Source organism: Stomoxys calcitrans, chromosome 1 (genome assembly GCF_963082655.1).
Source record: "Stomoxys calcitrans chromosome 1, idStoCalc2.1, whole genome shotgun sequence".
Lineage (NCBI taxonomy): Eukaryota > Metazoa > Arthropoda > Insecta > Diptera > Muscidae > Stomoxys > Stomoxys calcitrans.
This window is the reverse complement of record NC_081552.1, coordinates 222,921,683-222,993,771: the sequence shown is the minus strand read 5'-3', so window position 1 is coordinate 222,993,771 and position 72,089 is coordinate 222,921,683. Positions and strand designations below refer to the sequence as shown.

The 72,089-nt window shown below is 41.8% G+C and overlaps 1 protein-coding gene across 1 annotated transcript; it reads right to left on the bottom strand.

Annotated features, from left to right (window-relative positions):
• Positions 1 to 12,573: 12,573 nt before the first annotated feature.
• LOC131997593 (uncharacterized) lies at positions 12,574 to 31,857 on the bottom strand. Its single transcript, XM_059368526.1, has 4 exons — positions 31,808 to 31,857; positions 31,612 to 31,689; positions 18,605 to 18,747; positions 12,574 to 12,983 (listed from the first exon to the last, which is right to left on the bottom strand). The coding sequence occupies exons 1-4, from the start codon at positions 31,855 to 31,857 to the stop codon at positions 12,574 to 12,576; spliced, it is 681 nt and encodes a 226-aa protein (XP_059224509.1).
• Between the last annotated feature and the right edge of the window lie 40,232 nt (positions 31,858 to 72,089).

Genomic DNA, 72,089 nt, shown 5'->3' with positions numbered 1-72,089 from the left:
CTTCCTTTATATAGCCGAGACCGAACGGCGTGCCGCAGTGCGACACCTCTTTCACCTCACAAATGTTGCCAGCATTAGGAGGGAAATGCCACCGCTGAACATTTTTATACCCTCCACCATAGGATGGGGGGTAAACTAATTTCGTCATTCTGATTGTAACTACTCGAAATATTCGTCAGAGACCCCATAAAGTATATATATTCTTGATCGTCGTGAAATTTTATGTCGATCTAGCCATGTCCGTCCGTCTGTCCGTCCGTCCGTCCGTCTGTCTGTCGAAAGCACGCTAACTTCCGAAGGAGTAAAGCTAGCCGCTTGAAATTTTGCACAAATACTTCTTATTAGTGTAGGTCGGTTGGTATTGTAAATGGGCCATATCGGTCCATGTTTTGATATAGCTGCCATATAAACCGATCTTGGGTCTTGACTTGAGCCTCTAGAGTGCGCAATTCTTATCCGATTTGAATGAATTTTGGCACGAAGTATTTTGTTATGATATCCAACAACTGTGCCAAGTATGGTTCAAATCGGTCCATAACCTGATAAAGCTGTCATATAAACCGATCTTGAGTCTTGACTTCTTGAGCCACTAGAGGGCGCAATTCTTATCCGATTTGAATGAATTTTGGCACGTAGTATTTTGTTATGATATCCAACAACTGTGCCAAGTATGGTTCAAATCGATCCAAAACCTGATATAGCTGTCATATAAACAGATCTGGGGACTTGACTTCTTGAGCCTCTAGGGGGCGCAATTATTATCCGAATTGCCTGAAATTTTGTACGACGGATTCTCTCATGACCATCAACATACGTGTTTATTATGATCTGAATCGGTCTATAGCCCGATACAGCTCCCATATAAATCGATCTCTCTATTTTACTTCTTGAGCCCACAAAGGGCGCAATTCTTATTCGAATTGGCTGACATTTTACACAGGTCTCCAACATATAATTTAATTGTGGTCCAAACCGGAATATATCTTGATATCGCTCTAATAGCAGAGCAAATCTTTTCTTACATCCTGTTTTGCCTAAGAAGAGTTGCCGGGAAATAAACTCGACAAATGCGATCCATGGTGGAGGGTATATAAGATTCGGCCCGACCGAACTTAGCACGCTTTTCCTTGTTTCTGATAGTCTCGCTAGGATTCGAACCCAGGCGTTCAGCGTCATAGGCGGACATTCTAACCTCTGCGCTACGGTGGCCTCTGTTTGTATCATCTCGAAGTATGCTTCTAAGACCCCATAAAGTATATATTGGGTTGCCCAAAAAGTAATTGCGGATTTTTCATATAGTCGGCGTTGACAAATTTTTTCACAGCTTGTGACTCTGTAATTGCTTTCTTTCTTCTGTTAGTTATCAGCTGTTACTTTTAGCTTGCTTTAGAAAAAAAGTGTAAAAAAAGTATATTTGATTAAAGTTCATTCTAAGTTTTATTCAAAATGCATTTACTTTCTTTTAAATAATCCGCAATTACTTTTTGGGCAACCCAATATATTCTTGATCGTCGTGTCATGTTAGGTCGATCTAGCCATGTCCGTCCGTCCGTCCGTTTGTCTGTTGAAAGCACGCTAACTTTTGAAGGAGTGAAGCTAGGCGCTTGAAATTTTGCACAAATACTTTTTATTAGTCGGTTGGGATTGTAAATGGGCCAAATCGGTCCATGTTTTGATATAGCTGCCATATAAACCGTTCTGGTGTCTTGACTTCCTGAGCCTCTAGAGGCGAAATTTCCCATAGTCTGACAAGTCCCCGTGTATGTCTTGTTTACAATGCGGTTTCAAGATTTTATGACGAATACAAAGGATGGATATTTGTTTATGGCATAAAATGTTGTCAACTACTCTATGCGCAGTAGAAATTCATTATTTTCATCTAAACTAAAACTTGATAAATGTTCACTTTGCGAGTTAACATCCTCACACGATCGCGAACATCCCAATTCTCAATGCTAGCAAACTAAGGTTTACCCAATGAAAAACGAAAAGAAAAAATTGTCTTTTTCAACTACACTCTCTGCCAAATGGGAGAGACACAAGATATAAACTACATCATCTTTTCGTGTAATGAATCGTTTTTTGCTGTAAACAAAGCATTTTTGTTTTAAAAGAAGTTTTAAATTTTTGCGTAAAAGAGTCATCGTCTGTGCTAAAAAAAGATGTTTATAAAAGCTTTAACAAAACCGACGTGACTTTAACATAAAAATATAACAAATTTACGACTTGGAGGTGGAGGTGGAGGGAAATGTTGCACAGTTACTATAGAAATAGTACTTTCCCAATAAGTCAGATTTATTTGTCGCAAATGTGTGTGTGTTGTTGTTGTAGCAGTGTGTTATGGTCTATCTTTCGTCTGCTTGTTTCTGTTTAGTATCCAGATCCAGGAACTTTGCTACTAGAATGGGGTGCGTCCAGAGGAATCTGGGTCAAGTGGGAGTGACTGGGCAATTAAACAGGTGACGAGTGTCGTTTGGTCCCTGGTCAAAAGCGGGACATATATCCTGCAGATTTCGACTTCTTGAACCCCTTGGCACAATTAGTGTCCCATTCGGTCCATAACCTAATATTTTAGCTTCCCTATGTATGAACCAACCTTCCAATTTTATTTCTTGAGACTCTATAGATCGCAATTCCGTTTGCCTGAAATTTTGCACAATAACTTCGTCTATGATTTCCAACATACGTGGTTCAAATCGATCCGTAATTTTATATAGCTTCGAAATAAATCGATCTTCCGATTCTACATCTGCAGCCCCTAGATGGCATCATTCTTATTTGATTTTGCACAATGACTTCTCCTATGAACTTCAACATTCGTGCCAAGGGTTCACCAAATCGGACTACAATCTAACATAAATTACGATTACCATACAAGCCGATCTTCCGATTTTTTTTTTTTGAATCGATAGTAAGTTTCATACAATTTAATCTTTCAAGATTATTTTACGGCGCCTCAGATCCATCCATCCAATTTTGGCATACTCTTTTCAACATTTCGGACGTTATCTCACGAATAAATGCTTCAATGTTGTCTTCCCATTAGAGCTGGCAAACTATCGATTATCGCAAAATTCGATGTTTTCGATATAATAAATATCGATAGTATCAATACTATCGTTAATTTCCCATCACCTATATTTCTAACGAAAACAAGAAGCCCAAGAAGAAAATCAGGAGATCGATTTAGCAATGCATAGACTTTCAACAACTGTGCTAAGTATGGCGCAAATCGGTTCATAACCTCATATAGCGGTCATATAAGCCGATCTGGGGTCTTGACTTCTTCAGCTTTTAGGGGGCGCAATTCTAATCCGATTGGGCAGAAGTGTTCCACTTGGTGTTCTGATATCATTTCCAACATTTGTACCAAGTATGGTCCAAATCGGTTTATAACCTGGTATAGCTGCCATATAAACCGATCTTGGATCTTGACTTCTTGAGCCGCTGGAGGGCGCAATTCTCATTCGATATGACTTCCAATAACTGTGCTAAGTATGGCGCAAATCGGTTTATAACCTGATATAGCTGCCATATAAACCGATCTGGGGTCTTGACTTTTGCAGCTTTTAGGGAGCGCAATTCTTATCCGATTTGGAAGAAATTTTGTACAACGGCTTCTCCTACGACCTACAACATACGTGTTCAATATGGTCTGAATCGATGTATAGCTTGATACAGCTCCCATATAAACCGAACTCCCGATTTTGCTTCTTGAGCCCCTACAAGGCGCAATTCTTATCCGAATGGACTGAAATATTACATGTCTTCAATGTTCAGCATTCAATGTTCAGCATTCAATTCATTTATGGTCCGAATCGGACTGTAGCTTGATATAGCTCCAATAGCATAACAATTCTTATCTACAATATTATTCTTTGTTTGCCTATAAAGAGATACTGCGAAAGAACTCGACAAATGCGATCCATGGTGGGGGGTGTCTAAGATTTGGCCCGGCCGAACTTAGCATGCTCTTACTTGGTTTTTGTTAAATATTGTACAGATTTGGATATGGCTGCCATATAGACCGATCTCTCGTTTTATGGTTTTGGGCCCATAAAAGCCGCATTTATTGTCCGATGGGACAGTGAGTAAAGTTAGGCCCCTCGACATCTTTTTGCAATATGGCCCAGATCGGTTCAGATTTGGATATGGCTGACCTATCTCATGATTTAAAATCTTGACCTATCTCATGATTTAAAGTCTTACCCGGAGGCCACCGTATCGCAGAGGTTAGAATGTCCGCCTATGACGCTGAACGCCTGGGTTCGAAACCATCAAAAAAAGTTTCAGCGGTGGTTTTCCCCTCCTAATGCTGACAACGTTTGTGTGGTACTATGCCATGTAAAACTTCTCTCCTAAGAGGTGTCGCACGTCGTTCGGATTCGGCTATAAAAAGGAGGCCCCTTATCATTGAGTTTAAAACTTGAATCGGACGGCACTCATTGATATATGAGAGTTTGCCCCTGTTCCTTAGTGGAATGTTCATGGGCAAAATGTTAAAGATTTCAACGAGATTGTGTAAAAATTTATTTTCAACAAAATTTTTTACGAAAACGTAACCCAAGTTTCGAAATTTCCAACCAGATTTCACTTTAAAAAAGTGGGTTTAAAGAAATTTTTAATGTTTATGTCTTATATATAAATTTGAATATGTGTTTGTTTTTCGGTTTATTTGTTTGTTCCGTATAGACTCAAAAACGGCTGAACCGATTACCTTGAAATTTTTTACAGATTGTGTAGGTTGGAAGGGGGGGCGGACCCTCCCCCTTACCCCAAAAGTACTACCCAAAAATAAAAGTGGAGCAATCGGGACAATATGGGATTCAAATGAAAGGTATTCAAGAGTAGAGTACGAATTTCATAATAAAAATTGGGTCCAAGTACTTGGGGCGCTGCCCCAGCCCCAAAACCTCTTAAAATAGATTCATTTGACGATCATGTCAATATGGGATTCAAATGAAAGGTATTCAAGAGTAGAGGACGAATTTCATAATAAAAATTGGGTCCAAGTACTTGGGGTGCCGCCCCAACCCCAAAACCTCTTAAAATAGATTCATTTGACGATCATGACAATATGGGACTCAAATAAAAGGTATTCCGGAGTAGATTACGAAAATGGTCAGGAAGAAGAAATATGCTTTATAATTTGTTGATATCGGAAGGGGGCGAACCCTCCACCGTAACTCCAAAAATAACACCCAAAATCACAAGTGAACCGGTAAGGGCAATATGGATATCAAATCAAAGGTATTAAAGAGTTGAATACGAATATGGTATTAAAAATTGGGTCCAAGTACCCAGGAAGTCGCCCTAACCCCAGAATGTGTAAAAACAGACAAATTGGTCATCCATATCAATATGGAGCTTAAATGAAAGCTATTCGGGAGTAGATTACGAATCTGGCATACAAAATCAGATCGAAGTGTAGGGGCTCACCCCACCTCCCCAAAAACTCCCCAAATGGGCATTTGACCCATCATGACTATATGGGACTCGGTTTGTTTGTTTGTTCCGTAGAGTCAAAAAAAGGAAACATAGGTTATATAATTTTTAGTTATCGGTTGATGGCTGACCCTCCCCCTTACACCAAAAACGCCACTCAAAACCAAAAGAGGACTGATGGGCACAATATGGGTATCAAATGAAAGGTATTGGAGGCTAGAAAATGAAAATCATATTAAATTTTGGCTCCAAGTACCCAGCGGGCCGCCCCAACCCAAAAACTCCTCTAAACAGAAATATTCGACGTTTCTATTCATATGGAACTCAAATGAAAAGTATCCGGCAGTAGATTACAAATATGCCATAACAAATTAGGTCCAAGTAATGGGAGGTGGCCTCACCCCCAAATGGGCATATCAGCCGACCATGGCTATATGGGATTCTAATGAAATTCATTTGGGAGTATATTTAAAATATGACATTAACATTTGCGTTCAAGTCAAGGTGGCTCTTTTCCTCCTAAAAACTCGTCGAATAGATTAATTGACCCATTATGGCAATATGGGATTCAAATGAAAGGTATTTGAGAGTAGAAAACAAATTTTATATCCAATTTTGGGGGTACGCCCTAAATCACCCCTTAAACTGAACTTTATTTCCGACTATAGCAATATGGAGCTCAAATCAACGGTATTTGGGAGTAAAGAACGAATTTGAAATCTGTTTTTAGCGCAAAGTGCCGGTGGACTTCCCAGCCCCCCAAAACACCCTCCAAACGGTTCATACTTACCGACCATGACAAAATGGGGTTCAATGGAAAGGGATTTGGGAGTGGACACGAATTTGATATCCATATTTGAATCGAAATGTCTCCCCTAAAAGCACTACTTATTACCCTAATTTCAAAAATACCATATCTCGAAGATTGTTAATGCGATTAGTTCGAATTTTTCTATTGTTGGGGACGGATGCCGCGGGGACAGCCCAAAGCCCGCCTATCACGGCAATATAGAGCCATGTGTTTGGGTAGCCGCCCCACCCTAAAATACCTCCCTATTCCTTATAAAAGCTATTTAGGGTGGATATTTATTGATTTTCGGGAAATTTATATTCATTTTCGGAACAAAGACCCCGGCGTCCACCCCACCTTCAAACACAACTTATTTACCAATCATGCCATTATGGGACTCATATGAAATGTTTCTGAAAGTAGACCACGAACCTTATATTAACTTTGATGGGCAAGTGACCACCCCCGAAATACCCCCTAAACCTGAAATATTTGCAAATTTGCCCATGAACATCAAGGAACAGGGGCAAACTTCTCACATATCAATGAGTGCAGTCCGATTCATGTTTTAGCTCAATGATAAGGGGCCTCCTTTTTATAGCCGAGTCCGAACGGCGTGCCGCAGTGCGACACCTCTTTGGAGAGAAGTTTTACATGGCATAGTACCTCACAAATGTTGTCAGCATTTGGAGGGGAAAACCACCGCTGAAAATTGTTTCTGATGGTCTCGCCAGGATTCGAACCCAGGCGTTCAGCGTCATAGGCGGACATGCTAACCTCTGCGCTACGGTGGCCACCTGAAATATTTATTTTAAAAATTTGCCCAGGGCATTTGAGCAGGGGCAAACTTTTAATACATCAATGAGTGCTTTTCGATTCAAGTAAAGTTTATCAACGATAAGGGACCTTTTTTATGGCCGAATCGGTACGGTGTACCGCAGTGCGACACCTCTTTGGGAGAATTTTTAACATGACCATGCATGGTATGGTACCTTGCAAATGCTGCCAGCATTAAGAGGGGATAACCACCGCTTTAAGTTTTGTCCGAAGTTCCGCCAGGATTTGAACGCAGGCGTTCAGCGTAATAGGAGGACAAAGGCTACAGTAGCACGATATCCACATCCAGGTGTGGAAGTGTCCCCACCCTAAATAGATATTAGAGAACTAAAGAAGGCGCAGCGAAGCGGGCCCTGTCCAGCTAGTATTTAAAACAAGTAAGAAGGCGTTAAGTTCGGCCGGGCCGAACTTTGGATACCCACCACCTCGGGTATATATGTAAACCACCTTTCATCAAAATTCGGTGAAAATTTCATACCTTATGTCCCATATCAGTTATATCAAAATAGATTCCGATTTGGACCAAATACTAATAAGTATAGTAGCTAAATCTTAAAATAAACCGATCTGAACTATATACGACACGGATGTCGAAAAGCCTAATGTAAGACACTGTGTCAAACTTCAGTGAAATCGGATTATAAATGCGCCTTTTATGGGGCCAAGACTTTAAATAGAGATATTGCTCTACATTGCAGCTATATCCAAATCTGGACCGATTTGGGACAAGTTGCATAAAAATATTGAAGAGCCTAATACAAAGCACTGTCCCAAATTTCGGCGAAATCGGACAATAAATGCGCCTTTAATGGGGCCAAGACTTTAAATTGAGATATCGGTCTATATGGCAGCTACATCCAAATCTTGACCGATCTGGGCGATATTGCAGAAGTATGTCAAGGCCCTTAACCAAACTTACTGTCCCAAATTTCGGCGACATCGGACAATAAATGAGCACTTTATGGGCCCAAAACCATAAATCAAGAAATCGGTCTATATGGCAGCTATATCCAAATCTGAACCGATCTGAACCAAATTGAAGAAAGATGTCGAAGGGGCTAACACAACTCATTGTCCCAAATTTTAGCAAAATCGGATAATAAATGTGGGTCTTATGGGCCTAACACCATAAATCGGAGGATCGGTCTATATGGCAGCTATATCCAAATCTGGACCGATCTGAGCCAAATTGACGGAGGATGTCGATGGGCCTAACACAATTCACTGTCCCGAATTTCATCAAAATCAGATAATAAATGTGGCTTTTATGTGCCTTAGACCCTAAATCGGAGGATCGGTCTATATGGCAGCTATATCCAAATCTGAACCGATCTGAGCCAAATTGACGAAGGATGTTGAAGTGCCTAACATAACTCACTGTCCCAAATTTCAGCAAAATCGGATAATAAATGTGGCTTTTATTGGCCTAAGACCCTAAATCGGCAGATCGGTCTATATGGGGGCTATATCAAGATATAGTCCGATATAGCCCATCTTCGAACTTAACCTGCTTATGGACAAAAAAAAGAATCTGTGCAAAATTTCAGCTCAATATCTCTATTTTTAAAGACTGTAGCGTGATTTCAACAGACAGACGGACAGACGGACGGACATGTCTAGATCGTCTTAGATTTTTACGCTGATCAAGAATATATATACTTTATAGGGTCGGAAATGGATATTTCGATGTGTTGCAAACGGAATGACAAAATGAATATACCCCCATCCTTCGGTGGTTGGTATAAAAATGAATATACCCCCATCCTTGGGTGGTGGGTATAAAAAATCGAAAATTTTTGAAAACATTTCCAAACAAACTTTCGAAAATTAAAAAAATCACAAAATGTTCTATCAAAATGCAATTTAGGCGAAAATATGTTTTAGTCAATGAAACTCTAATTGTGTCAAAATATCAACTTGACCACATTTTTATAAAAAAAATCTTTGTTTGCTAAAAAACTAATTTCGATTAAATTTCTTACTAAAATTAAAATTTGATTGCATGTTTAATCAAAACTTCCCGATTTTCTGAGATTTTCTTTAAAGAATTTTTTATGTTAATAGTTTTTTTTTCCTTGCGAAGAAAATAAAATTCAAACTTCCACAGTTGCCATTAAAATCAAATTTTTGCAATTTTTATGTTAAACAGCATTCTTGACTAGCTATCCTGCTAGTAAATTGCTGCTACCTTTTTACAAAAACTATTCAGCCATCAATTGCCTACCATGTGGGGGTAAAAAATTGATAGTTCTTTGTATTTACCATGGCCTATAATTAAAATTCAAATTTTCCTTTCCTAGCGTCAAAGAAAAACGCAAAAATTTCATGTTAAAAACCTAATTTGTCATATGTATGAGCCATAAACATAAAACATGTGGCTGCAGTCTGTCTCATACCATACGCCATTGATGGAGGCCAAGAAAAATGCCAACAAATCCTAAATTCAAAGTAGGAAAAACATCCTTGCTTGCAGACAGTCTACAGTTCATTCATATGCATGAAATGGCTAGAAATTGGTGGTGGTGGTGGTGAATGGTATCCATCAATGCGGGGTGTCCAAAAACCCATGTCTAGGTCGTCCGCATGTCCAACAGAAGATGGGGAATTTGTCGTTGATTTGGCTGGACTAGACCGAGATGCCAAAGCAACTGTCTGGCTGGGAGAGAGGTGACAAGTCTAAACGACCGCCAAACAGACACAAAGTTTGCCATATTGCAACTACCACCAGCTACTCAAACACTTTGAGTTCTCCTCTCTCCTGCCTCTCTGCATAGGCAATTGAACTGGTTACGCATGCGCGTAATACTTAAGGCTATAAAAATGCAGTTAATGCTACCTCATATTGAAAAATGGTCTTAACTGTGTGTCCGCTTCACTTAACAACTATCCAAGCAACCAGCTATCATCCTTTCATGTGCATCCATCCATCGCCATTCTAGCTAACCCAACATCAGCCACCATCACCACCACCACCTCATCATCTTTAGCACTGGAGTCTGGAGAGTAGCAGCTTCGAAGCCAACGCCATAGCTTTGAGGGATACTACCTGCCTTCGTAAATGAAATGCATGCATTTATGCTTTAGTGAAGTGACTTTATAACTTTGGGCTATAGCTCAATACTTAATGGCATATTCATGCATTTTATCATAGCGTTATGCGCATTCAATAGCTAGACAGACAAAATAAGGTTTCGTTACGCACTCTACGAGGTTGGATGAGAAAGTGGGAGAAGGGATATGTAATATATAGGGGCAACCATTTCCTCAATTTTTTGCGGCACCCTAGATTCTTTTTTATGCTATTAGCTGTACCCGGCCGCTCTGCTGCGCCTTCATTAGCACCACGCTAATGAATGGGGTTAAGGGGTTCAAATTCCATCGAATAAACCCCATATAGCCATGAGAAAGATTCAGATTTTGAGGGGTAGGCAACCCCCTATCACTTGAACCTGATTTTTAATACCATATTCGTTATCTTCTCCTGAAAACCTTTTATTTGAGTCATATATTGTCATGATGGTAGATTGGGACGGTTTTGGTTATGGGGCGACCCCCTTGCCAAATACATCCGATTTTTATACCCACCACCGTAGGATAGGGGGTATATTCATTTAGTCATTCCGTTTGCAACACATCGAAATATCAATTTCCGACCCTACAGAGTATATATAATCGGATCGTAGTAAAATTCTAAGACGATTGAACGATGTCCGTGTGTCTGTCCGTTTATCCGTCTGTTGTAATCACTCTACAGGCTTCAAAAATTGAGATATTGAGCTGAAATTTTGCACAGAGACCGATCTTCCGATTTAGTGTATGAAGCTCATAAAAGCTTTATTAATGACCTGATTTCGCTGAAATTTGAAACAGTGAGTTGTTTTAAGCCTCCCAATGTCCGATCTAACTTAGGTTTAGATCGAACAATGTTAAGATATAGCTGCCATATAGACCGATCTGCCGGTTTAGGGTCTGAAGTCCATAAAAGCTTAGTTTATTACCAGATTTCGCTGAATTTTGAAATAGTGAGTTGGTGTTAGCCTCTCGCCATATGTTTGAATTTGGTTCAGATAGGACTTTTTTTCAGATATATTTGTCTCAAATTTGTCTCAAATCGGTTCAGATTTGGATACAGCTGTCATATGGAACGATCTCTCAATTTAAGGTTTTGGTCCATAAAAGTCCCATTTAATGTCAGATTTTGCTGAAATTTGGATCAGTGAATTATGTTTGGGACCTCGACATTCTGGTTTTTTTTTACCTAGATCGGTCCAGATCTGCATGTAGCTGCCGTATAGACCGATCTTTCGATTTAAGGTCTTGCGCCCATAAAAGTCGCATTCATTGTCCGATTTCGCTGAAATTTTTTATAGCGAGTTGTGTATAGGTCTAGCTATGGATATAGCTGCCATATATACCGATCTGCCGATTTAAGGTTTTAGGCCCATTTAAAGTGAACTTATAGGCACCCTTCGACATTCGTACCGAGTATGGTTAAGATCCGTCTATAATGTGATATAACTGTCATCTAAACCGATCTCTCAGTTTCGGGTCTTGGGCCAATAATAGGCGTATCTATTTTCCGATTTTGGTGAAATTTGCTATAGCGAGTTGTGTCATGCTTCTCTACATCCCTGTTCAATACGGCCCATATCGATCCAGATTTGGATATAGCTGACATATATATCGATGGAGATCAGAATAATAGATGCATTTTTCACCGTATTATGACGAATGGTGGCTCATATTTATACATATATCTGAGGTGGTATGTAGCCAAAGTTTCTTAATACCTTTTTACTTGTTTTAATTTCATATTTCCCCTAAAAAATGCAAAAATTCTTTTGCACCAATCCAGCTGGTGATTTTTGAGCACTAATCAGCGAGGTGACCAACTTAAAAGGGCTTTCCAAGAGGCGCCCGGATCAGGGCCTTCAAAATTTGCATATGATTTTGTTTATCTAACCATTTAAAACAACTATACCCGCTCTCAAACTGCAGTTTTTATTCTTTTTTTTTCGATTCTATCACACATTGCAAGGGTGAGAGCTGAGGTGTTAGTAAGATCAAGTGCAAAATTTCAAAGCAGTTTTAACTTTGCAGAATACCTCACAAATGTTGACAGCATTAGTAAGGGGATTACCAACGCTGAAATTGTTTTTTCTGACGTTCTTGCGAGGTCTCGAACCCAGGCATTCGGCGTCATAGACGTTTATGCTAAACTATGCGCTACGGTCGCCTCCTCCGATTCCTCTGCCTCCTCCTTCGCCTCCCCCTTCGCCTCCTCCTTCGCCTCCTCCTTCGCCTCTTCCTTCGCCTCCTCCTTCGACTCCTCCTTCGCCTCCTACTTCGCCTCCTCCTTCGCCTCCTCCTTCGCCTCCTCCTTCGCCTCCTCCTTCGCCTCCTACATCGCCTCCTCCTTCGCCTCCTACATCGCCTCCTCCTTCGCCTGCTCCTTCGCCTGCTCCTTCGCCTGCTCCTTCGCCTCCTCCTCCTCCCTTTATTCATCCTCCGCCTCCTCCTTCGCCTGCTCCTCCGCCTCCTCTGCATCCTCCTCCTTCGCCTCCTCCTTCTCCGCCTGCTCCTCCTCCTTCGCCTGCTCCTCCTCCTTCGCCTGCTCCTCCTCCTTCGCCTGCTCCTCCTCCTTCGCCTGCTCCTCCTCCTTCGCCTGCTCCTCCTCCTTCGCCTGCTCCTCCTCCTTCGCCTGCTCCTCCTCCTTCGCCTGCTCCTCCTCCTTCGCCTGCTCCTCCTCCTCCTCCTCCTCCTCCTTCGCCTGCTCCTCCTCCTTCGCCTCCTCCCCCTACTCCCCCTCCTTCGCCTCCTCCCCCTCCTTCGCCTCCTCCCCCTCCTTCGCCTCCTCCCCCTCCTTCGCCTCCTCCCCCTCCTTCGCCTCCTCCCCCTCCGTTCAGTTTCGCTACACTCGTAGAAATTTGTTAGTAAAAACAACAAAAATATTTGCTGTAACAACAGAAAGTCTGCTGAAAATAAGACAGCAGTAATTTGCTAAAACAGCAAACATTTTCTGCTGTTTTCAAATTTTAAAAAGTTAAAAGAAGCTCATATATGTGCCAGTCCCAGCAAGTTCCATCTGCTGTAAAAAGTTATGCAAATACAAACTTGCCGCGAACATTCCATTAAGGAACAGGGGGCAAACTGCTTTCCGATTAAAGTAATTTAATCTCAATGATAAGGACCCGCCCAAATGTGTACCGCAGGACAACACTTCTTTGAGCAGAAGTTGTTTTTGACATGGCATAGTATCTCAAATATCGCCAGAATGGCTATCCCCTTAACCACCGCCGAATATTTTTCTAATGTTCTCGCCAGTTTTCGAACCCAACCATTCAGCTTCATATGTGGACATACTAATCTCTGCGCCACGGTGGACTCTCAAAAACTTTCCCCGCCAACCCTCGATCTGCCTAGACGTATGTGGTGGACATATAGACTGTTTGTCTTTTGCTTGCAGTTACTCTGTTAACTAAAATTTCGAATGGCCAAATTACAATGTTCGTCCGCACATTCACAATTCCAGGCGATATTTTATGAAAAAGTTATGAAACTCCTCTCCAGACGTTGTCTTCCTCCATCACCCATCTGAAGTGAACTGATGGCCATGATTATTAGCGTTCTTTTTTAATTGCATGGCATCGACAACGACAACGACATCGACATCTACCACCTGCGCATGTGCACAGTTACGATTTTCGTATTTTATATAGTAGTCGATGGCTGACTCTTTGATTGATTGCAGGTAGCCAGCCAACTTAGATGGCCCAGACAGACAGCAATGGTTTGAATGTTTCCAAGTGTATTACTGGTTATTTAAATTACCATGCGCCCATGTGCTCTCTGTGGACATTGGCTGTAACGCCCGCCCCAGGAAAATGCTACGCATTTAGCTTCCTGCCCCATGTTGTTATTGTGGTGTTTCTATAAAGCCTTGGCTTGTTAGTAGAACGACCATCTTCTGCGCAAGCGTGGGACATTTTAATTAAATGAAATAGTCTTTCGTTGTAGAAAAATGGCACAATTGTAGCATTTGAAACTTTGTTGAGTTCAAATCACCACAATTATCATCATGTTAGGGGAGATTGCTGTAATTTTTAAGCTAACTCTTCTCCACTCAACTCAATTATAAGTCTAGGGAGGACTATGCTAAAGAGAAATTTATGATATTAAAAATCATCATGAGGATTAACCAGATATTGCAATTGTGGCAATTACTCTTTAGAGGAATGTTGCAAAATTATTTACTTAGCCTAACATGGAACATTTTTCAGAGCTCTTCGGTCTGGTTTGTTGTGTGAATTTATCTTCCTTGGATTTTCCAGTTGTGGGCTGCGCCAGGTCTCCAAGAACTGCATTAACCATACAGATGCTTACCGTCTGTGCCCTCGTGTACTCTTAAATGCAGTTCTTAACTTTCAGACCCACTGTGCAATTTAAAGGATCTTTTGGCAAATTTTGAATGAACAAGATCAAGAGGATTGAATCTGACCTTTCTGGACGGTGTTTGACCTTACACTCTGGCTGTTAGGGGCAATATAGCCTATATTAATCTTACTTTAGGTTAGGTTGGAGGGCACTCGACTAACTAGCCGGAAGATATGTTCATATAGGAGCTACACTTCATGCAAAATTACAGTGAAATCGGTTAATAATTGCGCCCTCTAGCGGCTCAAAAGTCAAGATCCAAGATTTATATTTATAAGTGAGCATTATCAGGTTATGAACCGATTTAAACCTCACTTGGTACATTTATTGAAAATCAGAATAAAACCCTTGGTGCAAAGTTCAGCCAAATCAAATTAGAATTACGCCATCTAGCGGCGCAATAAATCAAGATCCGATACCAGCTTATATGGGAGCTATATTAAGTTGTAAATGTATTGGAACCATACTTGGCACAGTTGTTGATGGTCCACTTAAACACTTCGTGCAAAATTTGAAACACATCGGATAAGAATTGCGCCCTCTTGCGGTTCAAGAATTCAAGATCCGAGATCGGTTTATATGAGAGCTATATTGGGTTGTGAACCGATTTGGACCATGTTTGGCACAGTTGTTGGAAATCAGAATAAAACACTTGGTGCAAAATTTCACCCAAATCGGATAATAATTGCGTCCTCTAGCTGCTCAAGAAGTCACAATCCAAGATCGGTTATATGAGAAGCAAATCAGGTTATGTACCGATTTGGACCATACTTGGCAAAGTAAAACTAAAACTCTTCATGCAAAATTTCATCGAAATCGAATAATAATTGCACCCTCTAACGGCTCAAGAAGTCAAGATCCGAGATTGGTTTATATGGGAGCTATATCAGGTTATGAACTAATTTGCACCATGCTTCGCACAGTGTTTGAAAGTCAAAACAAACCACTTCGTGCAAAGTTTTGCCCCCACTAGCGGTTAAAGAAATGAAGATTCGATAACGGTTTATATGGGAACTATATGAGGTAATAATCCAATTTGGGCATACTTGGCACAGTTGCGCCCTCTAGAGGCTCACGAAGTCAAGATCCGAAATCGGATTATGTAGGAGCTATATCAGGTTATGAACCGATTTGGGCCATACTTGGCACAGTTGTTGTCAAAACAAACCACTTTATGGAAAATTTCGGCCAAATCGCTTAATAATTGCGCCCTCTAGCGGCAAAAGAAATGATGATGCGAGATCGAGTTATATGGGAGCTATATCAGGTAATGAACCGAATCGGATAAGAATTGCGCCCTATAGTGGCTCAAGATCAGGTTATAGACCGATTCAGACAATATTTAACACGCATGTTAGAGATCATACATAAAGGGGAAGTGCAAAATGTCAGCCAAATCGAATAATAATTGCGCCCTCTAGCGACTGAAGAAGTCAAGATCCGAGATCGGTATATATAGGAGCCTTATCAGGTTATGAAACCGATTTGGACCATGCTTGGCACAGTTGTTGGTGGTCAAATTTAAATACTGCATGCAAAATTTCAGCCAAATCGGAAAATAATTGGGCCCTCTAGCGGCCCAAGAACTCAAGATCCGAGATTGATTTATATGGGAGCTATATCAGGTTATGAACCAATTTGGACCATACTTAGCACTTTTGTTGGAAATCAAAATAAAACATTTGGTGGAAAATTTCAGCCAAATTGATTGAGAATTGTGCCCTCTAGCGGCTAAAGATGTGAAGATCCTAAATGGGTTTATATGGTAGCTATATCAGGTTATGAACCGATTTGGGCCATATTTGGCACAGTTGTTAATGGTCAAACCAAAACACTTCATGCAAAATTTCGGTTAATAATAGCGCCATCTAGCGGCCAAAAATTTGAAGATCCGAGATCGGTTTATATGCGACCTATATTAGGTAATTAACCGATTTTGACCATACCTGGCACAGTTATAGAAAATCGAAATAAAACACTTGATGCAAAATTTCAGCCAAATTGGATAAGAGCTGTGGCCTTTAGAGGCTCAAGAAGTCAAGATCCAGGATCGATTTATATGGCAGCTATATTAAAACATGGACCGATGAAGCCCATTTACTTTCCTAACCAACTCACACTAATAGGAAGAATTCGTGCAAAATTTAAATCTCTTAGCCTAAGAGAGGACAACCCAACTTTCAGTAAAAAGTGCAACATTCTGCTTTACCAGCAGCCTTATCAGGCCTAAGTCGGCAAGCATGCTGTTATCACCATTATGAGTGGCAGATCTGGCATCGACAAATCCTCGGATAAGGGGACTCATTGTTATTGATTGCCCAACTCAAAAATTCCTGCTAGCGCAATCAATAACTCGCACTGGTCCGGGCCAATCAGCGATCCATTCTTGGCCAACTCAGCCGCATGGTTCCCCGCCATCACTTGATGGGGCCCGGGAACCAATAAAACCTGACAGCCTTAACCATGGTTCGAAAAATCTCATATGGCTCTACACCAAAACGCCTTCAGGGTCGCGTGACTGTCTACATATATCATGACAGTCATATCAAGCCGCAGATGCCGTTGTAATCGTCTCCAGTGCCTTCAGGACCTCAAAGACCTCATCCTAGAAGTTGCTGCACCTCTTCAAAAGCCTATATGATTCACTGATCCTAAGGGGTTCAATGAAGACTCCTGTTCCGATGATTGCATACAATTAAGAATCATTTGTGTATTCAAAAGGTCCCGGCAAAGGCAGGGTAATCCCAGCCTCTCAAGAATATATGGTTCCTGAATCAGAGTAATGTCAGCTGAGATGTAAGAGAGTGCTGGAAGGGTTATGTTTGAGATTACGTTTGAGGTGGCCACGAAATGATGTGGATTTATCTGCACCGGATTCGAACATGGCCAGAATACAACCCTTACCCCGCATTTTTCCCACCCACCTTTCTGTACATAGCCCAACGTTCTGCTTCGCCAGCAGGCCCTACTCAATCCCTTCAATCAAACAGCCAGTTTAGCCAGCGACCAAACCCCAGCTTTGCCCCCTGAGCGAGGATTTCGATTTCCCAACGCAACAATTCCATTGACTTCTCGCCCGCGCAGACTCGGAGTGCTGGAGAGGTGGCCACGGACTGATGCGGTTTTTATCTGCACGGGATTCGAACATGAGCGAAATGCAACCTTTTTACTCCTAAGCGTTCAAAAGCGATGCCTTGGGAATCCGGGCACTATGCACAGGACTTTGTGGAGGGACTTTTTCACCTTTCGGTGCAGAGCGCAACGTTCAGCTTCACTAGCAGGTCCTACTCAATTCCTTTAGTCGACCAGCCAGTTCAGTTCATTGACCTAGCCCCATCTATGCCCCCTGGCTGGGGGAAATCAACGTTAACGATTGCAGCAATTCCATTGAGAAGTCAATGGACTTGCTCGCGCAAACTCTGACTCGGTCATTCTAGCGGAGATTATGTCTCCACTCCACCTACTCGATAGCATCGCATTGGCCATTATTGTGCCCTAAACCTTCAGTCTCAGCTGTTCAGATGGCGTTTCAAGTCCTCATCGATTGATGCCTTCAGAATCAGACCGCCGTTCTCCATACATGGCTTTGTAGAAAGAACTTTTCACCTTTGTGTACAGAGCCCAACGCTCTGCTTCTCCAGTAGCCTCGATGAGCCAGACTCAATTCCTTCAATCGAACAGCCAGTTTAGCCATCGACCAAACCCCAGGGGGCAAAGCTGGGCGATTATGGCCAGACAGTAGACCAGTAATGTTAGGCTTTCACACTTGTCCAGTATCTGGGACACAACTACCAACCGGCGGTATAGCTCTATCTCTGCAGTACCAGACCTGACTGCTATCCCCATTCATTCCGTGTAGAGGTCACTAACGCCAGGCGCGGCCGAGATGGGTCTATACTGCAGGGAATGGTGTGTCACGAAAACCAATATGGAGCTTTCAATCTGCTCTGCCAAAGCTATGCCCCGCTGGTCGTTACCTAGAGGAGAATACCATGACACATGATGCGCATTAAAGTCCCCTAGAACTACTATCGCCAGGCGCGGCCGAGATGGGTCTATACTGCATGGAATGGTGTGTCGCAAAAACCAATCGCTCACCTGCAATGCTTAAGCGAACCTTACGTAGCTCATTGCGTCCGTGATAACTATGCAGGCTGCAGGTGTTGGTTAGCTTTATTTTCTGGATCATTGCACCAATATGTTCTTCCAACTCATTAAATCTACTCTCTCGTCGATCTTGCCTTGGAGAACGTTGCAATTCAGTTGTAAAAATGATGCACTTGCCGGGAAGCCGGCAATATACACAACAGCATGTGGTGGTAGCAATCCTCGTCAAGCTCCTGTTGGTGGAGCCAAAACCTCGGCATGCCATATGGAGTATCATAGGTACTCAGTATTTACATAACAGCATGTGGTGGTAGCGATCCTCGTCAAGCTCCTGTAGTGGGAGCCAATACCTCGCCTTGCCGTATGGAGTATCATAGGCCCTCAGTATTAAGGCAAGAGCCGGACCCCACGTTCTCTCACTGAGACTGTCCTCTGGATACAGCTGATTTTCCCCGACTGCAATGCTAATTACCCCCGTATACCTACGCAGCATTCCCCTATCCACAAGCAAACCTAACATCCAATTGACCTTAGTAGGGCTCAAACTAACACCTAACCCATCGTTAATGCTTCCCGATCCCATACCTACCCAAATTTGGTGTTACATCTCAACTGTCCACATTGTGGCTTGTTTTCGCCGAACTAAAAATCATCATTTCCCAAACTTTATCAAAGTTGGCAATAAATTCAATTTCGCCATTACCAAATAACCAACACTTAATCTATGTTCTACTCCTGCTGATTCGATGTTTGGTTGTCCTTCGTAGCTCATTTAAAATGGAACATTTGCCAGGCGATACATTACAGGACGTAAGGCATCGGGCATGGACCCAAAAAAAAAAAAACACAGCGCAGCGTCGGAGGTGGTTGCTGCGCTAGTGCCGCTATCTGCCTGCATCCTGCATTGTAAAGCAGGCGAAGAATACACCTTGCTCGCCGCTGGAAACAAGTTTGTCAACCATTTTATGAATTATCGAACACAAGAGCCGAGACACAACAAATAAATGTGCGACACAACTATGAGCGTGCGCATGCTTCGTTGTTGGCTGATGTCGCTGCGCGTGTTTGTTTTGTTGCCCATCTCCCATTCGGCCATTGTCAAATGACAGGTGCTCCATTTTTTATTGCAGTTGTCGAGCAGTTGTTCTCCAATGTCCTCCAAAGATTCACTCAAGTTTCGAAGGGTGGTTAGGCGATACGGGGGGGTGAGGTTGCGCTTGGGCCGCCAAGCACCAAAGAATGATAAACATTCATACCAAAGTCAACAACATCAAGTCACACTTTGTCGTGGCTACAAATAGAAAAAAGGAAAACGGTGCCTTTAACTAATGCGTGCGGTGCAGATGATGATGATCATGATGATTATGATGATGGCGGTGCTGTTGTTGTTAGTGGTGGTGGTGGTGGCGTTGGCTGCCACTGACCAATCTGCGGTTCATTTAGGATGCGTTCGCAGCAAAAAAAACACGCTTTTTACGCAGGAATGTTGTGAAGCTGCACCGGTTGCCTTAACTTTTTTTATACCCACCACCGAAGGATGGGGGTATATTCATTTTGTCATTCCGTTTGCAACACATCGAAATATCCATTTCCGACCCTGTAAAGTATATATATATTCTTGATCAGCGTAAAAATCTAAGACGATCTAGACATGTCCGTCCGTCTGTCTGTTGAAATCACGCTACAGTCTTTAAAAATGGAGATAATGAGCTGAAATTTTGCACAGGTTCGTTTTTTGTTCATAAGCAGGTTAAGTTCGAAGATGGGCTATATCGGACTATATCTTGATATAGCCCCCATATAGACCGATCCGCCGATTTAGGGTCTTAGGCCCATAAAAGCCACATTTATTATCCGATTTTGCTGAAATTTGGGACAGAGAGTTGTGTTAGGCTCCCGAAAGTCCTTCGTTAATTTTGCCCAGATCGGTTCAGATTTGGATATAGCTGCCATATAAACCGATCCTCAGATTTAGGGTCTTAGGCCCATAAAAGCCTCATTTATTATCCGATTTTGCTGGAATTTAAGACAGTGAGTTGTGTTAGGCCCTTTGTGGCATCCTTCATCAATTTGGCCCAGATCGGTCCAGATTTGGATATAGCTGCCATATAGACCGATCTTCCGATTTAGGGTTTTGGGCCCATAAAAGCCACATTTATAATCCCATTTTGCTGAAATTTGTGACAGTGAGTTGTATTAGGCCCTTCGGCATCATTCGTCAATTTGGCCCTGATCGGTTCAGATTTGGATGTAGCTGTCATATAGACCGATCCTCCGATTAAGGGTCTAAGGCCGATAAAAGCCACATTTATTATCCGATTTTGTTGAAATTTGGGACAGTGAGTTGTGTTAGGCCCTTCGACATATATTTTGTCAATTTGGCCCAGATCGGTACAGATTTGGATATAGCTGCCATATAAACCGATCCTCAAATTTAGGGTCTTAGTCCCATAAAAGCCACATTTATTATCCGATTTTGCTGAAATTTGGGACAGTGAGTTGTGTTAGGCCTTTCGGCATCATTCGTCAATTTGGCCCAGATCGGTCCAGATTTGGATATAGCTGCCATATAGACCGATCCTCTGATTTAGGGTTTTAGGCCCATAAAAGCCACATTTATTATCCGATTTTGCTGAAATTTGGGACAGTGAGTTGTGTTTGGCCCTTTGACATATTTCTTCAATTTGGCCCTGATCGGTCCAGATTTGGATATAGCTGTCATATAGACCTATTTCTCGATTTAAATTCTTGGCCCTATAAAAGGCACAATTAAAATCCGATTTCACTGAAATTTGACACAGTGACTTATGGTGGGTTTGTAGACATCCGTGTTGTATATAGTTCAGATCGGTTTATTTTTAGATATATTTCGATATAACTGCTATGGGACAAAAGGTATGCAATTTTCACCGGATTTTGTTGAAAGGTGGTTTACATATATACCCGAGGTGGTGGGTATCCAAAGTTCGGCCCGGCCGAACTTATTTTTGGTTTTTTTAATGTTATTTGCGGCCCAAGCTGGTTGTCCCAAAGCGCCTGCGCACTCCATTGCATTGGTACAACGTAGGTGACACCGCGATTACTGTTTCTTAGCTGCTATTGCCGCTGCTTCAAAACGTTTACATTTTCATATATTTTTATATTTTATTGCTGGCATTGTTTTTGTGCCATAAAAAGCACTTGAATTGACTTAATTCTATAACAAAACAATTTCCGGGCTCTGTTCTGTCTACACTTAATATATCCCAAAGCCTAAACTAGAATAAACAATTTCATTCATAAAGTTAAGACGGATAACAAATGGGGTGATAAAAGTTAGTGCTGATTATCTTTGAATAGCTTTTAAGTATTCCACCCATCACGACTAAAGGTATTAATTCTGCTTCTAACTATTATGGACCTGGAGTAAAATTTCGATAAGGGCAGCACGGAGTTACTAGCTGGATAGGACCCATTCCGCTGCGCCTTCTTTAACTCTCTAATATCTTTTTAGGGTGGGGACACTTCGCCCCGTATGTGGATATCGAATTCGTGCTACTGTAGCCTATGTCCTCCTGAACGCTGAACGCCTGCGTTCGAATCCTTGCGAGAACTTTCGATAAAATTCAAAGTAGTGGTTATCCTCTCTTAAAGCTGGCGACATTTGCGAGGTATCATGCCAGGCATGGTCATGTACAAAATTCTTGCCAAAGAGGTGTCGGCTACAAAAAAGGTCCCTTATCTTTTATATTGGGTTGCCCAAAAAGTAATTGCGGATTTTTTAAAAAAAAGTAAATGCATTTTTAATAAAACTTAGAATGAACTTTAATCAAATATACTTTTTTTACACTTTTTTTCTAAAGCAAGCTAAAAGTAACAGCTGATAACTGACAGAAGAAAGAATGCAATTACAGAGTCACAAGCTGTGAAAAAATTTGTCAACGCCGACTATATGAAAAATCCGCAATTACTTTTTGGGCAACCCAATATATAAAATTCAGTTTGTGTTTGTTTGTTTGTCCCGTATAGACTCAAAAGCGGCTGAACCGATTACCTTGAAATTTTCACAGATTGTATAGGTAGGTCTGGACGGAAACATTGGCTATATTATTTTTTTGATATCGGGAGGGGGCGGACCCTCCCCCTTACCCCAAAAGTACTACCCAAAAATCAAATTGGACAATATGGGATTCAAGTGAAAGGTATTCAAGAGTAGAGAACGAATTTGGGGGACCGCCCCAGCCCAGAACCCAGAACCTGGGGGACCGCCCCAACCCCAAAACCCCTTAAAATAGGTTTATTTGACGATCATGACAATATGGGACTCAAATGAAAGGTATGCGGGAGTAGACTACGAATATGGTCTCGAAGTAGGAATAGGTTGTATAATTTATTGATAACGGAAGGGAGCGGACCCTCCACCGTTACCCCAAAAACACCACCCAAAATCTAAAGTGGACCGATACGAACAATATGGGTATCAAATGAAAAGTATGCGGGAGTAGATAACGAATCTGGCATACAAATTCATATCGAAATATAGGGCTTCACCCCACCCCCACAAAAACGCCCAAATTCGGCACATTAACCAATCACTGATAAATGGGACTCGGTTTGTTTGTTCCGTATAGACTGAAAAACGGCTGGACCGATTTTCTCGAAATTTTCGCATATTGCGTAGGTTGTTCAGGAAGGAAACATAGGCTATATAATTTTTCGGTATGGGAAGGGGGGCGGACCCTCCCTCTTATGTCAAAAACATAACCCAAAGTCAAAATCTGACCGATCGGAACAATATGGGTATCAAATGAAAGGTATTGGAGAGTAGAATACGAAGATGGTAATAAAATTCAAGTCTAAGTATCTATTGGGCCGCCCCAACCCCAAAACTGTCCCAAGCAGACATATTGGGGCTCAAATGAAAGGTGTTCGGGAGTAGATTTCGAATCTGGCATACAAAATCAGATCGAAGTATAGGGGGATCAGGACAACCCTCAAAAACGCTATTGGACCCATTATGCCAATATGATACTTGGCTGAACCGATTTACTTCAAATTTACTTTTTAGATATCGGATGCAGGCGGACCCTTTGGAGACCAGAAAACGTATAGGTATTAAAAGTTGGATCCAGCGGGCTCAAATAGCCGAGTCCGCATTGCGACACCTCTTTGGGGAAAATTCTTTAAATGACCATGCATGGCATTGTACCTCGCATATGACGCCAACATTAAGAGGGGATAAACACCGCTTTGTCCGATGTTCTCGCCAGTATTCGAACGCGTTCAACGTTATAGGCTACAATGGCACGAATTCGATATCCGCATTTAGAGCGAAGTGTCCCCACCTTATAAAGATATTAGAGAGTTAAAGAAGGCGCAGCGGAGCGTGCTCGGTTCGGCTAGTCATTGATAAACTAAACTTGAATCGGAAAGCATTTGTTGATCATTGATGTGTGAGAAGTTTGCCCCTGCTCGGTTACTGGGCAAATTTGTACTCTACTCCCAAATGTCATTCTTTTGAGTCTCATATTACCGTATTGGTAAATATTTCGGGTTTAGTGGATATTTCGGGGTTGGTCATCTGGCCATTAAAGTAAATAAAAGATTCGTGCTCTACTTTCAGAAACATTTCACATGAGTCCCATAAAGGCATGATCGGTAGATAAGTTGTGTTTGACAGGTCTTCGGTCCGAAAATGAATATAAATTTCCCGAAAATCAATAAACTTTCACCCCAAATGGTTTTTTTTTATAATAGGGAAGTATTTTGTATTGGGTTGCCCAAAAAGTAATTGCGGATTTTTTAAAAGAAAGTAAATGCATTTTTAATAAAACTTGGAATGAACTTTAATCAAATATACATTTTTTACACTTTTTTTCTAAAGCAAGCTGAAAGTAACAGCTGATAACTGACAGAAGAAAGAATGCAATTACAGAGTCACAAGCTGTGAAAAAATTTGTCAACGCCGACTATATGAAAAATGCGCAATTACTTTTTGGGCAACCAATATGTATACTTTATTGGGTCGAAAATAAATATTTCGATGTGTTGCAAAAGGAGTGACAAAATTAATATACCCCCTTCCTTCGGTGGTGGGTATAAAAAAGTTTAAAAACTTGTTCTCAGTTTAAGCCAAAACTGTGTTAATATTTTAATTTTTTGATGTCAGATGAGGGGAGCTGACTCTCCCCCCAAAGTCCCACTCAAAAATTAAAGTGGACCCATCGGGACAATATGGGAATCAAATGAAAGGTATTCCGGAGTAGAATACAAATGTGATATCAAAAGTTGGGTCCAAGTACCTAGGAGGCCGCCCCAACCCCAAAACCCCTAGAAATAGGCATATTGGTCGATAATGACTACAAGGGACTCAACTGAAAGCTATTCGGGATTAGATTCGAATATGCCTGGTTACACCAAAAACACCACCCAAAACCAAAAGTTGACCGATCGAGACAATATGTATATCAAATGAAAGGTATTGAAGAGAAGAATACGAATATGGTATTAAAAATTGGGTCCAAATAACCAGGGGCCAACCTATCACCAAAATTCCCCCCAAAAGACATATTAGACGTACATATCAATATGGGACTCAAAAGAAAGGTATACGGGATTGGATTACGGATATGACATAAAAATGAGGTCCAAGGTCCGGACTTGCGCTACGGTGACCTGGAAGGTATGCGGGAGTAAATTACTAATATGGCATAAAAATTAGGTCTAAGTAATGGGGGGAATGCCCCACCTACAAAATCACCCTCAATCTGGTTTTTTTTGCCGACCATGACAATATGAGGCTCAAATGACAGGTATATGCGAGTGGAGCACGAATTTGATATACACATACAGGGCGAAATTTCTAAAGGGGGTCGTCCGATCCCCAAACAAAACTTTTTTAGAGACCATGGCAAGGTAGTTCTCGACTAAATAGTATGCGAAAGTGAAAGAAGGCGCAGCGATACAGGGCCAGCAATCCAGCAATTTGCATGTAAATTATTAACTTTGAGATATTTAGGTCCTAACTGGGTCAACTATACTCTTAATTGGGATACCAGTACTGTTTCTACTCCTAAAGAACTTTTGTAGGGGTCTCATTTTGGCTAACATGCCCACTCAGGTGTTCTTTGGGCAATGGGTAACCCTGAATTTGTCAAATTGTTACTCTACTCCCACAGACCCATTTTTTGACCATTGTCCCAATGTGTTTTTATGTCCGACTGGTGGTTTTTTGAGGGTTGGACAATCCCTAATATTTAAATCAAATTTATACTCCCCTTTCGATACCTTTCCATTTGAGTCCCATATTATGCCGATGGGTTAACTTTTCATTTTGGGTGGGGCTTTTGTGATATCAGGAGGCTCCCCCCTCCGGCCCTAAAAACTAATATAGCCTAGAGTACTCTCCAGAGCATCCTACACAATTTTTACACATTTCAAAAAAATCAGTTAAGCCATTTTCGAGTTTGTACAGAAGAAACAAACACGAATGTGTCTTCGTGTTTAAGCTAAAAGACTTAAGAAACAAACTCGATGTGAAAATATGAAAGACTTAAGACACAAGCGTGAAAATACGAAAGACTTAAGACACAAGCGTTAACTCAAAGTTGTTGGACAATTTGAGATAGGAAATCTTAATCACTCGATTGTGATTGATTTAACACCGTATGCACATCGTATGCGTTATATATAACAAGTAAAAGTGTGCTAAGTTCGGCCGGGCTGAATCTTATATACCCTCCACCATGGATCGCATTTGTCGAGTTCTTTTCCCGGCATCTCTTCTTAGGCAAAACAGGATTTAAGAAAAGATTTGGTCTGCTATTCGAACGATATCAAGATATGGTCCGGTTTGGACCACAATTGAATTATATGTTGGAGACCTGTGTAAAATGTCAGCCAATTCGAATAAGAATTGTGCCCTTTTGGGGGCTCAAGAAGTAAAATAGAGAGATCGATTTATATGGGAGCTGTATCGGGCTATAGACCGATTCAGACCATAATAAATACGTATGTTGATGGTCATGAGAGAATCTGTCGTGCAAAATTTCATTAAAATCGGATAAGAATTGCGACCTCTACAGGCTCAAGAAGTCAAGACCCAAGATCGGTTTATATGTCAGCTATATCATGTTATGAACCGATTTGAACCATACTTGGTACAGTTGTTGGATATCACGACAAAACACGTCGTGCGAAATTTCATTCCAATCGGATAAGAATTGCGCACTCTAGAGGCTCAAGAAGTAAAGACCCAAGATCGGTTTATATGGTAGCTATATCAGGTTATGGACCGATTTAAACCATACTTAGCACATTTGTTAGAAGTGATACTAAAACACTATGTGCAAAATTTTAGTCAAATCGGATGAGAATTGCACCCTCTAGAGGCTTAAGAAGTCAAGACCCAAGATCGGTTTATATGGCAGCTATACCAGTTTACGAACCGAATTAAATCATACTTAGCACAGTTGTTAGAAGTGATACTAACACACTATGTGCAAAATTTCAGTCAAATCGGATAAGAATTGCTCCCTCTAGAGGCTCAAGAAGTCAAGACCCAAGATCGGTTTATATGGTAGCTATATCAGGTTATGGACCGATTTGACCCATACTTGGCACACTTTTTGGATATCATAACAAAACACGTCGTGTAAAATTTCATTCCAATCGGATAAGAATTGCTCCCTCTAGAGGCTCAAGAAGTCAAGACCCAAGATCGGTTTATATGACAGCTATATCAGATTATGGACCGATTTGAACCATACTTGGCACAGTTGTTGGATTTCATAACAAAACACGTCTTGCCAAAATTAATTCAAATCGGATAAGAATTGCGCACTCTAGAGGCTCAAGAAGTCAAGACCCAAGATCGGTTTATATGGGAGCTATATCAGGTTATGGACCGATTTGAACCATACTTGGCACAGTTGTTGGATTTCATAACAAAACACGTCTTGCCAAAATTAATTCAAATCGGATAAGAATTGCGCACTCTAGAGGCTCAAGAAGTCAAGACCCAAGATCGGTTTATATGGGAGCTATATCAGGTTATGGACCGATTTGAACCATACTTGGCACAGTTATTGGATATCACGATGAAACAAGTCGTGCAAAATTTCATTCCAATCGGATAAGAATTGCGCACTCTAGAGGCTCAAGAAGTCAAGACCCAAGATCGGTTTATATGACAGCTATATCAGGTTATAAACCGATTTGAACTATACTTGGCACACTTGTTGGATATCATAACAAAACCCGTCGTGCAAAATTTCATTCAAATCGGATAAGAATTGCGCACTCTAGAGGCTCACGAAGTCAAGACCCAAGATCGGTTTATATGGGAGCTATATCCAAACATGGACCGATATGGCCCATTTACAATACCAACCGACTTACACCAATAAGAAGTATTTGTGCTGAATTTCAAGCGGCTAGCTCTACTCCTTCGGAAGATAGCGTGCTTTCGACAGACAGACGGGCGGACGGACAGACGGACGGACGGACACACGGACGGACGGACAGACGGACAAACGGACGGACATGGCTAGATCGACATAAAATGTCACGGCGATCAAGAATATATATACTTTATGGGTCTGAGACGAATATTTCGAGTAGTTACAAACAGAATGACGAAATTAGTATATCCCCCATCCTATGGTGTAGGGTATAAAAATGCGTAGGGACTGAAATAATCTCAAAAGACAAAGTTTCAAACAAAATTTTCAATACAAATTTCCAGAAAATTCTCTAAATATGATGTTCTTGACAAAATTTTCTTTAATGAAAATCTCATTGCCAAATTTTATGAGGATCTTAAACTGAACCGATTTTGACCAAACACATTCAGGAGCGTACTGAGAAGGCTTACAGATGATGGGCACTATGTAGTCGGGCCGCAGGCTCGAAATCGGGCCTGAATCCAAGGATAGTCTATCGGCTCTACATGAGCTTGATTGGACCCCTCAGTAGTTTGTTGGACCGCGATGGAGAAAAAGTTGAACGTTAGGATAATACAACAAGTTCATAGTTCTTGGCATAGGCGGATGGATAGAGGATAGGAGCTGGTCATATCATCACGATATACTCGAGGAGACGATAGGAAACCTGGAAGGAATGAAAGAGGTTACCAATCGGATGCCTGAGACGACACTTGAAGTCGAGTGCGAGACACTGCTGGCAGCAGTACAGTATTGGCATAACTCTGATATTGCCTTCAGGAAGATCATGCTACTCAGATGGATAAAAACCAGAGCCTGGGCCTGGGGGTCTACATTTGGAACCCATGGGCTGAGATCAGTCCTTGACTGTCTGACCATAACACAGCCCTGCGGGGGGAGATCCCGGCGATCACGGAATGCAAGAATTGGCTTGGTGTTATCACGAGAACCTTAAATGTAAACATCGTAACGAACAGTAAGGGCAGTAACAACCAGGATGATGAGGGCCTCAAACAGTCTTGGCGAGTAATAATGAAATTAGTGCTTTCTCTGAGGATGGTGCGATACTCTTTGTTTAGGTGTCGGGCCATAGCGGAATAAGGGACTATGAAAGATCAGACGATTGAGCGGTGAAGGCCATAGGTCTGCCATCAATAAACTTGGTTAACCCGAAGCCTTTCGGGTCGCCCTAGTTAAGGCCTTGGGCTACGAACGAACAGCGAAACGGTCGTTAGAATGACGAAAATCCAATGGGGAGATCCGAATCCTGAAAAGACGAGGCTATTACTGTAAGGATGTAAGAAGGAGGTCAAAATAGCTTTTGGTATCATAACAGGACACATGGGACTACGAGCTCACTTATGCAAATTCAGTGCGGCATGTGATAGCATGTATAGGGCATTAAGGATAGATGATGAGCCATTGAATCATTTCCTAAGTTATTGTCCGGCTTTCATGGCCAACAGACACCGGCACTTAGGTAAGGACACAAAACCAGACATGAACCAACTTAGGAGCGTGGTAGGGAAAACAATTAAGGACTTTGTAAGTAGCACGGAATTCCTAACTTGGATTTTCTTTTTCGAGGTTACTTTTTTAGTACTTAGAGCGCACAACAAGCCGATTACAAGCTGAGGGGTATGTCCATATTGACATTTGGAAGATTAATATCCACACAACCCTAACCTATAAATAAAATTTCTTACGGTCGTGTTGATGCCTAGAAACTTCAGCTCCTTTATGATTGACGTAAGTTTTTTTTTACTATTGAAAGCACTTTCAATGTCAAGAAATGCTACCATTGCAGATTCCTAGAGAGAACCCTCGAATGGGTTGTTAAAGGCTGTTTCAGTGGACTTGGCCTTACCTTAAGCACGCTATTGCCGAGACAGTCTATCTCCAGGCATCTTTGCCCCATGATATGTTTCTATCAACCTTTGTAGAGTCTTGAGCATAGAGGATGACAGACTAATAGGGTGAAAATCTTTCGCTTTCGCATGGTATGGTTTTCCAACTTTTGGAATGAAAATGACCTTTGTGTTCCTCCATCCCACAGACAAGCTGATACAAGCAGAGTGTATCTCTTTAAGTTTGTAATTCAATCGGATACACATCATCCGGGCATGGCGACTTTAAAGAGTCGAAACTTCTTATTGCCCAAAGAATTTTCGACTCAAACACAATTTCCCCAATAACCGCCTGCGAATGCATGCCAGTATCAACCTCTTCCATAGCCATGTTCATTGGTAAGTTTCCCGCGAAATGTGTGTCAACGAGTAGTTCTAGTGTTTCCCCACTCATTCTCTGATTTCTGAATATATCCCCGGGTTTTAGGTCTCGAGGATAGCTTCTTCCGCAGCCAAGAGGCCTCAGGTGCAGAACTTCATCCAGGATTTGTCCGTTATTACAAGTCACTGTCTGATTGGAAAACATGTTAAAAGACTGAAGGTTGCTAGTAATGACTTTTGCAGAAGCTGTGAGTACGTCGAAGAGGAAGAGACTATGGAATATCTGCTGTGTATGTGTACTGCACTGGCAGTCGGAAGAAGTTCCACTTTAGGTTCCCATTTCTTTGAGCATTTTTTTGATTTAGCGGATGTGAACACTCGCAAGTTGTGGGGTTTCTTAAACCAATTTGAATGATTCAACGGTAGGGGCTAGATTTCATCTTCAGTTTCCTGTTCCTGTGAGGATTTGGGTGGAATTTTTTCTCAGCTCGCCTATGTATTTTCTTAGCACAGCCTTATAGACGTGAGCACTTGCAAGTTGTGGGGGTTCTTAAAGCGATTTGGACGATTCAACGGTAGGGGCTAGAGTTCATCTTCCGTTTCCTGTTCCTGTGAGGATGGATTTGGATGGAATTTTTTCTCAGCTCGCCTATGTATTTTCTTAGCTCAGCCTTTTCGCCCTGTTAAAGAGATTTCTGCAGCCCTTCCTTAGACCAACCAGTTCTGGGGTCCACCATGCCGGTCGCTGTTGGCCCTTTGGCTTGGCACTAGGGCAAGCTGACACTAGCGAGTCATTTAGGGCCACTGTAGTCCGCTTGACCATTATGTTTAGGTCCTCCGCAGTTTGCACTTCCTTTTCAGCTACATCGGCTCAACAGGCCAGTTAGAAAGATCGGTGCTGGAGGAAAACCAAATGTACAAAAGCGAACTTCCTATGACAGAAACTAAGAAAATGAAACAAAAATAGGCTAAGAGATTTCCGAATGGCAATGAACATCATTCTCACCGAGCATTATGGCTAATTTAAATTAGTATTTTCCTCTTTACAACAGAAGTCTAAACTGCGTACTACATTAGTTTGCACATATCCCTCCATTCACTCCGCCATTTAGGTTATAAAACCATCAAACGGATATCATTCAAATGTCTTGCCACAACAACCAAGAGACTCTTGTACAGGGGGCACCTTCAACCTATATCTGTTAAATTCTTTTGGCAATGCCGTAAAATTTATTCCCACGATTTTATGTGGCCATGTAAAAAGGAAGTTACCTAATGATGACAACCAAAACAAATTCTTGTCTTAATACACACACACACACACACATGGACATACTCACAGACTTACTCACAACTGCATGGAGCGGCCAAACGACAAGGAGGACTAATGGTCAATTGCAAAAGAAACAGTGCAAACAGGCTGGAGCTAAATCAAAACCAAAACAGAGGAAAAAAAATTTAAAGATTAAACAAAATACCTCTAACGCAGTTGGCATGAAATTCTATATTTAGTGAGTGAATGAGTTTCCATTTCGCCTCCATACATCTTCCACAACAACAACAACAACGATGATGGCGGCGGTGGTGGCGGCATTTTGGGCCATCATTGCGGGCGGAGGGACCTCTAAACGAGTCAAGTAATTAGTAACAAGTCACAGTCAACATAACGATGCCACTTTATCAACCTGCTGACGAGCAAAGCTAACCCAACCAACCAAACGAAACGCCGGCAATACTGTGTGGACATGGATTTTGGCCTCTTCGAAACTAAAACAACAAGAACGAACCCCAAAGCAAATGCCAAACATTTGAAATATGGAAGACAACAATACTCGCCAAGTGGCCAGGAATGAATGGTGATGGTGAACTGGTACTCGGTCTCACATACCACATAAAATAGTCGTAAAAACGATAAGGCCCACTGCCATAACCTGTGCGATCTAAGCTAAGCCAAAACCAATCCAGTTCAGGATGATGCAGGCCACCAAAAAAAAACAAAAAATAAAAAACAGCAACAAGCCAACCAACAGCTGGACAGGAATGTATTGACGAGTGAACGCATTTCGCATTTCCCAGTAAAACGCATCGTAAAACGAGTGTGTCGGTGACAAACTGTTTGTCTTTGGCAACTACAAGCCACAGGCAATAGACAGACACAAGCGGTAGCATGGGGTGGAGCGATTTTGGACCCGGCAACTAAGGATCAGGGGTATTGTTTGGTAAAAATTTCGTCAAAATTGGATTTTTGCATAAAATTACTACGGAAAGCTTCGTCGCAAATTTAGGTTAGGTTAGGTTGAAAAGGGGGTGCCGGTATTAATTCGCCCCATGCCACTATGGACATACACCTAAGCCAGTAATCGGCTTGTTATGCGCTCTAAAAACTATAAAGTAACCTCTAAAAAGAAAAATTTTAAGTTAGAAATTCCGTGCTACTTACAAAATCCTTAATTGTTTTCAATACCACTCTCCAAAGCTGGTTCATGTCTGATAAAGTATCCGCACCTAAGTGCCAGTATCTGTTGTACGCGAAAGCCGGGCAATGACAAAGGAAATGCTCCAACGTCTCATCATCGTCCCCGCATGCCCTACACACGCTTTCACTTGCCGCACCGATTTTACATAAGTGAGCTCGTAGTCCTTTGTGTCCCGTTATGACACCAAAAGCTATACTGACCTCCTTCTTACTTCCTTTCAGTAATAACCTCGTCTTCTCACGATCCGGATCACCCCCTCAGAGCTGCAGAATTCCACCCAGAATTTGTTTTGAGCCTTTCTCAGCTCGCCAATGGATGGCTTGTTTGTGCAGCACAGCCGCTTTGAAGACACTGCCATCTGATGCACTGAATTTCAAGCTACACCTGATGCCTCTGGACATTATGGCTAGACAAATTGCTGCGACCACTGCTCTGAGGCTGATTGAGCTATTTCTTGGTCATGCGGCGGCTACGGACACTGTTTATCACTTTGAAACAGACGTCTCAGTCATTGTGTCCGTTATCACAAGTCACTGTCTGATTGGAAAACATGTTAAAAGACTGAAGGTTGTTAGTAATGACTTTTGCCGAAGCTGAGAGAGAAGATGAGTGAGAACGTCGAAGAGAAAGAGACTATGGAATATCTGCTGTATGTGTGTGTCCTACACTGACAGCCAGAAGAAGTTCCACATTAGGTTCACATTTCTTTGTGAATTCGTTGGACTTAGCGGATGTGAACACTCGCAAGTTGTGGGGCTTCTAAAAACGATTTGGATGATTCAACGGTAGGGGCTAGAATTCATTTTCTGTTTCCTGTTCCTGTGATAACACAATGGTCGAAAACGTCTAAATGAATATTATGATGGACTGCCGCTTAAACCAAAAATCCAAATTTTGCCCATGAACATTCCACTAAGCAACAAGGGCAAAATTCTCATATATCAATGAGTGCAGTCCGATTCAAGTTTAAGCTCAATGATAAGGGACCTTCTTTTATAGTCGTGTACAAACGGCGCGCAGCAGTGCGAATCCTCTTTGGAGAAAAGTTTTTACATGGCATAGTACCTCACAAATGTTGCCAGCATTAGAAGGGGAAAACCACCGCTGAAAATTTTTTCTGATGGTTTCGCCAGGATTCGAACCCAGACACTCAATGTCATAAGCGGCGTCAGCGTCGTTATCTAACCATCGTTCATTTATTCTTCAACAGTTTTCCAGCTATCTTCCGTCTATTCTCCAATTATCCTCGTTCTCTTCCCATTCCATCCTCGTTTTGTCCTCTGTCTATGCTTCGGCAATCATCCTTCTACCCCCCGTCCTGCTATCCTACTTTGTTACTCCCGCCTTACTTCGTCTATCATCCGTATATCCTGCTATTCTCCAACTATCTTTCTTCTGTTCGTTCCGTTTATCCTCTGTCTGTTCTTCGGCTATCATCATTCTATCCTCCATCGACCCTTCGTCCATTGTCTGTCTGTTCCCCGTCTTTCCTTCTTCGGTCCTGTATCTATCCTCCTTCAGTCCTGTGTCTCTCCTCAGTCTATTGACTGAATATCCTCCCTCTATCCTCTGCCTAACCTGCGTTTATTCTCAGTTTATCCTACGTCCATTCTCCGTTTATACTCCGTCTACCCTCCATTTATCCTTCGTCTATCCTCCCTTTATCACATATCTACATATATCCTTCTATACTCTGTCTATACTTCCTCTATACTTCGTCTTCGTTCCGTCTTTCCTCCACCCATCCACCGTCTATTCACTTTCTATTCTCCCTTCATCCTGCGTTCAACCTCCGTCTGTCCTTCGGCTTTCATGCTTTTATCCTTCCTCCTGTTCTCCGTCCATACTTCGACCATCCTTTGTCTGCCATTCGGCCATAACCCTTCTATTCTCTCTATATCCTCCGTCTATTCTCCATTGATCCTACTTCTGTTCTACGTACATAGATCGTATATCTTATGTTTATCTTTTATCCGTCTATCCTTGTTCTGTTATCTGTCTATCTCCTTTTTTAATCCTGTGTCTGTCCTCCGTCAGTCCTTCGTCTATCATTCATTTATCCTACCTCTATCCTCAATCTATTATCAGTCTATTCTCCATCTATCCTTCTTCGTTTCTTCGTCTATCCACCGTCTATCTGTCGTTCATCCTCAGGTTATCCTCCTTCTATTCCCATCTATCCTCCGTCTGTTCTCCTCTTATACTCCGTCTACCCTTCAGTCCATCTATCCATTGTCTATCCTCGACCTATCCTCCATTTATCCTATGCATATCCTCCGTTTATCCTTCGTCTTCGTACTAACCTCTGTCTATAATTCATCAATACTTCGCCTGCCCTCCGTCTATCCTCCATCTATCTTCCGTCTATCCTCCATATATTCTCTGTCTACTCTCCGTATATTCACTGTCTATTCTCCGTCTGTTCTCCGTTTATCGTCCATCTTTTCTTCGTTTATCGTCCTTTTAACTTCTGGCTGTTCTTCGAATAACATCCCTCTATCCTCCGCCTATCCTCCGTTAATTGTGTGTCTTCTCCGCCTATCCTTCGTGTGTGTCTTCTCCGCTATCTTCCTTCGGCCCTCTGCCCACACCTTGTCTATTATCCTTCTATCCTCTGTCAATTCTCCGTTCATACTCCGTCTACCAGCTATCCTTCGTTTATGCTTCGTCTCTCCTGCGTTTATCCTACGCATATCCTTCTATTCACCGTGGCGCAGAGGTTAGCATGTCCGCCTATGAGGCCGAACGCATGGGTTCAAATCCCGTCGTGAACATCAAAAAATTTTCAGCATTGGTTATCCCCTTAATAATGCTAGCTACATATGTAAGATATCTTGCCATGTTAAAACTTCTCCACCAAGTGGTGTCGCTATGCGGCACGACATTCGGACGCGGCATTAAAAAAGGAGACCCCCTATCATTGAGCTTAAACTTTAATCGGACTGCACTCATTGATATGAAAGAAGTATTTCCTTCTATCCTCCTTCTATCCTCCTTCCATACTTCGTCTACTTTCCGCTTATACTCTGACTGTCCTACATCTATCTTCCGTCTATCCTCCGTCTGTTGTCTGTCTATTCTCCGTTTATCGTCCTTGGTCTTTCCTCATTTTATCCTCCTTTCATCCTCCGTTTTTTCTTCGGCTATAATCCTTCCATACTCCCTCCTATCTATCCTCCGTTTATCCACTTCTGTCCTCCTCCGTACATACTTCGTCTATCCTCCGTCTATCATTCGTCTATCTTTCGTTTATCCACAATCTTTCCTCCATATATTCTCCGTCTTGCAGCTATCTCTATTCCCCGTCTATTTTCAGTATATTCTCCTTCGGTCCTTCTTCCATTATTCGTCTATCCTTCATCTATTGTTCGTTTATCCTCCGGCTGTACTCTGTCTATTCCCGTATATCCTCAGCTTATACTCTGTCTACACTCCATCCATCCTTCGTCTATCCTCCGTCGATCCTTTGTCTTTACTTTATCTACCCTTCTTCTATGTCCCATTTATCTTCTGTCTATTCTCCGTTTATACTCCTTCTTTTATTCGTCTCTTCTCCCTTTATCCTCCCAAAACTTCTCACATATCGATAAGGGCTGTTCGATTCAAGTCTTCGCTCAATGATAAGGCCAATGATTGGTGTCAACATTTGTGAGGTGCTATGCCATGTCAAATCTTCTCCCCAAATAGGAGGGGATAACCAACTCCGATGATTTTTTCTATTGATCTCGCCAAGATTCGAACTCAGTGTATGCTAACCTCTTCGCCATGGTGGCATCTATCCTCCTTTTATTCTTCCTTTGTCATCCGTTCATCGTTAACCTGTCTTTCGGCTTTCATTCTTACTTCCTGCCTCCATTTTCCCTCTATCCCCTGTCTTTCCTCCGACCATTCTCCATCTATCCTACTTCTGTCCTCCATCAGTATGTTGTCTATCATCCATCTGTCTTACGTTTATCCTCGGTCTATCCTTCTTTTCTTCTTATATCCTCCTTTTATCCTTTCGTTCATTCCCCTTTTATCCTACTTCTGTTCTCCGTTTATCCTTCGTCTATCCTTCATCCATCCTCTGCCTAATCCCGTATATTCTCCGCTTATCCTCCGTTTACCCCCATCTACCCTTTATCTACCTCTCGTCTATCCTCCATCTACGCTGCGTTCACCTTTCGCCTATCTTTCGTTTAACTTCCGTCTACGTCCCATCTACCAATCGGCTATCCTCCATCTATCCTCCTTTTATCATCCGTTTTTCCTCCCTTTGTCCTTCGTTCATCCTTCATCTTTCTTTCGGCTATCAAACTTACATCTTTCCTCCTTCTTCATTCTCCATCTATCCTACTTCTATCCCCTTTGTCCTTCGTTCATCCTTCATCTTTCTTTCGGCTATCAAACTTACATCTTTCCTCCTTCTTCATTCTCCATCTATCCTACTTCTATCATCCAACAATAGTTTGTCTATCATCCGTCTATCCTTCGTTTATCCTCAGATTATCCTCCTTCTTTGCTTCTTCTATCGTCCGTTTGTCCTTCGACTATCATCCTTCTACCCTCACTCCGTTTATTCCCCTTTTATCCTATTTTCGTTCTCCGTATATCTTTCGTCTATCCCCTGCCTATTCCCGTATATTATCCGCTAATCTACCGTTTACCCCCTAAACTTTATCTACCTCTCGTCTATTCTCCACCTACCCGGCGTTCACTTTCCGGTTATCCTTCGTTTATGACTTCGCCATGATATTTTAAGTCGATCTAGCCATGTCCGTCCGTCTGTCCGTTGAAAGTACGCAAACTTTGGAAGGAGTAAAGCTAGCCGCTTGAAATTTTTCACAAATACTTCCTATTATTGTAGGTCAGTTGGCCATACCAATCAACATCCAAGCCAAGTATGGCTCGAATCGGTTCATATAGCTTCGTTAGCATAGCCGTTATTATCCATTATCCTATAATGAGAAATTTTAATTTTTATTAAAACAAGTAAAAGCGTGCTAAGTTCGGCCGGGCCGAATCTTACATACCCTCCACTATGGATCGCATTGTCGAGTTCTTTTCCCGGCATCTCTTCATAGGCAAAACAGGATATAAGAAAAGATTTGCTCTGCTATTAGAGCGATATCAAGATATGGTCCGGTTTGGACCACAATTAAATTGTATGTTGGAGACCTGTGTAAAATGTCCGCCAATTCGAATAAGAATTGCGCCCTTTGGGGGCTCAAAAAGTAAAACAGAGGATCGATTTATATGGGAGCTGTATCGGGCTAAAGACCGATTCAGACTACAATAAATACGTATGTTAATGGTCATTAGAGAATCCGTCGTACAAAATTTCAGGCAAATCGGATAATAATTGCGACCTCTAGAGGTTCAAGAAGTCAAGACCCAAGATCGGTTTTTAGGACAGCTATATCATGTTATGAACCGATTTGAACCATACTTGGCACAGTTAGTGGATATCATAACAAAACACGTCGTGGCAAAATTCATTCAAATCGGATAATAATTGCGCCCTCTAGAGGCTCAAGAAGTCAAGATCCCAGATCGGTTTATATGACAGCTATATCAGGTTATGAACCGATTTGAAACATATTTGACACAGTTGTTGGATATCATAACAAAACACGTCGTGCCAAATTTAATTCAAATCGGATAAGAATTGCGCCCTCTAGAAGCTCAAGAAGTCAAGACCCCAGATCGGTTTATATGACAGCTATATCAGGTTATGAACCGATTTGAACCATACTTGGCACAGATGTTGGATATCATGACAAAACACATCGTGCCAAATTTAATTCAAATCGGATAAGAATTGCGCCCTCTATAAGCTCAAGAAGTCAAGACCCAAGATCGGTTTATATATCAGGTTATATCAGCTATATCAGGTTATCGACCGATTTGAACCATATTTGGCACAGTTGTTGGATATTATGACGAAACACGTCGTGCCAAAATTCATTCAAATCGGATAATAATTGCGCCCTCTAGAGGCTCAAGAAGTCAAGACCCAAGATCGGTTTATATGACAGCTATATCAGGTTATGAACCGATTTGAAACATATTTGACACAGTTGTTGGATATCATAACAAAACACGTCGTGCCAAATTTAATTCAAATCGGATAAGAATTGCGCCCTCTAGAAGCTCAAGAAGTCAAGACCCCAGATCGGTTTATATGACAGCTATATCAGGTTATGGACCGATTTGAACTATACTTGGCACAGTTGTTGGATATCACAACAAAACACGTCGTGCCAAATTTAATTCAAATCGAATAAGAATTGCGCCCTCTAGAAGCTCAAGAAGTCAAGACCCAAGATCGGTTTATATGGCAGCTATATCAGCTTATGGACCGATTTGAACTATACTTGGCACAGTTGGTGGATGTCATAACAAAACACGGCGTGCCTAATTTAATTCAAATCGGATAAACATTGCGCCCTCTAGAGGCTCAAGACGTCAAGACCCAAGATCGGTTTATATGACAGCTATATCACATGGACATGGACCGATATGGCCCATTTACAATACCAATCGACCTACATTAATAAGAAGTATTTGTGCTGAATTTCAAGCGGCTAGCTTTACTCCTTCGGAAGTTAGCGTGCTTTCGACAGACATACGGACGGACGGACGGACAGACGGACGGACATGGCTTGATCGACATAAAATGTCACGACGATCAAGAATATATATATTTTATGGTGTCTCAGACGAATATTTCGAGTAGTTACAAACAGAACAACAAAACAAATTAGTATACCCCCCATCCTATGGTGGAGGATATAAAAAAAATCTAATTTGCAACAAAAAATTCTTTAAAATTGCGTTACACCCTATTACACGGCAAATATTCCTCAACTTGCAGTTTATTTGTATTCCTGTATGTTGCAACAAGCAACTTGTACCGCTAATATGTACGCCTACTCCATTGGCTAATGATGCTACTAACAGACGGTCAAATGTCCCAGCCCCAGTCGCAAACAGTCTCTCCCATGAAACGATGGTGCAGGGGGCAACCATTGGAGGTAATGCAAAATCGAAGAGAAACCTGGCGGCAGGAAAACACGTAGCCGCAAATATTTTGTTAACTGGACAGCAACAAGACAATTTTGTTCGCCTTGGCATTGCCAAAGTACACTGCGTGTGCGTGGCATGCCACTTGTGGCATTTGAATGTGCATGGCTATAAGCAGTGAAGTGAAGCAGTATTTGTGTTAGCCAGGATACCCGCATGAGTAGCTGGGTGTATGTATGCGTTGTGTGTTGGTATTAATGTTACCTGTCTCTGACATATAAAGCAGAGCACTTTGCATTAGCGACATAATTTATCACCCATAAGCAAGTTAGCCTCTCTCTCTCCCCCTGTTTCAAAATGCGTCCATCTCAAAGTCCGTCCTTCCCTTGCGGCTGTGTGTATGCGGTTAGTTGGCTGGTTGTTGTGGCCCGTTGACTTCCTTGGTTGTGGGTCCATTGTCGGGTTTTGGTGGTGGCAAAGCACCTGTAAGCCTCAAAAAAGGGTAAGTGTGGTTAACAGTCTGGTTTGTGGCCATAATGTTCCTTGGGGCTCTGTGCATGGCTAGGCCTCTATGCAAGTGTGCGTGTGTGTGTTTGCGTGCCACTGCGTAGATTTGCAATATTCATAAGATTCTGTGAAGGAAACATTAGTAAACGCTGTACTGCTGTTGCGAATACTGATGATGATGAGGACAACGATGTAGATGACGGTGGCAATGGCGTTGGCGATCACCACGATGATATTGCAGCATGTTGCCCGTTGCTTCTGCCATTTAGCCCAAGGAGCCCGGAGCTTGTTTCTTTTTTGGAGCAACAAGTGCAATTATTGCATATATTTATTTATTCAATGGAATCATTACTTCTTTGTACACCAATGTCGTCCTCATCTCTGTGTCGCAGCCGCAACAGCCAAAAGGAAGTGCGTGGGGTGTTTAACTCATATTTCAGGTCCACTGATCGATTTGGCGATAAATGAGTTAATGCCTGCCGGAATGGCAAAGGCAATACAAACAAAATGGGGGGGGGGGGGGAATGGTAGACATTGAAAAATATTCATTGTGGGATGGTGAGATACTACCGGGGTTTGCTTAGTATTAAGAAAAAGCGAGGAGTTACACGAAGAGTTTTATTCTCAGCTACTTACACTCATAAAAACTATATTTCTCTTAAAAATGGGTGATAAGGGGGGGGGTGATAAGGGGGGGGGGGGGGGGGTAATGGCTTCAAGTGGCTTGTGGTTAACAATACCCAAGCCTTTGGTTGAATTTGGGGTATATTCGAAAAGGCCACTGTGATACATAATGGTGTATGTCCATCCATTGGAGGCCACCGTTGGTCAGCATTTACGCCTTTGAAGCTGAACGCTTGAGTTCAAATCCCGGCGAAAACATTAGAAAGCATTTTCTGCGGTAGTTATCCTCTCCTAGTCCTGGTGTATGTCCATCCATTGGAAGCCACCGTTGGTTAGCATTTCCGCCTTTGACGCTGAACGCTTGATTTCCAACCCCGGCGAGAACATTAGAAAACATTTTCAGCGGTAGTTATCCTCTCCTAGTCCTGGTGACACTTGTGAGATAATGAGCCATGTGAAACTTCTCTGCTAGGTGGTATCGCTCTGCGGCAAACAGCTCACATTCGGCAATAAAAGGAGGTACCTTATCATTGAGGACCTGAGAAAATTATGCCGGCACTGCTGCAGGAGTCCCTTGGAGTCACCCTGTCATGGCTTGAGCACATCTTCAGGGCGAGCCTGGCATGGTCCTGCATACCAAAGGCGTGGAGGGAAGACAAGATGGTCTTTATCCCCAAAGCGGGAAGAATAAACCACAGTACGACGAAGGATTATAGGCCTATTCGTCTGTCATGGTATTTGCTGAAAACACTGGAAAGACTAATTGAACTGAAGGTGAGAGGGGGACTGTCGCCGAAAAACTTCAGTGGGGCGCAACACGCATACCTCAAAGGCAGTTCGGTGGAGACGGCCCTTCACAAGGTGATACAGGAGGTCGAGATATCTCGTTGACATAAGGATTACACTTTGGCGGCCTTCTTGGCCGATACGGGATGACTATGATCACCACGCGGGCTGGAGCTTTGAGCTCCGACTTGTGTGGTGCCCATCGTTATCACAGGAAGCTTAGCCATAACCTACCGGGTGCGTCCACAGGTTGCGGATGGTGGAAAACTCCGTTTTTTTAGGGGTAGCTGCAAATGCGGCCGCGGGCAGTCAAAGATTTTCGAGAGGAGAGTCTCAGTGAGGAGTCAGGTGGCACTGGCTCTTACTTATATACTGAGTGCCAATGATATTCGAGATGACAAGGCGAGTTATTGGCGCCTTCAAATAACCAATGGCCAACATCAGCGTCTGTACCCAGGTTAGGGGCGGCGAGCGTCGGATCTTGGAGCAAGTGGCTCACCACAACGAGGGATACGTGTGCAATCCCACAAAACCCAAGCGGTTGGGGCGCTGGGGCAGTAATCCGCCCCTGGAAAACTATGACAACTACTATGAGAAACAAAGGAATAGTAAAAACGGACCCCCCCAACGACCCATGCAAACGAAAAAAGGACCATGATTTGCGGATCTGCATCTGGAATGTCCGCACTCTTTATAGAGAAGATGCAGTGTACGCGCTGGTGGATGTACTAGAGAAGTGCAAGGCAGATATTACCGCCTTACAGGAAGTGCGATGGACTGGGAATGGCGTCACTACAACACCAAACGGTGACGAACTATACTATAGCTGCCATAACACGAAGCATGAATTTGGCTGCGGATTTGTAGTTAGTCGGAGACTGAAACACCTATGAGAGATGAGAGGCTAGCCACAATCCGCATAAAAGCCAAATTCTTCAACATCAGCCTTATTTGGGTCCATAACCCGAGGGAAGACAAAGACGAGCAGACCAAGGATATTTTGTACGAGCGCCTAGAGAGAGAATATGACTGCTGACCCCCCCCCTCTGATATTAAAATCATTTTGGGAGATTTTAATGCGAAAATAGGGAAGGAAGAAATTTTTAGTCCAACAGTCGGAAAGTTTAGCCTCCACGAGATAACGTCCAGTAATGGGTTGAGGCTGATAGATTTCGCGGCGGCAAAAAACATGGTAGTTAGTAGCACCAGATTTCAACATAAAAATATCCACAAAGCCACATGGCTGTCACCCGATCAAAACACCAGAAACCAAATTGATCACGTTGTGATAGATGGAAGGCATTCATCCAGCGTGTTAAATGTACAATCGATCCGTGGAGCGAATATAGATTCGGATCATTATCATGTTGTAGCAAAGGTTTGAACCTGCTTGAAAAGGGCGTGGAAAGTATTATCTGACACTGCACGGAAGCTGGGAAAAATGGCAAAGGTATACTCTACTCGACTAACCCAACTGCTTTATGAAAGCACTCCTTGTTCCGATGATATAATGGCGAAGTGGCAAACCATTGCCCACTCCATGGAAAATGCCGCGAAATCCGTACTTGGGTACCGGAAGCCTCCTCCGAGAAACCCATGGTACGACTAAGAGTGTCGAGATGCTACTGAAGCCAAGAATGCGGCATATAGAGCAACCCTGCAATCAGTGTCAACGCGCCAAATGAAGGAGAGGTATCGGGAGAAAAGGAGAGAGGAGAAACGTTCATTTTGAAAAAAGATTTAGGAAATGGAATGAAGTGAGTGTGAGCGAATTGAGATGTATAGGAGTCAGAATGAAGTCCGGAAATTCTCCCAAAGAATTAAACATCAAACCGATAGCTTGATGGTATAGGCACATCCTCCTGCAGAGCCAAAGAAGGAAATCTGGTAACTGACACAGATAACATGCTGAGGATATGGAAAGAACATTTTACCCAACTGCTAGTGTCCGATGTTGGCGGCGAAGAGGATACCGCAGAACCAATCCCTGATGATGGTATAGAATGTTTATCTCCTAGTCAGAATGAGGTCCAAGTAGCAGTGACCCGACTAAAGAACAACAAGGCAGCAGGAACCGACTGTTTACCCCCCGAACTATTTAAGACCGGTGGCGACACGCTGATAAGGCGTATGCATCAACTTATCTGCGCAATGTGGCTAGAAGAACGCATACCCGATGATTGGAACCTCAGCATACTATGTCGCGTACACAAGAAAGGAGACAAGACGGAATGTGGCAACTACAGAGGAATAAGTCTCCTCCCCATCGCATACAAGATACTCTCGATCATACTGTGTGAAAGATTAAAACCTAAAGTCAATGAGATAATTGGGCCCTATCAATGCGGTTTTAGACCTGGTAAATCCACCCTAGACCAGATATTCACACTGCGCCAAATTGTGGAAAAGAGAAGAACAAGAGAAGAACAAATCAACATCTGCCATCTCTTTGTTGACTACAAAGCCACTTTCGATAGCCTTATATGTTCAAAGGTATTTCAAGACATGTCTGAGTTTGGTTTCTATGCAAAATTAATAAGACTCTCCAGGATGACACTTGCTGATACGCGTTCCTCAGTAAGAATAGGAAAGATTCTCTCCGAACCATTTATTGGGTTGCCCAAAAAGTAATTGCGGATTTTTTAAAAGAAAGTAAATGCATTTTTAATAAAACTTAGAATGAACTTTAATCAAATATACTTTTTTTACACTTTTTTTCCAAAGCAAGCTAAAAGTAACAGCTGATAACTGACAGAAGAAAGAATGCAATTACAGAGTTACAAGCTGTGAAAAAAATTGTCAACGCCGACTATATGAAAAATCCGCAATTACTTTTTGGGCAACCCAATAATACCAAACGAGGTTTCAGACAAGGAGACAGCTTATCGTGTGATCTCTTTAATATCCTGCTGGAGATGATTATACGAGATACAGATGTGAATAGATATGGCACACTAATCACTAGAGAACACATGCTACTCTCCTATGCTGACGACATCGATATCATAGGTCGGTCACCGGAAGTAGTAACTGCAGCCTTTGAATCGAAAGAGAGTCAGTGAAAATGGGTCCGGAAGTAAATGGAGATCTGACGAAATGGATGGTTTCAACTCCCAAACCGCCCTGTACAACCGATCAGATAAAAAAAAAAGGAGAAAGATGGGAACCACAACTTTGAGAAGGTTAGGTTAGGTTGAATAGAGGGTGCAGATATTAACTTGTCCCATGTCACTATAGACATACACATAGGCCAGTAATCGGCTTGTTGAGCTCTCTAAATACTAAAAAATAACCTCAAAAAAAAAAACTTTAAATTAGAAATCCTGTGCTACTAACAAAATCCTTAATTGTTTTCCATACCACTCCCCTAAGTTGGTTCAAGTCTGATATTGTGTCTCCACCTAAGTGCCGGTATCTGTTAGACGCGAAAGCCGGGCAATGACAAAGGAAATGCTCCAACGTCTCATCATCTTCCCCGCATGCCCTACACATGCTATCACTTGTCGCACCGATTTTACATAAGTGAGCTCGTAGTACTATGTGTCCCGTTTGACACCAAAAGCTATACTAATCTCCGCCTTACTTCTGTTCAGTTATAGCCTCGTCCTCTCACAATCCGAATCACCTCATAGGGTCGCCCACGCCCTTAAATCAGACTGCGTCGACCCGAAGGTCTTCGGGTTAACCTAGTTTATCGACGCCAGTTCTCTGGCCTTCACTGCCAAATCGTCTGATCGCGTTTTTCGTCCACGCCCTTAAATCGGACTGCGTCGACCCGAAAGATTTCAGCTTATCCACGTTTAACGACGGCAAGTTTCTGGCCTTCACTGCCAAATCGTCTGACCTTTTATTCCCCCTTGCTTCGTTATGGCCCGGCAACCAACCGATGCGGATTGTGTCATCCTCAGAGAAGGCGTTAATCTCCTTCTTACACTGCAAGACTGTCCGTGACCTTACCGTCCTGGTTGTTATTGCCCTTATGGCCATTTTTCTGTCTGTAAAGATATTCACACTCGACGTCCTCGCACTAGTACCACATCACCTCACGCATTCCGTGATCGCCAGGATCTCCGCCTGCAGGGTCGTATTATGGTCAGGCAGTCCAAAACAGATCTTAGTCCGAGGGATCTCTATATAGACCCCCGGGCCCACTCTGCCCCCTAGCTTTGATCCATCCGCGTATAATGATTTTCCAGACGGCTACACAGGGCTGCCTCACATTGAGGCTATGAGACGGCGATGGGAGAATAGATAGAGGATGGGAGGAGCTCATACCATCGCGGTATAATCGAGGCGACGATAGGATGACAACTTTGAGATAGTCAGCAATTATCTAGCTCGGCACCGCCGTAACTAAAACGAATTACCCCAGTTTTGATTGAGTAGGCAGTTCTGAAACAAGACCAGACGAAGATTACATTACCAAAAGCACCAAACAGACACTAAAACTACCCGTGTTGTTATATGGTTCCGAGGAATGGAAACTTGTGAAAGCAGACGAGGCAGTACTTGGAGTGTTTAAGAGAAAGATTCTTCGTAAAACATATGTCCGGACGAAGACACTAAAACTACCCGTGTTGTTAAATGGTTCCGAGGCATGAGTACTTGTGAAAGCGCACAAGGCAGTGCTGGGAGTGTTTGAGAGAAAGATTCTTCGTAAAATATATGAACCAGTTTGCGTTGATGGAGAATATAGGTGGCGTATATGACAACACCTCTGTTGGCTAGGTCATGTTGTTAGAATGGATGAAGAAGCTCCAGCAAAGAAGTCTTTTGAAGGCAAACACGGTGGTAGACGCTAACCGATGAAAGCTGAAGTGGTGGGACACATCTCTAAACTTGGTGTCCGAGATTTTAGAATGGGCGCAGAAGATCGAGGCGCTTCGAACGCTATTTTTCGTTCGACTAGTGGAACAAATGTTCTGTCGTAGCCAATTCAAAATTCAAAATGACGATATAATTGCAATTTTAGTTCAAATCGGGCAAACATAAATGGGAGCCATATCCAAATCTGAACCGATTCCATTTTCAATAGGCTTCGTCTCTAGGCCCAAGAAAATGCTTGTGCCGAATTTGAAGACGATCGGATGATAATTGCGACCTGACTTTGTACACAAATTTACATGGACAGACGGACAGGCAGACAGACGAACATATCCAAATCGAATCAGAAAGTGATTCTGATTCGATCGGTATACTATCTCTCTTCCTGCTGGGGGTAACAAACAAATTCACTAAATTATAATACCCTGTACCACAATTGTGGTGTAGGGTATAAATATGCCGTGTGAGAACGGGTAAAGATATCACATTGAAATTTAGAATGGTTAGAGTTCAAGTGTTAGCGAGATCGTGTGCATAATTGGCCCTAGGAGGTTCGGGTGATTTTTAACAGTCTCCTAAGGTGGGTCGTGTGCGAGACACTGTTGCCAGCGTAACCCTCTTTGGTTGATCGAACCCTGGTTGTTGTTATAGCAGTGTGTTTTAAGCACGGAGGCGGCAGCGCTGGCCAATGAAAGACTCCATCAGGTCAACCCGGTACGTAGAACCGGATGCCATCAGATTGTCAAATGTATCTCTGGTTGTGGTTGTTACAGCCACATTGCTTGTGGAGGTAGCGATCCTCGTCACACTCCTGTGGATAAGCAAGCTCGTTCCGGTTCAATGGACGGATCACCACGAGAACAGGGTTAGGTTAGGTTTAAGTGGCAGTCTGCCATTAGACTCACTTAGACGTTTTCGTCCTTTGTGATACCACAGGAACAGAGGAAGGAAAATGCCTTCTACTTCCTACCGTTGAACCATCCAAATCGCTTTAAAAAGCCCCATAACTTGCGAATGTTCATATCCGCTAACTCAGACAGATTCTCAAAGAAATGAGAACCTGAAGTGGAACTCCTTCTAACTGCTAGTGCGGGACACACACCCAAAAGGTGTTCTATAGTCTCTTCTTGTTCGACGTCCTTACAGCTTCTACAAAAGTCGTTGCTGGCAGCCTTCAGTCTGTCATCATGTTTTCCGAATAGATAGTGACCTGTCTATGACGGACGCAATGACTGAGACGTCTGTTCTAGCCAATGACAGCAAAGCAGTAGACCTCTTCAAGTCTAGATTAGGCCACATAGTTTTGGAATGCTCATAACCTCCTCTTTGTGACCATCTATCATTCGTTGCCCTACGGGCCTGGTCCTGAAAACTATGCTTGCATGTCGCTAGAGGCATATCCACAGATTGCAGTTTTTTTTTTTTTTTAATTTTAATATGTTGACTGGCATGGTGGATCACGATTTCTGATATGCCATGTATTTTCATCAACACCTTTGCCACTCAAAAAATCACTCTTTAGGAAACTCTATAAAGTATCATATGGGCTCGGATTCTAAAATATTTTAACATTCTCTATAAGCATAGTAATGGCAAAAAATGTGCACTATAACACACCAGACACCATTCATAGACTCCCAGAAAACACAGCAAGAATCAAGGATGTTATACCATTGTCAACGACAATAATTGTAGACATTGCAGGACAGGGGTATGGGTGGACTTATGGATGAGCATCGGAGATATATAAACATTGTTAATGTGTTAAACAACCAAAAGTGATAAATTGCGCGGCATGAATTAATAGTTGGATGACAATAACTGCCGTTGCTGCTGTTGCAACGTCAACAGCAATAACAACTACAACAACCGTATGGATGTTGTAACTCTTTTTGTTGGCAGCGCGACAACTGCGATGACTTTTGCAATGGCTTGCCTAAAAGATATGAATGGACTAAAATAGAGTTTGTCAGTGCATGTGTGTGTGTGTGTGTGTGTGTTTGTGTTCGGCAGAACAACAAAATCCACAAAGAATAAAATCATTATAATGAGTATGTCGATAAAAACAGAAATCATCGACGACAATGACAACAGCAATAGCAAAACCACCACCACCACAACAACAATGGCAGGCAGCATTACAAATCGTCGAAGAAGAAAAAACACAACACCAAACAGCAGCAACAAATGCATGCCTACACAGTGGGAGATGAAGCGACAACAATGACAACAACAACCACATAAAATCATAATGAATTGCAGTGACAACAAAACGGCGACTATGTAGTAGAGAGCAAAATCGCATCGAAAGGAAAAAAAAGCGAAATGAAAAACGCCCATAATGTAATGGCAAAATAAACATTGAAAGCACTACTGCAACAACAACAACCGGAGCGATGAAGTCACATCATCAGCAGCAACCAAGTCAACATTTGTTTTTTTTTTACAAAAACAAAAGTAACTGGCAACCATCATTATGACAACAACACCAATAACTAAATGATCAATACGAGAGTGGAGTTGAGCACATAAAAGTTTGAATTTAAAGAAAATTTTGATTTCAATTTATAGATTTTTGGAAAATTTTGGGAAGTTCAGCAGTTTTTATATGTGAATCCTATTGTGGCCAAATTTTATAAGAAAACCTATTTTTCAATCCAGAAAATTGGATTGTCTTAATATCAACCGCAAAATAGTCTGCCTTCTAGTAACCTGGGTTTCTTTGGTCACATTTCTATTCCGCTAAGGGTGGATGATAAGGCGTGACCTCATAGTATATGAGGCGCACCAGTGATTTCTTTGACATGTGGGACGTCGCACAGTGGGATAAAATCGAAATAAAGACGAGAAAAAAATATGCCATTTGAGAACTGACGGAGATAACTCTTTGAAATTTGAAATGGTTAGAGCTTAGGTATTATCGAGATCATGTGCAAATTTCAAGGTCCTAGGTGGTACCTACGGTGCCTCTTGGCAAGCCTTTAAAGTTGGTTACCTCTACATTTCGAAAAAAGTTTGGGGCTGCCAGAACTTCAATTGTGGTCGGATTTTCATAGTCTTTTTTTTGCTGGATGGTGCTTCAAAATCCCTACAAAAAAGTTTGCTTGAGGTATGCAATATCTCCACTGGTTTTGGGGATATTCGCCTTTAATTCTTGGAAATTTTGGCCGGTTCAATTCTCATGTTGATTCATGATTTGGATTGGTAACAAAATTTACAATGACTTTATTGCAGCATGTATCAAAGTCTGATATTTATGGTCTTTCGTTTCTATCCCACTGTGCCTGGTCTAATCGGAAGGAAGCTCCGGGCACTAATGGGTTCAGGTTTGAGAGGAAAGGGGACAGAAAGAATTCGGGGTGTCTTGAATGACGTCAAGACACCCCGAATTCTCTGTCCCAGACCAGGCACAGGAGCAGCTGCAGACTGTTAAAACGCATTTAACTTAAAACTCTTCACAAAAAAAAGAAAACAAGTAAAAAGGCGTTATGTTCGGACGGGTCGAACCTCCAGACCGATCTAAGCCAAATTGAAGAAGAATGTCGAAGTGCCTAACAAAACTCACTGTCCAAAATTTCGGCGAAAACGGACAATAAATGCACCTTTTATGGCCCAACAACCTTAAACCGAGAGATCGGTCTATATGGCAGCTATATCCAAATCTGAACCGATCTACGCCAAATTGAAGAATGAAGTCGAAGGGCCTTACACAACTCACTGTCCCAAATTTCGGCGAAATCGGACAATAAATGCGCCTTTCATGGCCCCAAAACCTTAAAGCGAGAGATCGGTCTATATGGCAGCTATATCCAAATCTGGACCGATCTAAGCCAAATTGAAGAAGAGTGTCAAAGGGCCCAACACAACTCACTGTCCCAAATTTCGGCGAAATCGGACAATAAATGCGGCAATTGTGGGCCCGAACCCCTAAATCGAGCGATCGGCCTATATGGCAGCTATAGTCAAATCTGAACCGATCTGGGCCAAATTGAAGAATGAAGTCGAAGGGCCTAACACAACTCACTGTCCCAAATTTAGGCGAAATCGGACAATAAATGCGTGTTTCATGGGCGTAAGACCTTAAATCAAGAGATCGGTTTATGTGGCAGCTATATCCAAATCTAAACCGATCTAAGCCAAATTGAAAAGAATGTCGAAGTGCCTAGCAAAACTCACTGTCCCAAATTTAGGCGACATCGGACAATAAATCCGCCTTTTATGGACCCAAAACCTAAAACCGAGAGATCGGTCTATATGGCAGCTATATCCAAATCTGGACCGATCTACGCAATATTGCAGAAGTATGTCAAGAGTCTTAACTTAACTCACTGGCCCAAATTTCGGTGACATCGGACAATAAATGCGACTTTTATGGCCCCACAACCCTAAACCGAGAGATCGATCTATATGGCAGCTATAGTCAAATCTGAACCGATCTGGGCCAAATTGAAGAATGAAGTCGAAGGGCCCAACACAACTAACTGTCCCAAATTTCGGCGACATCTGACAATAAATGCGCTTTTTATGGCCCCAAAACTTTAAACCGAGAGATCGGTCTACATGGCAGCTGTATCCAAATCTGGACCGATCTAAGCCAAATTAAAGAAGAATGTAGAAGTGCCTAACAAAACTCACTGTCCAACATTTCGGCGAAATCGGACAATAAATGCACCTTTTATGGCCCAACAACCTTAAACCGAGAGATCGGTCTATATGGCAACTATATCCAAATCAGAATCGATCTACGCCAAATTGAAGAATGAAGTCGAAGGGCCTAACACAACTCACTGTCCCAAATTTCGGCGAAATCGGACAATAAATGCGCCTTTCATAGCCCCAAAACCTTAAACCGAGAGATCGGTCTATATGGCAGCTATATTCAAATCTGAACCGATCAGAGCCAAATTGAAGAATGAAGTTAAAGGGCCCAACACAACTCATTGTTGCAAATTTCGGCGAAATGGGACTAAATGGGAATAAATGCGCCTTTTATGGGCGCAAGATCTTAAATCGAGAGATCGGTCTAAATCGCAGCTATATTCAAATCTGAACCGATCTAAGCCAAATTGAAGAAGAATGTCAAAGGGCCCAACACAACTCACTGTCCCAAATTTCGGCGAAATCGAACAATAAATACGGCAATTATGGGCCCAACCCCCTAAATCGAGCGATCGGTCTATATGGCAGCTATATTTAAATCTGAACTGATCTGGCCCAAATTGAAGAATGAAGTCGAAGGGCCCAACACAACTCACTGTCCCAAATTTCGGCGACATCGAACAATAAATGAGCTTCTTATGGGCCCAAAACCTTAAATCGAGAGATCGGTCAATATAGCAGATATATCCAAACCTTAGCCGATATGGGCCATATTGTAGAAGTATGTCGAGGGGCTTAACTTAACTCACTATCCCAAATTTCGGCGACATCGGACAATAAATGCGCTTTTTATGGACCCAAAACCTCAAATCGAGAAATCGGTCTATATGGCAGCTATATCCAAATCTGAACCGATCTGACCCAAATTGAAGAATGAAGTCGAAGGGCCCAACACAACTCACTGTCCCAAATTTCGGCGACATCGAACAATAAATGAGCTTCTTATGTGCCCAAAACCTTAAATCGAGAGATCGGTCAATATAGCAGATATATCCAAACCTTAGCCGATATGGACCATATTGTAGAAGTATGTCAAGGGGCTTAACCTTATTCACTATCCTAAATTTCGGCAACATCGGACTATAAATGCGCCTTTTATGGGCCCAAAAGCTCAAATCTGAAGATCGGTCTATATGACAGCTATGTCCAAATCTAGACCGATCTGGGCCAAATAGATGAAGGATGTCGGAGGGCCCAACACAACTCACTGTCCCAAATTTCAGCAAAATCGGGCAATAAATGTGGTTTTAATGGGCCTAAGACCCTAAATCGGCGGATCGGTCTATATGGTGGCGATATCAAGATATAGTCCGATATAGTCTTTCTTCGAACTTAACCTGCCTATGGACAAAAAAAAAATGTGTGCAAAGTTTCAGCTCAATACCTCTATTTCTGAAGACTGTAGCGTGATTTCAAAAGACAGACTGACAAGCGGACGGACATGGCTACATCGTCTTAGAATCTTTAAGCTGATCAAGGTTAGCTCTACGCGTTCGACCCTGATTTTTGCAGACGGGCGGACGGACATGGCAAGATCTACTCATACGATACGATCAAGAATATGTTATGGAGTCCTAGATTAATATTGCGAGGTGTTACAGAAGGTATGACTATATTAGTATACCCCCATTCTATAACAGTTATCAGCAGCGGTTTTTCCCTCCTAATTCTGGCGACATTTATCTGGTGCTGTACCATTTGGTTTGACAGTCTTGTAAAAACTTCTCCCCCCGAGATATCGCATATCGGCGCGCCGTTTAAACTCGGCTATGAAAAGGAGGTCACCTATCATTGTCCTTAAACTCGATTTGAGCAGCACTCATTGACATGTGAGAAGTTTGCCCCTGTGCCTTAGTGGAATGTTCATGGGCAAATTGGCATTTTTCTTTTGCAGAAGCTTCACTAGTATCCTTCAACTATTCGAAGAATTTCATCTATAATCCTTCGTTGTGCTGTGGTTTATTTTTCCCGCCTTGGGAATAAAGACCATCCTTACCTCATTCCGTACGCTTGGTCAATGCCGGCCTCACCTAGAAAAAACATTCCAGCTGTGACAAAGTACCTCCAAGAGACTCCTGATTGGAATGGGCCTCTCCATCTGTGGTTGAAAAGTCTCCTGGTTGCTATCAGTGTAAATTCCGCCTTCCCTCCTCAGAAAGTTTGGCGTACAGGAATGCTTAGAGAGCACTATGGGCAATCTGGGTACCTTACTGGTACCCTCGAATTCTCCGCAGAATTTCCTTGCCCCCTTCTTGGATTTGCCTCACAATAATCGGTTTAGCTTTTTCCTTCCTTTCTTGATTCGTCCTTCACGGAGATGCCCCTTTTCTTGGAACTTGACTTCTTTAGCCTCTAGAGGGCGCAATTCTTATCCGATTTCGCTGAAATTTTGCATGACATGTTTCGCCATGATTTTCAACAACTGTGCTTAGTATGGTTCAAAGCGGTCAATAATCTAATATAGCTGCCATATCAACCGATCTTGAATCTTGACTTCTTGAGCCACTAGAGGGCGCAATTCTTATCCGATTTGAATGAAATTTTGCACAAAGCAAGCTAAAAGTTACAGCTGATAACTGACAGAAGAAAGAATGCAATTACAGAGTCACAAGCTGTGAAAAAATTTGTCAACGTCGACTATATGAAAAATCCGCAATTACTTTTTGGGCAACCCAATATTTTGTTATGATATCTAACAACTGTGCCAACTATGGTTTAAATCGGTCCATAACCTGATATAGCTACCATATAAACCGATCTGAGGTTTTCACTTCTTGAGCCTCTAGAGGGCGCAATTATTATCCGATTTGGTTGAAATTTTGCATGAGGTGTTTTGTTTTGATTTCCAACAACTGTGCTGAGTATGGCGGAAATCGGTCCATAACCTGATATAGTTTCCATATAAATCGATCTGGGGTTTTGACTTCTTGAGCCACTAGAGGGCGCTTATCCGATTTAGTTTAGATTTGTTTGCCTAAAAAGAGATACCGTGGCAAGAGCTCGACAAATACGATGCATGGTGGAGGGTATATAAGATTCGGTCCGGCCGAACTAAGCTCGCTTTTACTTGTTTTTCTTCCAATTTTTGCACATGATCTCGATAGCATCTCCACTTCAATCATTTGAAATTTTAAAGAGTTATCTCTACCCTTTCTCAAATGCCACAATTTTTTTCGGTTTTTTTCGTTTCTATCGCACTTAGCATCATCTTATCGGGAGGAAGCGGGATCGAAAGAATTCGGGGAGTCTAGATGTGTGTTGCGTCTCTCAGGTGGAGGTCCTTGGAGCTGATACAAGACTTGACATTCAGCACAGGTCTCCTAACTCCTAACATCTCGAATACTTTGCATGTGGCACAGATACCGAGAACATGATTCAAATACAAATTTGCCCACGATCATTCCATTAAGGAACAGGGAGGGGCAAACTTCTCAGATATAAATGAGTGCGGTTCGATTCAAATTTAAGCTCAATGATAAGGGGACTCCTTTTTATAGCCGAGTCCGAATGGCGTACCTCAATGCGACACGTCTTTGGAGAGAAGTTTTTACATGGCTGCCATACCATTTTTTCAAATGGCATAGTACCTAACAAATTTGGTCAACCAGCCAGAAAACCACCTCTGACAACTTTTTTCTAATGTTTTCGCCAGGATTCGAGCCCAGGCTTTAGGCTTCATGCTAAACTCTACGGTACGGTGGCCTCCAACCGAAAACATGATATCAGAGTAGACATCTACAGATGGAGGGTGAGTTCACACCTCCTTTCTCATGAGACATGAGCATTTCCGCAGTACTCTGTAACCTCTGGACTACTTTGCTGATGGCACAGCTACCCAGAGCATGATGCCACACCAGAAATCCACAGATGAAGTGTGAGTTCAAAGGCCAGTCTGGCCCAAAGTGAGAAATACCAAAAAAGATTCTAGGACAAGCGTCTGTCCAGCACATTCATCCAAGGATTAACGGCCCATGCTCACCTACCCGCTGAGTGCCAACCAGTGGTCTAACTTGTCTCCTCATACATGACCGCATGTTTTTGATTTTGATAGACTAGAAGTGTCCTGACTGTGCGGACTCCTACCATGTACAGACTTCCACTTCGGCATCTACTGCGTACTGGCCACCCACTTGACCACTTGACTTGAGCGCTCGACATAGCGATTTGCTTCAATATTTCGATTAAAGAGTCGCTTCAGGAAATTTCCTTGTAATAGATGACCAACAATCTAACCATGTACCAAAATTTTCCCAATTTTTTGTACTGACTAGAAGTTGGGACCTCGTTGTCTTCCAAAAACCCACAGAGCCGTAGCATGATAAACAGGCAAATAGCCAATGTCAACGCCAAGTAATAATCATACTCGTATGTGAATGCAGTTAAATGATATGAAATGAAAAGTTAATACCAGAATTGATGCACAACAACAACAATTTCCAGGCATTTGTTCCCATGGCAACTAGTCGGCCAGTAGCCCAGGGAGCCCAGTTGGTATAAAACCCACAAAAAAAAAAAACGAACCATGATAGTCAGCCAAGTTGTCAAGCAGAAGCAGCCAAGTTACTAAAGCCATCAGTCGTCAAGTTCAAGTGCAGATTTTTGCAACATCAATGGAGTGCAAGGAGGCATCTGGCTACGCTCCTCTCTCTCTCTCTCTCCCTGCACTGCCGCTCGCCGCTGCCATTCATTCCATAGAGAATGTAGCTTAAGCCCACATTATAAAATTACCATGCTGATGATGTGGATGGTGATGTGTGATGGGGCAGATGATAACAGAACAACGCAACAGCAATGACAATCGCGTTTTGGTTTTATGCGTATGTTTTGCATGCTGCATGCTGCAAAATGCGATAAAAAAAAAGTTGCTGCGGCATTCGAAGACATTAAATGCATGGCAAGGCAAACAAATCGAATGACAACTAAAAAATGAAATAAATCCCTCCATCCCTCAGCTGCCTAAAGCAAAGAAACAGCCGCATCCTGATGACATTAAAAACCGCCAACATTAGAGCTACAACGCCGACTACGACTAGGACAACTGGCGAGTGGCAAATGACATTACTCGCATGCATTTGACTACCAACCGGATGATGTTTTCTTGACATAAACAATGTTGAGTGGCTACTAAACGACTTTTTTTTGCCTTGTGACTCGACGCATACGCAACTCCTTGAATACTATGGGAGTGAGTGCGAATGTTGGTTGCTGCAACACCCCAGCAATTGCAACATCTTCAATCGCCAACCGACCAACCAGCCATACGACTGCTGTCTGGTAGTCAGTTCCAGACATTACATATGGCCCGCTGACTGACCAAAGTCAAGCCAAGCTTTCATCATCTAAATTCTCAATCAGTCGTTTGTCATTCCATTGACGGTCACTGCCATGCGGAGGCTGCTGCTGCTGTCTCGTTCGTCTGCCAACATGTCCAATGTGTGTTGGTGTTGTCGAGACTGCAGAAAGTTGCTGGCGGGTTTTGGTGGTGGTGGTGGTGGTGGTGGTGGTAGGTGGTGATGGTGATGATGCAGTGTTGGACACATGTCGTCTGTTGGCTGCCCATATCCTCCTTCTTGGGCTTATTTGCTTTTCCTTTTGGCATTTTTATTATGTCTGGAAACATATTTTAAATATTCTTACAGATTTGGTGAATTCTCTTAAAGAATTTATCGGAAAGTCACTTTTGGACAAAGTACCCATAACGAGGAGTGGTAAATAAAATCTTACAAAATTAGACTCGTCAGCATTGGTTACGAAAAGGGAAGCAAATTTTATAAAATTTGTTAAAAAGATAAACAAGTAAAAAATAACCGATCTTTGGATACCCATATTAACCACATTGCGTCATAGTACGGTGAAAAATTCATCATTTATGAACCCATAGCAGCTGTACCGAAATATAGTCCGATCTCCACTATGTTAAGGCAGGCAATGTACCAAATTTGTTGGTTAAACCAGTAGGGAAAGGCAATAGTCGGGCAGTGCCGACTGTATAATAACCTACACCAACCCTAAAAGTATTGGGTTGCCCAAAAAGTAATTGCGGATTTTTTCAAAGAAAGTAAATGCATTTTTAATAAAACTTAGAATGAACTTTAATCAAATATACTTTTTTTACACTTTTTTCTAAAGCAAGCTAAAAGTCACAGCTGATAACTGACAGAAGAAAGAATGCAATTACAGAGTCACAAGCTGTGAAAAAATTTTTCAACGCCGACTAAATGAAAAATCCGCAATTACTTTTTGGGCAACCCAATACAAAGCTATATCTAATTCTAAATCGATTTTGATGGATCTCGGCGGATGTTTTCAGAAGGGTTTTTAAACAATCCGTATCAAATTTCCAAATTTCGATCAATATCGATCTTACTTTACTTTAATGACAAAATATTTGTTCCACTAGCTGAACGTAGAAGAGCGTTCCAAGCGCCTCGATCTTCTGCGCTCATTCTAAAAACTCTGAAACCAAGTTTTGAGGTGTCTCCCACCACATGAGCTTTCCATCGGGCTTTTGGTCCTCCCGGTTTGAGTGTACCACCGTATTTGCCTTCAAAAGACTTCTTTGCTGGAGCTTCTTCATCCATTCTGACTACATGACCTAGCCAATGCAGCCGTTGTATTTTGATGCGTGTAACCATGCTATCGTCGTCATACAGCTCATACAGCTCGTGGCTCATACTTCGCCTTTATTCTCCATTAACGCAAACTTGTCAATATATTTTACGAAGAATCTTTCTCTCAAATACTCCAAGTACTGCCTCATCTGCTTTCGTAAGTACCAATGCCTCAGAACCATATAACAGCACGGGTAGTATCAGTGTAATCTTCTACTGTCGAGAGGTGGCCATATTTCCAGCATTATTCTTCGCTTTATCTCAAAACTGGTGCCATTCGTTTCGGTTATGGTGGTGCCGAGGTAGATAATGTTGCTGACTATCTCAAAGTTGTGGTTCCCAACTTTCTCCATTTTCTTTATCTGCTCGGTTGTGCAAGGCTTTTTGGGAGTTGAAACCATCCATTTCGTCTTATCTCCATGCACTGCCAAACCCATTTTCACTGACTCTCTCTGTCGACTCTTTCAAAGGCTGCAGTTACTACTTCCGGTGACCGATCTATGATGTCGATGTCGTCGTCATAGGCGAGTAGCATGTGTTCTCTTGTGATTAGTGTGCCATATCTATTCACATATTCATCTCGTATAATCTTCTCCAGCAGGATATTAAAGAGATCACACGATAGGCTGTCTGCTTGTCTGAAATCTCGTTGGGTATTAAATGGTTCGGAGAGATTCTTTCCTATTTTTGCTTGGGGAACGCGTATCAGCAAATGACATCCCGCAGAGTACACATTTTTGAGGGATACCACACTCAGACATGGCTTGAAATACCTTTGCACATAAAGGAGTATCGAAGGCGGCTTTGTAGTCAACAAAGAAATGGTGGGTGTTGATATGTCCTTCTCGGGTCATTTCCAGGATTTGGCGCAGTGTGAATATCTGGTCTAGGGTGGATTTACCAGGTCTAAAGCCGCATTGATAGGGCCCAATTATCTCATAGGGGGAGGAGACTTATTGCTCTGTAGTTGGCACATTTCGTCTTGTCTCCTTTCTTGTGTACGGGGCAAAGTATGCTGAGGGTCCAATCCTTGGGTATGCGTTCTTCTAGCCAGATCGTGCAGACAAGCTGATGCATACGCCTTGTCAGCGTGTCGCCTACGGTCTTAAATAGTTCAGCGGGTAACCCATCGGCTCCTGTTGCCTTGTTGTTCTTTAGTCGGGTCACTACTACTTGGACCTCATTCTGACTAGGAGGTAAACTCTCTATACCATCATCAGGGATTGGTTCTACGCCAACGTCAGGCACTAGCAGTTGGGTAAAATGTTCCTTCCATATCCTCAGCATGTTTTTTTTTTTTTTTTTTTTTTTATTGTTATTTCTTTTAAACTGTGATAATCTATAACAATTATAATGTTGTCTCAGCGCCATAAAGGCATAGTTGAGACATGCTGGCAGAATAATAACTATTCACAAAATATTCACAAATGTGTAATAATTTAAAGGATTAAATTAAATACTAATAAATAAATAATTTTACAATAAGATACATTAGCTTAGAAGCATCTGTAGTTTAGATTGCAAATATGCTTTCAAGTTTCTCTTGAATATCGGCAATGAGCCTGAGTTTTTTATAGTACCTGGTAAGTTATTATACATATAACTTCCCATATAGTTAATTCTCTGCTTTGTGGTTTCCAACCTGCATCGTACTACTTTCAAATTATCTCGGTTCCTAGTATTAATAACTGTAAGATTTTGCGAAAACTGTATAGTGCGATAGCCAATATTATTCAAAGACTTATACACGTAGATTAATGTCTGATATTGGTACAAAGCATGCACCGGAAGTACTGTTTTACAAATATCACTGTACAGATTTATTGTTGGGTAAGCTAGCGGTAAGCTAGAGTTAAGTTAAAAATGTTATCTGTATCTGTTACCAGATTTCCTTCTTTGTCGCTGCAGGAGTGTGTGCCCGTACCATCAAGCTATCGGTTTGATGTTTAATTCTTTGGCAGAATTTCCGGACTTCATTCTGACTCCTGTACATCGCTCGCACTCACGTTCTCCATTTCCTTTTTCTTTCTGCGGAATAGACGTTTCTTCTCTCTCCTTTTCTCCCGATACCTCTCCTTCATTTGGCGCGTTGCTACTGATTGCAGGGTTGCTCTATATGCCGCATTCTTGGCTTCAGTAGCATCTCGACACTCTTGGTCGTACCATGGGTTTCTTGGATGAGGCTTCCGGTACCCAAGTACGGATTTCGCGGCAATTTCCATGAAGTGGGCAATAGTTTACCACTGCGCCATTATATCATCGGCGCAGTGCTTTCATCAAGCAGTTGGGTCAGTCTAGTGGAGTATGTAGCTGCCATTTGTTGTGTCTGCAGCTTTTCAATGTCCAGCTTCCGTGCAGTGTCAGATCGTACTTTCCTCGCCATGTTCAAACGGGTCCGAACCTTTCCTGCAACAAGGTAATGATCCGAATCTATATTCGCTGCAAGGATCGATCGTACATTTAATACGCTGGATGAGTGCTTTCAATCTATCACAGCGTGATCAATTTGGTTTCTCGTGTTTTGAGCGGTTGACAGCCATTTGGCTTTGTGAATATTTTTATGTTGTAAACTGGTGCCACTAACTACCATGTTTTTTGCCGCGGCCTCAACCCATTACTGGACGTTATCTCGTGGAGGCTAAACTTTCCGACTGTTGGACCAAAGACCCTTCTTCCTTTCCTATTTTCGCATTAAAATCTCTCAGAACGATTTTAATATCATGGGTGGGGCAGAGGTTATTTTCCCTGCCTAGGCGCTCGTAGAAAATATCCTTGGTCTGCTCGTCTTTGTCTTCCGTCGGGGCATGGGCACATATAAGGCTGATGTTGAAGAATTTGGCTTTTATGCGGATTGTGGCTAGCCTCTCATCCACCGGAGTAAAGCTGGAGACTAGGGGTTTCAGTCTTCGACTAACCACAAATCCGCAGCCAAATTCATGCCTTGTGTTATGGCAGCTATAGCATAGTTCGTCACCGTTTGGTGTTGTAGTGACGCCATTCCCAGTCCATCGAACTCCCTGTAAGGCGGTGTAATATCTGCTTTGTTCTTCTCTAATACATCCGCCAGCGCGTATACTGCATCTTCTCTATAAAGAGTGCTGACATTCCAGGTGCAGATACACAAATCATTGTCATTTTTCGTTTGCGTGGGTCGTCAACGTTGAGGAAGTGCGTTTTTACTATTCCTTTGTTTCTCATAGTTCTCAGTTTTCCGAGGGCGGGTTACTGCCCCAGCGCCCCAACCGCATGGGTTTTGTGGGGTTGCACATGTTTTGCTCGTTGTGGCCAGCCGCTTGCTCCAAGATCCGACGCTCGCCGCCAGTCGCCCCTAATCTGGTATCAGTCGCTGATGTTGGCCATTGGTTATTTGAAGGCACCAATAACTCGCCTTGTCATCTCGAGTATCATTGACACTCAGTATTTAATTAAGAGCCAGTGCCATCTGACTCCTCACTGAGACTCTCCTCTCAAAAATCGCTGACTGCCCGCGGCCGCATTTGCAGCTACTCCCCATAAAAACGGAGCTTTCCATCATCCGCAACCTGTGGACGCGCCCGATAGCTTTCAGTTAGGCTTCCCGTGATAACGATGGGCACCACACAAGTCGGAGCTCAAAGTTGTAGCCTGTGTGGCGCCCATAGTCATCCCATATAGGCCTCTTTTCACCCTAACCTAACCTAACCTACTTGAACCCACACAGTGACTGAACTAACAACAATAACAACAACAATAACAACAACAATATGGTTATCACATTTCCCACATTTATATGTGTTTCTCTGTTTCAGGTCACTTATTCGGCCAGGCCAAATCGAATTATCCTTATCATAAATCCGAGGAAAATTACTTTCAATAAACTGCAGTCAGGTAAGTACAATACATTCTACTAAATTGCCCAGTGCGCTACACGTTTCGCTATCCTCTAAAAAGGTTTCTGGAACATCAATTGATTTTTTCAAATATTTTGAAGCTGGTGCCCAAATGATCCAGACATTCTGGGATATGGGTTCTTCTCAGATCAAGTATCAACTTTACACCAAATTTGATTGCAAAAATTTAACTCTACTTCCATGTAAGTTTGATGATATTTTTAAACAAGGAGAAGAGGGTCGATCCCCCAGACACTTAGTCATAAAAAAATTTATATAAAATTGTTACTCTACTGTCAAGGACCTTTTATATGAGGCCCTTATTGTCGCGATCTAGAAGTCCAGCTGAAGGGCAGGACATGACACAGATTTGCACTCTAAACCTTTAAAAAACCTTCCATTCAGTTCCCATGTGTCCGGTTGACCTAAATGTCCTGTTAGTGGTTTTATGGGGTGAGGTTGCCTGCAGTATTTGTATTAGATTCTCGAACTAATTCAAAGGAACTTTCATTTGATATCCATTTTGCTATGCGAAATTAACCAGAAAGAAAATGTAAAAGAATCCCCCAAAAAAAAAAAAGTCCAATTTGGTAGATTTTAAACAAACTTCATACTTCATAATTTCGGGGACTTCATAATTTCGGGGACCATTTCGCTGTACGTCTGGGTTCGAATCCTGGCGAGACCATCAGAAAAAACATACAGCGGTGATATTCCCCTCCTAAAGCTGACAACATTTGCGAGGTACTATGCCATGTAAAACTTCTCTCCAAAGAGATGTCGCGCTGCGGCACGCCCTTCGGACTCGGATATAAAAAGGAGGCCCCTTATCATTGAGCTTTAACTTGAATCGGACTGCACTCATTGATATGTGAGAAGTTTGCCCCTGTTCCTTAGTGGACTATTCATGGGCAAAATTTGCATTTGTAGTTGCATTTCGTTTCTGACCCTTCAATAGAACATAAGTCCCAAATCTTGACACACACTTTATTTTTGCCTTTTCAACTACTTTGGGTTGTATTTTATTTTTTTTTTTTTTTAAGCTGGGACTAATTTCATTTTTATATAGGACCTAGTTGATTAGAACTTCTATTAGTGCCAGCTATTTTGTGTCCATGGACATAAACGTCTATTTTGGGGGTTGCTGGGTTTGGGAAGCACCCAGTTTATTTGATCTCATAGTTTTCCAGCGTAAGGCCACCGTAGCTCAGAGGTTCCCTTGTCCTCTAACCGCCTGAGTTCGAGTTCTGGCGAGACCATTAGAAACTAGTAAAAGAGTGCAAAGTTCGGCCGGATCGAATCTTGGGAAGCCATGGATTCTGCTAAAAATTTATACAAAATAAATTTAGTTGTAGGGCATAATTTTATTCTATACACCAAACTTCTGTCAAACCAGCAAAAAATTAAGTTTCTAGGAACCTAACAAGGATGATCGAGAGCCCGGTTTACAAGGGAGGTATATCAGGTTATAGAGAACACCATGTTTACAATTCCAGCCAAATCTGATCAGTTTTGCGGCTTCCAGGGGCTCAAGAAGTCGAATCGGGAGATCGGTTTATATGGCAGCTATATCAGGTTATAGACCGTACTTAGTATAGTGTTTGGAAGTCATAGGAGAACACTACGTGCAAAATTTCACCCAAATCGGACTAGAATTGCGGCTTCCAGGGGAGTTGGGTTTATATGGGAGCTATATCAGGTTATATCCCCATCCGGACCGTAATTTGCACTATGTGCAAAATTTCAGCCAAATCGGACAAAAATTGGGGCTTGTAAGGGCTCAAGAAGTCAAATCAGGAAATCCGTTTATATGGGAGCTATAACAGGTTATAGACCGATTCGGATCGTAATTTTCGCAGTTTTTGAAAGTCATAAGAGAACACTTTGTACAAAATTTTAGGGGCTCAAGAAGGTAAATCCTGAGATCGGTTTATATGGGAGCCTTATCAGGTTATAGACCGATATGGACCGTACTTGGCACACTGTTTGGAAGTCATAAGAGAACACCATGTTCAAAATTCCAGCCAAATCAGATAGGAATTGCGGCTTTCCGGAGCTTAAGAAATCAAATCGGGAGATCAGTTTATATGGGATCTATTGGGTTGCCCAAAAAGTAATTTTTCAGGTCGGCCAAATGAAGTTGATGATGACCAAATCAAAGCATTAATCGAATTGGATCGTCATGTAACTGAGCGTGAGATAGGAGAGAAGTTAAATATACCAAAATCAACCGTTCATTATCACATAAAAAATCTTGGACTGGTGAAAAAGCTTGATATTTGGGTACCACATGTATTGAAAGAAATTCATTTAACAAACCGAAGAATCAACGCTTGTGATATGCACCATAAACGCAATGAATTCGATCCGTTTTTAAAACGAATCATAACTGGAGATGAAAAATGGATTGTTTACAACAACGTTAGTCGAAAACGATCATGGTCCAAGCATGGTGAACCAGCTCAAACCACTTCAAAGGCTGATATCCACCAAAAGAAGGTTATGCTGTCTGTTTGGTGGGATTGGAAGGGTGTGGTATATTTTGAGCTGCTTTCAAGAAACCAAACGATTAATTCGGATGTTTACTGTCAACAATTGGACAAATTGAATACAGCCATCAAGGACAAGCGACCAGAATTGGTCAATCGTAAAGGTGTCATATACCACCAGGACAACGTTAGACCGCACACATCTTTGGTCACTCGCCAAAAACTGAGTGAGCTTGGCTGGGAACTTTTGATGCATCCACCATATAGCCCTGACCTTGCACCATCAGGCTACCATTTATTTCGATCTTTGCAGAACTCCTTAAATGGCAAAACTTTCGGCAATGATGAGGCTATAAAATCGCACTTGGTTCAGTTTTTTGCAGATAAAGGCCAGAAGTTCTATGAGCGTGGAATACTAAATTTGCCAGGAAGATGGCAAAAGGTTATCGAACAAAATGGCAATTATATATTTGATTAAAGTTCATTCTAAATTTTACTAATTCATTCATTTACTTTCTTTTAAAAAATCCGCAATTACTTTTTGGGCAACCCAATATATTAGGTTATAAACTGATTTAAACCGTACTTGGCATAGTTGTTGGAAGCAAAATTAAGCCAAATCAGGCAAAAATTGTGGCTTCCAGGGGACAAGAAGTCAAATCGGGAGAACGGTTTATATGGGAGTTATATCTAAATCAGAACCGATATGACCCATTTGCAATCAATTGCAAGACAGACGGACGGACGGATATGGCTAGATTGAATCAGAATGTCAAGATGATCCAGATCCAGGAGATATTTTGTTATAACTTCCAACAACTGTTTTTAGTATGGTTTAGATCGGTCCACAGCCTGCTATAGCTGTCATATAAACCGATCTTGGATCTTGACTTTTTGAGCCACTAGAGGGCGCAATTCTTATCTGATTTGGCTTATATTTTGCATGACGTGTTTTGTTATGGTTTCCAACAACTATTAAATCGGTCCATAGCCTGGTATAGCTGCCATATAAAGCGATCTTAGATCTTGACTACTTGAGCCACTAGATGGCGCAATTCTTATCCGCTTTGGCTGAAATTTTGCATGACGTGTTTTGTTATGACTTCCAATAACTGTACTAAGTATGGCGCAAATCGGTACATAACCTGATATAGCTGTCATATAGACCGATTTAGGATCTTGAATTCTTAAGCCTCTAGAGGGCGCAATTCTCATCCAATTTGGCTGAAATTTTGCATGAGGTGTTTTGTTATGACTTCCAATAACTGTGCTTAGTATTGCGCAAATCGGTACATAACCCGATATAGCTGTCATATAGACCGATCTAGGATCTTGATTTCTTAAGCCTCTAGAGGGCGCAATTCTCACCCGATTTGGCTGAAATTTTGCACTAAGTGTTTTGCTATGACTTCCAAAAATTATGCTGAGTATGGTTCAAATCGGTACATAACCTGATAGAGCTGTCATATAAACCATTCTGGGATCTTGATTTCTTAAGCCTCTAGAGGGCGCAATTCTCATCCGATTTGGCTGAAATTTTGTACAACGGCTTCTTACACGACCTTCATTTTACATGTCCAATATGGTCTGAATCGATCTACATCCTGATACAGCTCCCATATAAAGCCATCTCCCAATAATGTTTCTTGAGCCTCTACAAGGCGCAATTCTTATTCGAATGGACAAATATTCCCCAATGTGGCAAATGGTCTACAAATTTCATTTCTTTTATGGTCCGAATCGGACTATAACTTGATATAGCTCCAATAGCATAACAATTCTTATCGATAATTCTTTGTTTGCCTAAAAAGAGATACCGCGCAAAGAACTCGACAAAGGCGATCCATGGTGGGGGTGTCTAAGATTTGGCCCGGCCGAACCTAGCACGCTCTTACTTGTTTTACACTTCAACGTAAATGTTATGATGCACTATTGTTAAGATTTTTTTCTTCCTTTATATATAAAGTTTTGTTTATTATATAACATTTTTGTTTTTTTTTTTTTTTTTTTTGGAAAAAATTAAATTTTTAATTTTTGACATAATTCAGGGCTGTGATTCAGCACAATTTTGGACATTTATTTGGGTTCGCACGCTTTGAATGACTCATTTTTGTGGCAAACGAATCGTTTTGCCCTTTTAAATTATAAAGGAAAGACGAGTCGTTTTCAGGGCAATTTAAAGAGGAAACGAGGCGCTTGCTCAAAACAGCTTTGGTCTGAATATATGGTTGCCCAAAAATTAATTGCGGATTTTTTAAAAGCAGGTAAATGCATTTTTAATAAAACTTAGAATGAACTTTAATCAAATATACTTTTTTTTACACTTTTTTTCTAAGGCAAGCTAAAAGTGACAGCTGATAACTGACAGAAGAAAGAATGCAATTACAGAGTCACAAGCTGTGAAAAAGTTTGTCAACGGCGACTATATGAAAAATCCGCAATTACTTTTTGGGCAACCCAATAGTATAACAGAAATTAAGCTCATGAATAACGATTCTGTAACACAGCGTAAACACCAGAGGCCACCGTAGCGCAGAGGTTAGCATGTCCGCTTATGATGCTGAACGCCTGGGTTTGAATCCTGGCGAGACCACCAGAGAAAATTTTCAGCGGTGGTTTTCCCCTCCTAATGCTGGCAACATTTGTGAGGTACTATGCCATGTAAAACTTCTCTCCAAAGAGATGTCGCACTGTGGCAAGCCGTTCGGATTCGGCTATAAAAAGTAGGCCCCTTATCATTGAGCTTAAACTTGAATCGGACTGCACTCCTTAATATGTGAGAAGTTTGCCCCTGTTTCTTAGTGGTATGTTCATGGCAAAATTTGCATTTGCATTTGTAACACTGCGTGACGGGTGAGGTACAGCTAAGCGTATGAGTAATGGATGGCGTATGGTATACGCACCCATGTACACCAAAAAATTCTTTTGAAAACTCGAAAAAAATTATTTTCGATCATTAATCTCGTCTCGAATGAAAATAAACACATCATCCAACTATTTTCATTTATTACGTTATTTATAATAAATCTGATGCTGATTGTATTAGAAACACTTGATAGTCTTCACTTTTTTTCTATTGCAATTTTTGTTTGTTTAGAGTGTGTGTTACCTCAAAACTCAAACGGATTTCATAACTTTTCACTGATGGGCTTTTTCCACATGTCCACAAATACCACCTCCCTTAGACCTTTGACGGTATGATCATTTTAAGCAATTCAAAATCCATTTTTTCCACTAACCACCTTTAGCCCAACCTTATACGTGGCATGTAATGACCCATGCATGATTACGTGCAGAAGATGCTGCTCCCACCACTGCAGCAAATCTCCAAAACAAAAAGAATGACATCCATTCGAAAACTAAACTCAATTGTGGTCTCTGGCGAAAAAAAGGACTCCCATGGATGGACTTAACTAAGACTTTGTGTTAAAGAACTGTTACCGCTGTTCGTGTCCATTTTCCTCTTTTTTCCCTTTTGAATGGTGATACAATTTTCTATGTTTTTTTTTTTCGTCCCTGCCTAGATTTGTTTGCAAAAGACCTAAAGCCACAAAAAGGCACATTTCAAGTGAATATTTGAAATGTTGTCTTTGGTTACACACAAAAGCCAACAAGGACTTCTTTTTGGCCCAAAATTGTTTCAGTTGCAATGCTTCTAGGGCTGTTGGCATGTGACCCATCTCTTACTACTCTTTCAACAAAATTACCGCTTTAGCCAGTCCTGGCGATTCTAGAAGAATGTGTTTCATTTGGTGGCGGCGATGGTGGACCATATCTAAAATGTATGACAGTGAAGAAGTGTGGCATACAAATGCCACAAAAAAACACACACACACACACACACTCACACACAAAACAAGAAACGGTGAGAAAACTATGCAAAGGGATGCACGAAAGCCACTAGCCAACAATAAACTGTGAGGAAAAAAAGTTCAAAAACTTAGGAGGATTGAGAAAATATGCTGCACTGCAGCACGTCACTACGTGGTTAGCAAATTTATTATGGTAAACGAAAGATTCCCGAAAAGAGCAGAAAGCCAACAACCAAGAGCAGGGTTGTCAAATATATTTCACTTACACTTTACATTATTTAATTTTAATAGGAAATTTCGAAAAAATCCCCTATTAAAAATAAAAGCGCAATTCTTATCCGATTGGGCTGAAATTTTGCGCGAAATGTTTTGTTATGACTTCCAACTCCTGTGCTAAGTATGGTTCAAATCAGTCCATAACCTGATATGGCTGCCATATAAACCGATTTGGGATCTTGATTTATTGAGCCACTAGAAGGCGCAATTTTCATCCGATTTAGCTGAAATTTTGCATAAAGTAGTTTGTTGTGATTTCCAACAGCTGTGCTTAGTAAGCCTCTTAAGGGCGGAATTCTTATCCGATTTTGCTGAAATTTTGTACAACGGCATCTCCCATGACCTTCAACATACCTGTCCAATATAGTCTTAATCGATGTATAGCCTGACATATGAACCGATCTCCCGATTATGCTTCTTGAGCCCCTACAAGGCGCAATTCTTATCCGAATGGACTGAAATGTTACCCAATGACTACTACTATGTTCTTCAACATTTAATTCACTTATGGTCCAAATGGAACTATTACCGATATACCGAGATACCGCGCAAAGAACTCGACAAATGCGATCCATGGTGGAGGATTCGGCCCGGCCGAACTTAGCACGACTTTACTTGTTGTTATACCATAACTTAGTGAATTTGTTTTTAACACCCAAAAGGAAGAGAGATAGACCCATTGCTAAGTATACCGATCGACTCAGAATCATCATCTGATTCGATTTAGATATGTCCGTCTGTCTGTCCGTCCGTCCGTCTGTCCGTCCGTCTGTCCGTCCGTTTGTCTGTCCGTCTGTCCATGTTAATTTGTGTACAAAGTACAGGTCGCAGTTTTCATCCGATCGTCTTCAAATTTGGTACAGGCCTGTTTTTCGGCCTAGAGACGAAGCCTATTGAAATTCGAAATAATCGGTTCAGATCTGGATATAGCTTCCATATATATGTTCATCCGATTTTCAGTAATAATGCAATAAAATGGTCATTTGTTTACCGATTTTCTCGAAATTTGGTAGAAAGATTTTTTTTGCGACTCTCGACATTACTGGTGAATTTCATGGAAGTCGGTTCAGATTTAGATATAGCTCTCATATATATATATATCGTCCGATTGTCACTCCTAGAGCCACTGCAAGCGCATTTATTGACCAATCTTGCCAAAATTTTGTACAACGCTTTACTCGACAACTACTACAATATTTATAAAGTTTAGTCAAAATCGGTTCAGATTTAGATATAGCTCCCAGGAATATGTTCGTCCGATTTGCAGTAACAATCCTATAAAATGGTCATTTGTTAACCGATTCTCTTGAAACTTGCAAGGAAAGATTTTCTCTTGACTCTCGAAATTACTGGCGAATTTCATAGAAATCGGTTGAGATTTTAATATAGCTCCCATATATATGTTCATCCGATTATCAGTAATAAAGCAATAAAATGGTCATTTGTCAACCGATTCTCTCGAAATTTGACAGGAAGGATTTTATAATGACTCTAGACATTTCTAGTGAATTTTATGAAAATCGGTTCAGATTTAGATATAGCTCTAATATATGCATATCGCCCGATACAATATCGCCCAGTAACAATGCAATAAAATGGTCACTTGTTAACCGATTCTCTTGGAACTTGGTAAGAAAGATTTCCTCTTGACTGTCGACATTACTGTTGAATTTCATAGTAATCGGTTCAAATTTGGATATAGCTACCATATATATGTTCGTCCGATTTTCAATAATAATGCAATAAAATGGTCATTTGTTAAACGATTCTCTCGAAATTTGGTAGAAATTTCACGATAATTGAGAAGTTTGCTCGATATCGGTTCAGATTTAGATATAGCTCTCATATATCTGTTTGTCCGATCTTGAGAAATATTGCAATAAAGTGCTCATTTGTAAACCGATTCTCTGGAAATTTGGCAAGAATGATTTTCTTATGACTCTCGACATTACCGATGCATTTCATAGAAATCAGTCTAGATTTAGATATAGCTCCCATGTATGTGTTCGTCAGATTTTGGGTAATTTGCAATAATGTTGTCATTTGTCTATCGTAGTTATTACAAATTGAACATATTCGCTTCAAATTTGATACGGATTGTTTAATAACCCATCTGAAAATATCCGCCGAGGTCCATCCAAATTTTTACAGAATCCCACATTGTACTTATGTAGGATATGATACAGTCGGCGATGACCACTTTTGCCCTTCCTTACTGGTTTTAAATATAATGGTATGATCTTTAGGGGTCTATGAGTTCCCTCGGATGGTTTAGGGTCATATAAGTTTGAGCCCGACATTCTCATGTGGATTTTAGGAACGGTAAGGCCCCCAGGTTGATGGGTCAAAGAGGTGGTGTGGACCCTCAGAAATTTGGTGCCGAATGTGGGTATCCATTTCACGCTCAACTCCAAAGTATATCCGATGTAGGGGTGTTTTGTGGAGTGGGGTGGTCTTCCAAGCCTTTGACCCTCAAAATATATCAGCATTGTGCTTGACTCTCAAATACCATATATTTAAACCCCATATTGGAATTGGTTTAAAAAGAGTTTATGGGATGAGACGACCTCCAAGCAATTGGTTCCAAAAGGGTATATCAAATTCGTATTCTAATCTTAAATACCTTTCATTTGAGCACCTTATTGCAATCGTCAGCAGAGCCATAGAAACTATCGACAATGAGCTCCACCCTCTTTAAACCCAAACTTGTCTTGGGTTGCTTCCCAATACGTCATTTTGGGGGGTTGTTATGGGGTTGGGACGTCCCTAGACAGTCGGTGGCGAATGTTGCTATCGGATTCGTGCTCTAATCCCATATTGTTTTAATTTGAGCCCCATATTTCCATAGTCGCAAACATGTCCAGTTTGGGGGTGTTTTGGGGGATGGGGCGACCACTCAGTGACTTGGCCTTGCAAATAGATATCAGATTCGTGTTCTTCTGGGAAATACCTTTTATTTGATCCCCATATTGCAATGATCAGAAAAAACGTCCTATTTGGGGGTGTTTTGGGGTCAGGGTTGCCCAATAGACACTTTGTCCCGAATGTTGATATCAGATTCGTGCTCTATTGCCAAAGACGTTGTATATCGGCTCTATATTTTTGGGGCTCAAATGAAAGGTGTTTTGTGGTAGGGACGGCCCCCCAAATACTTGATCCCACATTCGGATATCAGATTCGTTTTCTTCTCTCAAATAACTTTTATTTGAGCCCTATATTGTCCCTGGTACCCCATCCGATATTTGGATACCAAAATTTTAGTTTTTATGGTATTATGAGACTACGTTACTATGAAATACCCTTGAAATATCAAAAACTAAACACCCTATTTTCACTATGGGACCATTCTACAACATGTGTGAAAGTTCCAAGAAAATCGGTTAACTTTTGATTTTGGACGGTCTTTTTGGGTTAAAGGGGAATGGTCCGCCTCCCTTCGAAATCCACGAATTATAAAGCCTATGTTTCCTTCCAGACCAACCTACAGCATCTGGGCAAATTTCAAGTTAATCGGTTAAGCCGTTTTGGAGTCTATACGGATCAAACCAACATACCGACAAACAAACAAACACCAATTGATTTTTTTATATGCCACTCTAAATTTGGAAATTTCTGCCTAATTTCAGTTGAAAATGGATTCAAATTTTCCTACAGATTTTTGTACCCACCACCGAAGGAGGGGGATATATTTATTTTGTCATTCCGTTTGCAGCACATCGAAATATCCATTTCCGACCCTATAAAGTACATATATCCTTGATCGTCGTAAAAAATCTAAGACGATCTAGCCATGTCCGTTCGTCTGTCTGCTGAAATTACGCTACAGTCTATAAAAATAGAGAACGTGAGCTGAAATTTTGCACAGATTCTTGTTTTGTCCATAAGCA

Coding starts and splice junctions, on each gene's coding strand:
- LOC131997593 (XM_059368526.1), bottom strand. CDS start 31,857: ATGCCGCCACCACCGCCGCCATCATCGTTGTTGTTGTTGTTGTGGAAG. Junction 18,748..31,611: donor GCCGCTCCATGCAGTTGTGA/GTAAGTCTGTGA, acceptor ACGTTCTCCAAG/GCAAGATCGACGAGAGAGTA. Junction 12,984..18,604: donor GGTTCGCTTAAGCATTGCAG/GTGAGCGATTGG, acceptor CTACGAGTGTAG/CGAAACTGAACGGAGGGGGA.